The 72,089-nt window shown below is 39.0% G+C and overlaps 1 protein-coding gene across 1 annotated transcript; it reads right to left on the bottom strand.

Moving 5' to 3' along the window:
- Nucleotides 1-34,325: 34,325 nt before the first annotated feature.
- Nucleotides 34,326-39,366, bottom strand: PIM3 (Pim-3 proto-oncogene, serine/threonine kinase). The gene is made up of 6 exons (XM_058022424.1): nt 38,834-39,366; nt 38,397-38,506; nt 38,201-38,251; nt 37,545-37,908; nt 36,072-36,248; nt 34,326-35,919 (listed from the first exon to the last, which is right to left on the bottom strand). The coding sequence occupies exons 1-6, from the start codon at nt 38,913-38,915 to the stop codon at nt 35,735-35,737; spliced, it is 969 nt and encodes a 322-aa protein (XP_057878407.1). The 5' UTR covers nt 38,916-39,366; the 3' UTR covers nt 34,326-35,734.
- Nucleotides 39,367-72,089: the final 32,723 nt, after the last annotated feature.

The following is a 72,089-nucleotide window of genomic DNA, read 5'->3' as shown; positions in this document are numbered from 1 at the left end:
CAATGTCCTCCAGAAATGTGCAGTTTTAGCACATCCACCCTCGGATTTCTCTTAAAAGTTTACATTAGAAAAAGGACAAGTAAGGAAAAATGAAAATTACAGAATATAATATGATATTTACTGGTTGCAGTTCAGTTTTCTGGGTAGGAAAAGATATAGTAGATCACAAGATATATTCATGCTCAGCAAAAGTTCAGTGAAATTTCTGTTATCTTAAATAAACTAGTTGTTAAAAGGTACTGCTGATAGGATTGTCAGCAAGAGGAAATTATTTTAGCTCTGTTCCAGTATTGAATTGTTGCAAATGGAAAGTACTATAACCTTGAAAACTGATATGTTTCTTAAACTAGCAATAAAAAATATCAAAACATGGCTTTGGACAGCCTTTTTAACAGAGATTTACATCTGAAGTTAATATCTTAGTGTCTAAGGTGGAGACATTATGGAGATAGCAGCATCTTGGCTCTGGTCATTAAAAATCTAAGGAATTAATGCTGTTCAGAAATAGATTCTACTAAAGTGTCTAAACACTGGACAGTACAATCACATATATCCAGACACTTCTGTCACTTTTAAAAAATTGATATAAATACTTAAAACCTAACTTTTGACAAAAACTCATTATTATTTGTTTAAGACCAAAAAGATAATATTCAAAATTAAAAATGGTGCTAAACAAAATGCACAAACCTTATTTTATAGAATGCTCTTCCTAAATTTTACATCAATTACTGCTAAATTCAGAGGGACTTACAATCACACGCCTGAGAAAAAAGGTTTTCCTATCTGTCTCTTCATGGTTTTGACTGGTACAACCATTGTTATAAAAACTAAATTATAAAAAAACATATATATAAAATGTATTACATATATATAAATAATAAAAAGTGCATTGCATAAGGAATTTTTTTTCCTAATTTATCTAATATAGCAATATAGAATATAAATGTATGATCTTAAGATTATTTAATATGTCTATAGAGATACATGGTTTACATATATATATAATATTTATATATTTTTATATAATTTTAAAAATTGCTGAAAATTTTGGTCTGTGATTCCCTGTCACTGTGAGTGCACACTGCCCATATTTATCCCAGCCCATAGTATGATTTTTCCATTCTGTTCTTTTACAGAAACTTCTAACACAGTGAAACCTCTCTACATCTCTTGTTCAGCTTCCCCCTGGTTTGTTTTGGCTCTCAGCCCCACTTCAGATGTACTCTCCTCATGAGGAAAGAGTTGTGGAAAGGACATTCGGAGGTCATCTAGTCCAAGGTGGGACCTGGTAAACTGCGTCACTGCTGACATTCTTACAGATGAGGGTGATTGTGCATTCTCCCTCACAATCTGGGACTGGTGGCTGTCCCTGAGACTGAGCTTCTTCCCAGGGTCTCTATTAGATTTGTACTGCTGCAAACCCATTACCTAAAATTTTGTCAACACTGGACAAATAGAAAAAAATATTTATTTTTACTTTTCAACAACTTTTGATATCTGAGGATTATTATCACATCCTCCTGAGCCTTTTTGAGCAACTCTGTTTCCTCCAGTGTTCCCTGGCAGGTTATACCTTGTAGTGAACCCTGCTGCTCACCTCTGATCTTGCCACAAATCCACCTCAAGTACCCCAGACCAGCTATAGTAATCCAACTACTTCTAGCCAGGGCTAATCATGGTGGAAAGATTAATTCATGCTTTGCAGCCTCTACTCCTGCTTTTAAATCCCAGCATGAAACCTGAGTTTTTTGCAATAGCACACTCTTGTTAATTGTGTTCAGCTTCTGATCCACCCACCTGGGTCTTCCCTTAAGGAGCCAGCACCTGTTCCACGAGTATTATTTGGCAGTTAATAGTTCTACCTTGTATTAGTGCATAAAAAATTTGAGATATCAAACATTTCTGGATGAGGAAGACCCTTCCAAAGATCGCAGTTCAATTTTCCTCTTAGACTGCAGATTAATGTCAACTAACGTTGTGGTTTTCTTTTTTTTCTTTTTTTTTTTTTTTTTTTTGGCACCAGTCTATAGAATTTGCCTCCAGACCTGATTTGCCTAACTTGTTAATGAGAATGCTGCATGAGAATCAAAAGCTACATTAGAGTCAAGATATATTGCATCTTCTGCTTTCCTTCTCTCTACAAAATCTGTTCCTTTCTCATAGAAGAAAATTAGATAGATTTGACACAATTTGTACTTGACAAATCCCTGTTGGCTATTGTTCATCTCATTTGTTATCTTCAAGGTGCTTGCAGACAGTTTGATTATTTCTGTGTTATTATAAAAACACAGGAAAAATCCCTGTGTTTTTCCAGGAACTTGAGCTGGTTGGTCCATAATTCTCTGTTTCTGTCTTTCTCTTGTTCTATCTCCTCTTTCTCTGTCTCTCTTTTCCTCTACTCCCCCATTGCCTTCCTATTTATTAAACTAGGCACTATATTTACCCTTTCTAGTAATTTGAGTTCTCATACATTTCTCTGAGCTCTCAAAGAGAACAGAAAACAACTTGTTTATCTAAGGTGGTTTGTAGGACTATTTGCAGTCTCTCCAAAAGAATTAAATACTGACATGTAAGAACTCAGGGCTACTCCAGTATTTACCTTCGTACCCCAAGTACTTCAGTGAAGTAGATGTAGAGATTCATTTGCATTAAGATGTCAAACCATTTACTGGAGCAGATGAAGCTGCTTTTTCCTTCAGCTGCTGTTCCTGCTGAAGGAGAGTGACCTGGAACAGAGGAAGGGCCTGGCAGGCAGAGGGATGGTTTTACACTGTTCCTGCTCATCTGGGTACAGTGCCATGAGCCTCCAGTGTCATTAAACCACTGCTGCTCATTCCCAATTTACTGCAGCTCAACGAAATGGAACAACACAAATCCTTCTTGCCCTTCTGGTGACGTCTGTGACTACAGTTTCCTCCCACTGACTACTGAGTCAGCTCTCCACTAGATTTTCCGCATGCTAGCAACGTACTTACAGATGTTTTCTTTTTCCTCCTTGTGGTCTTTTCTGATTGTACCACATTTCACAGCTTGGTTTTCCTAATTTCGTCCATATATACTTACACTGTTCTTTTATCCTTGTGTCTGATATACTGACCTAGTTTCAATTTCTTCATGCTTCCTTTTTGTGTTTGAGGTTAATGAAGAGCAGGAGATTTAGTCAAGCTGATCTCTTTCATAAGAAGAGCTTGTGATTGTGATCTTAATAGTGTTTCTGTGAGGAACAGCCAAATTTCCTTTTTTCTTTAGCCTTGTTCCTCAGGAGAACTAACCTAATAATTCTCTGAGGGCAGAACTTTGCTCAGAAGCTTTTAACTCCATTTATTCTCCATTACTTTTATTTAAAACAATGTGTTCTGCCTCAGATGGGACAAATGGGATGAGCTGTCAAAATAAAAACAGTTAGATCAAATCTATGAATAAAATTCGGCTCCTTCCTGTGGAATAAGTCTTCAACATAGGTGTCTTCAGATAGGCCCTGATTTTGAAATGTTAAGAGTGTATTTCAAAAGTAAAATAAGAAATTGTAACTCCTGATGGCTGGACTTCTCAGTTTCCCAAGAAGGATGTACAAATACTAACTTTCCCTTTCAGCATGTGTGGAAAATCAGTATTACGAGAAAGAAAGTGCAAGGTTTCCCTGCTGCAGAAAACAGCTAATGTGACTCTGTTCTTTATGTTCTACATTAAGAAATCACTCTACATTTTATTCTCCCTGAAATGTGCGAATTTCTTTGAACTTTTGTGCCTTTACAACATCTCTAAGGCTCTAGAGGAGATCTCCTTCTAACATTAAGCACCATTATGCATCGTGTAAGCTTCTTTGATGTAGGATATAATTTCAAGTATCCATATGCAGACTCATAGCTCGCAGCAGTCAGCACTGCCACTTAGAAGTTATTATCATGGGGTTCACATTTTGAAAACTTCTTTTAATCTTTGAAGTCTCTCTAGGGAAGTCCCTCATGTTTCTCAATGAAAAGTTGAAATAGTAACAATCTTCTGAAAATATGATAAAGACAATTTCAATATTTTAATGCCATTGATTACTTAAATGTATTTCAAGTCCTAATATAAGAGTTTTGAGTTTACAGTTATGGGCTAATAGATTGCCCATAGCAATTAGTTGCTCAATGTGTAACTAATATTTTTTTATTGCTGATCTGAACCCATCCAAACTATAAGAACAAAAAATGAGAAAAAAAGTTACTGCTCATATAAAATCAAGACCCATAGTCACTCACAGGAGGCTGTATAGCCACTCCTGCACACAGGGGCAGGACCTTATTTATTCATCCATCAGCTTTAACAGTTGCTATAGTAAGTTGCAAATATCTAGACTATTAAAATCAAATTTTGGAAATTCATGATAAATTATCTAGGATTAATAATACTTGTTGGATGTTAATAAGAGAAAACATATCTGACATTATGACTGATCAGAAAGGAGATTAAACTAATTTTCTTTGTTGTAAATCAGAATATTGCTACTGTGAACATTCATGAATGTTCTTGCAAATTTTTTCTAGTGAGATCAAGCCTTAACCAATCAAGTTGTAAGTGGAGACCATCAAGTATTTGACAAAACTAACATGTGTAAACACTTGAATTAGTAAAAGAATTACTCTGTTACAAATATACTTTATTGTATAAGAGAGAACTTATCACTTTAATGAATATGGATTTCTATGAGTTGTGCACATGTAAATAATAATCAGAGATCTACTTTTTGTGAGATCTTTAAATTCTCTGTAAGACAAACTATTGACCAAGGAAAACCTGAGGTCAGTATTTTCTTCAAGGGGCAATAAATATCTGAGTTCACTGAAATACAGTTAACTAAATGTGAAACTACCACAGGGTAAATGTAATATGACCATCATTGGCTCTGGGAAATAAAACTATTTCATGGTGTGTGTTTTCCTTTCAACTGTACTGACTTTCACAGATAAGGAACAAATAATAATTGTAATGAAAAGAAAAAAATATGGAGAATTTTGTTTGTGGGGCACTAATGGACTTGCAAAATTACATCTTAAAAAAAATTACAGAATGTTAAACATCTTCTCTAACGGCAGAAAGCTCTGACTTTATTTGTGCAATCAAGGCCTGGCTTAGTTACCTCTGGTCTCTACCTGACACTCTGCTCAATCAGCTTCTGAGATCCCAAACAGGCAATGACTTACCTTTGGTATCTGCAACTGGAAACATGTCTTGTCTCAAAGTTGGAGGGAAATTGCCGTTACTTTTTTCTGCCTTTAGATGTGGATTTCGTTTTTCTGAAACTTTTTCACTCAAATGTGTGAGATTTTTATGAAAGCCTTGGGGTCTGATTTTGCTGATATTTAAAGAGTTTCTGGGTTGGTTCTGCAGTTCTGAACTCCCATCAGAGGTGAGTTTTCTAGTCTGACCTCTGACTGAAGTCACCTAAAGTCACTGTGATGTATATCCATGCAGACAACAATTGGCTTTGGTCCCATCAACTCCGTGACAAACACAGAAATATCTCAAATGTTCCCAGACTCTATATTTAGTCAGTCATTGTTTATGGATACATGTTGGTTGTAGAAGTTTGACATTTTTGAGGCAGCAAAGCAAAAAATATATTTCTGTTTCCATCAGGTGGAAGATCTAGTTTTACATGCTCACTTAGTGAGAGAGTTCAGTCTCTAAAGTAACTAAAGATTTCTTCAAAGGAGTAATTCAGTGATGTTAATGCACATTAAATCAGTCTGATTTTCTATCTCTGAAGGTACAGGAGTAGAACTCTGCCTGAGAATATCTCCCACAAAAGATGAAATATTTGGGAGGGAAACTGGAACTCAGTTATCATAAACCATACCAGGAATTACCATTTCATGAAATCAGTAGGAACATGGGTTTGAGAAAGCTAAAGCAATGGAACTGATGTTACAAAGATGTTTCCAGCTGCAGTTCTGGCTGTCTGGAACAGAACTTTTCAGATTCCAGAAGTTTGTGTTGGGGCAGCAAATTCAGAACCCTTAGAAATGTCCAGTGTTTACCCTTTCCTGTGAAAGTTGTGTGGCTAAATAAAGCAGATATATCATTGGCCTCCTCTAGGGAGTCCAGGGTAACTGTTTTTACTTATTATGATAAACACATACAAAATATTTGGAAATCTACAGCAACACATTTGGAGGGGCAGTAAATGAAGACCTGAAAGCATCATCACAAGGGACATTTAGAGATGTACTAGCTTGACCAGTAGGAGCCCCTGACCATGGCAGATTCTTTCAGTGAAGTTGAGAGTATTAATCATTGCATGCATTGTTGGGAGCAGGGCACAGGCTTCTCCTGCCTTGGTACCCAGGCCAGAAGCCTGCAAAGCTGACTCTGTGTGTTTGTCTCACAGAGTACTTCCCTATGCAGGTGTTGTATTTTCCTCTGAAAAATCTGAAAAGTCCAGCTCTGGTCTTGATATAGGTCCCACAACGTTAATTTATTGTTCAATTAAAGAGTTAAAAATACTAATTGACTTCCAAAAGGCTTCAGTGTCATCTACTAATTCTTAGCACAATTACCTATTTTCATTTTTCTAAGAAAAATACAGAAATACATAAATAATTGCTATGCTAGTTTCTGGCAGTATGCGTATGACTCACCAGGCACTGCTAAATTCCTTTCTCAAGCAGATGAACTCTTATCGTACATTTACTTTTTTTATATGTTCACAAGGGTATTTAAATCTGCATACTCAAATTAATCTTAAAAGATTTATAATACGATTATCTCTCTCAAATTCAGCTTTTCAAAACTACAGCATGTAGCAGGATTGTCTAGACTTCCTCCTAAGTAATAAAGACTGCTGTCTTTGGAGGATGCCCTTCTCATCTCATGCTACTATGAGTGCCAAAAATAGTTGAAATTATTTATCATCTGAGGACATTTCCATTTCCAGGGAAATCCTGAGCAATATCATAACAGCATTAAACTACATTTTGTCTTCAGTATGAAAGCTGACTTTAAAAGACCCTGCCCATCACAGTCTACTCCAGCCACACATTTATTTCCATGTAAAATTGCCAGAGCTATAGAGAACTGCTCTGGGTCAAGCATTGCTGTTCAATGGGTGAAAGAAGGCATTGCCAACCCTTTTGCAGAGATATTACAGCTCCAGTAGCAGCTGTTCTGTCAGCACAGAGGCAGAGCTAGAGAGGAGTAGAATCACCCCAAGTTAGAGCCACAATTCATTTTAACTAAGTCATTTGTACGAATGTATCTTTTAGCGGGATGAAATGAAATGACACTTGCATTGCTGAGGTACCTTTGCCATGGTTTTGGATCAGCGCTTCCCAATTCCGGGTCCCCACGGAGACTCTCCCAAAGCAGATGCTGCTCGCTCGCTCCTTCCCCAGCTGCCCTCCCCCTTCCTGCTCCGAGGATGGAGTCGAGAATCGGAGGCACAAAAGCTGAAAATCACGGGCTGAGATAAGAACAGTTTGCTGGAAACAGAAATAAGAAAACTAACTGTAACTGCAACAATATTAATAATAAAAGGTATAAGACAATGAAACGATTTACATGGAAAACTGAGACAGACACTGACCAGCTCTTCCCCACCATGCCACTATTTCTCCCACCAGAAGGGAAAGTCCTTCTTTCCCCACCCTGGCAATGATTAAAGTGATATTGAGTAGCATTATGAGATTGGCCATGCCCCACCCCACTGATTTAGGCTGAAACCAGGACAGTTGGGAATATAATTTAATAACTTTCTAAAAAACATCTTCTGTTTTTAAACTAAAGTTTGAAAAGTTAGCAGCATTTTTAAAATTGTTAAGAAATCCGGAAGGAAAGGGTTTTTCCTTCCTTGACACCTTAAATTTTTATGGCTTTTCACATATGTCGATGTATCAACCTTGATCAATTGACCAGAATTCTGTAAGATAAAAGCTAATATAATCAGCAGGACCAGAAGTAATGAAGTGCAGAAGCTTTTCAGTTACAGAGGAGGAGAGGAGAAGAGGACAGGGATCAAAGTGCAATAATTTTTATTGGATTAGCAAATAAATTATAATACAAAGGCTTTTTAGAGCTGACAATTGAAAGAGGAACTGCAGAAGTCTGTAAAGTTATAATTGGTTCATCAAATTAAATCAGATAGTAAAATATTGGGTGTCACAACCTCTTCTAAAGACTAGCTCTTAAATAGACACTTTTTATAGGATTCATTTTCTGATGAGATGAGATTCATTTCACCTAACTTTAAATTTCTACTTTGTAGCTTTCTACATCTGAGATAGTGTCCCTAACATCCCTTTATATCACTGATAAAAATGACAATTTAGAGTCCAATTAATTTGATTTATTTTGGTTGCCTACTTTGACATGAGATGAATAACATGCAAGAAGAATTTTTTTTTTCCACAGATTAAAAAAAGTCTGTGGGAGAACAAGGTCAGATATTTATATCTACATTGTGGAGCTCTGAGTTTGGATAAATTCATTTACATGGTTCACAGAATATCATCTTCATAAACCTTATTTATTTCAGTTATTGGAATCACTTAGGTGAAAAATGTCTTGTCTGGAGGTAAATGATGTAATATGTGGAGGTAAACGGCAATATCTGAAAGAAAAGGGTAAAAGGACATGAAAAGCTTTTGATTTAGTTTGTTGCTCACTTTTCAAGACAATTGGGATTAAAAATATTTCTGCTCTTATTCAAAATTAATTGCAAAAACTCTCTGTCACTAAAAGTCTGTGTATTTATTTACCAGACTTCATTTCCTGGATAAAGTGAACAAGTTCCATGTATGAGGGAGGTAATCCTGGCAGAGCGGTGTCAGAGTTCCAAAAGGCAATGAGAACAGCAAGAAGACAGTGGTGGGATGATATCTTCTTTTAAATAATCTAATGTAGTTGGAAAGAGCAGACAAGGCTCCAGCACATCATCTTGTCAAATGTCTGCCTTTTTTGATTGTGTTGTGTTGTCTCTGCTAGATGACAAGGTCTCAAGTAAGAGCTTGAGATATTGAGCATATGATTGCTTTTAACTGCTTACACAGAGAAAACAATTGTGATCACAGGGAAGCAGAACTTTTCTTGTACACAATATTTTGGGCACCCTTCATTTATACATGTGAGGGACTTGTGTATTTTTGAGAGGAGCATTTTTGTGTCTTTTGTTTCACACATGAAGCAGCTGTCTCTTTGAGCTTTGGAGTGGAACAGGTTAGTGCTTTAACAAACATAATTTGGATGCCAGGATCACACAGATTTCAGAACTTCCTAATACAATATGCTGTTTTAGACCTTGTGGCTCCCTCAGACAATTCAAGTATGTAACTTATTGATAGCAATATCTACATGTCATGACAAAATGCTCTAGGAGTTTTATATAATCACATTGAGAAACCACACCTACCCTCAGAAAATAAGAGTACCTACAATGAGCTATAAGAGGGAAGATTTTACTGAGAGTTTCTCAATTTTTTACTAAAGATTTTGTGTTTTATTTGTATTCTTTCCTATATGTTTAATTCAGTTTCTTCACAAAGGAAAAATCCAGAGGTGCTTTTCCATGGAAACCAATGGGACTTGGCTGCCTGTTTGCTGCACAAGTCACTACTGCACAGAATTTTGTAGTGCCAGGATCAATCCATAGGTTTTTGGGCCCTTGAGGATAGTCACAGAATGATGCATCTCATTGAACAGAACCTGTTCTGGTTCTGGTCTCCTGATTATCTCATTAAAAATCTGCCCATGGCTGCTTCACCTCTTCACTCACTGGGTGTGGGTTCCTGTGTGCAATCTTACCCTGACACTCCCAAATTACCCCCAGGATGGGGAGATCCTCCCTTCCCTAGGGACCTGATTCTTCTGTGCAGCCTTGAGAGGGAAACTCCAAGGAGAGCTCCTTGAGCCAGTGGTAATTCTTAATGCAGAATACTTTTGTGGTGGTTACTTCTCTCATGCTCTTAACTCTAAAATTCCAGTTGGATCAGGAATTTGAATGTGGTTCTGCTTTTTTACTAATCTTTGGAATTTTTAGGGCTGGTACATTGCTGTTGTAACTTTCCTCCATCTGTATATTATGTCTCAATTAAAGTGTACTTTTTCTTGAGCCTGGTCTAAAATGCCTTAAATTTTCTAGAACAAATCAAGATATTAACATTCTTTTACTCAGATGCAACAGAATATTCGTTTTCATTTCTGTATATACAGCATGAGTAAAGCTTTCGATTTATTGTTTCAAGATCGTTAATCCAATTCAAAAAGATACCTGGGAGGAATTTTTATTCTTTTTACATTTAATCCCTAAATCTATTAAAATAATTCATTTCTAGTAGAATGCATAGAACTCTGCATAGAAATGCATAGAAAAATCACTTCTTCAATATCAGTGACTTCTCTGATTAGCACCTAGTAACAATAAAGGGACTTGCCAATGCAAAACTAGCAGGAGCCCTCAGTCCCTAGAGTGATGATTCACAGAGGGTAAGAGTGACTGGGAACTGGCATGAAAGAGAGGGAATGACTGAAAACAGTTGAGATACACTAAGATATTCAGTGAAGATCAGGACAAAGCAAATATACATCATCTAATTTTCTGGAGAAAGGGTGAAAAAAATAGCGTGCTCTGAAATTTTTTTTTACTTTATATGTAAAGTTTAAATTCTGAAGGTACAACAAAAAAGACCATCTGTAAAAAAGGTTACTTAAAAAAATATTTTCATGTTAACATTTTATGTTAAGATATTACATCACTATTTGAGAAAAAAGGCTAGAAAATAAAGGGTTCTCATAATTTCTGGGCCTCAAAGTAACATTTCCACAGTAAAAAAAATAATTCAGAGGAAACTGAGGGGTGGGTTCTCATGAAGCTTAAGTTTAGTTAAATAGTAGGAGAAACATCATGCTATTTGGAGGACAAAAAAGACAATTTATTCTTTTTGTGTGGGACATAAAATCAAAATAACTATTTTCACATGAAAAAAGACCAAACAAAAACTTCAGCTGCTATTCTTATAAGAAAATTTCAGATCAGGAATATTTATTCTCCCTTAAAAAGAAAGCAAATCATGTGTTTCATGAAAATAAATAAAGTAACAGTAGTGAAAATATATGTTCTTTCTTCAGCTCAAATAATATTGAAAAGTAAAATTAATTAGATCTATTTATTACACAGAATAAAATACTTCAGATTAGTCAATCTAGTGATTATGACTGCAAAAGGAATCATGTAACCAAATACACTCAGCAGTTTGTTTGGAAATACAAATTCATCATTCAAAGAGTATTGTGCTCTCATTCACCAGTGGAAATTTTTCTCCATGTCTGTAGCTTGTAGGAGCCTTTATGTGGTGATATTACCACACCTACCATTTACTATGATTCCAATACTTAGAGAGGAAATTCTGCTAAATTTTTAAGAGTGATAAACACAGAGTGCACCTGCTGTTCCTTCTTACATCTGGCTTTCTAGACTTTTGATAGAAGCACAGAAAAGAGACTCCAATGGTAGCAGGAGCTATTCTTAGCCAGTCAGCACTATCTGCAGAAACAGACTGATTCACTTTGATTGCCACTCAGCAGGACTTAAGGTAGAAGTCATATGTAAATAGATGGGCTAGAAATGGATGCCTGTATTCATTAATCTTTCATTAGATTCAATCTCAAAATTACCCAAAGGTTTTACAAGGACTTTTTAAACTCCAATTTGGCCCCTGGCTTTAAACAAAATGAAAGCTATTGATTGATGTTCTGGCCAGGATGCAAATGAGCCCATCATTTCCTGAATCAGGCTTTATTGGTTTAGATGCACTTTCATATATCTGAACAGGAAAGCTCCTTGGAGATGAAAATTTTTATAAAGCTTCATAGTAAGGTTAATATTGTGTTAAATTATCTAATTAAGTCTTAGTAAAAGCAAAAACTTATTCCATTGTTTCCAGAAATTTACAAAAATTTACTTTGCTGTCCTTTGAAATGAGAAAAAGCACAACAGAAGTTTAACGACAGGAAACTACATATTCTCCAAATTAAATTTTAAAATACTACTTCTCTGTGTTACCCAAGCCTGCAAAGCGCAGGTATCTGGATATAGATCTCTACATTCATGTTCCTTATGGAATGATCCATACTCCTAAAGTGAATTTTGCTGTGCCCTCTACCATAAGAGAAGGAGCACAAGTTGTTGTACTGACCATCCCAAGGCCATAGGAGTGTCAGACATTGCCAACAGCAAATTTTGCAAAATAACACACAGCTTGGAACATTTAAATCTACAGGGAGGGAAGAAAAATTGAGAAGTAACAACAGACATATAATTTTTTTTATAGAAGGAAAAGTAAGCTCTAATTAAATTTTCATTGAAAAATACTGTCAATAACTTACTACACTATCTGTGTCAATGAGGTTTTGACTTTTATCTGATAGACTTCTTGGTTTGGGGGTAAGAAAATATAGAATATTTCCCGCAGAAATAAGAGTCTATTCTGACTAGTTTTAGGCAGTTTTCATTGGAAGTGATGATATGTTTCCCAAAGTAGAAAGTAGAAATGAAATACAAAGACATGAGAATAGCCTAGTTATCATTTGGAAGACAACTCCAAGTCATACCAGGGAATAAGGAGCAACATATTTTTTATCTAAAGCAGTAACTTTCTCCAATTTACTTTGGGTCAATGTTTTTGTATTTTTTGCCTGAAAAAGAGAATGTTTTACTTTTCAGAGGTCAGTTGTTAAAAGTAAAGTTAGCTGAAGCTAGTCAGTATTTTACAAGAACAACTTTTATTGAAACCAGTTTTCTGCTGAAAAAAGTCTGATTGAAAACTTCAAATAATTCTTTTAAATACCTGGTTGAGGCTTTGGGTCCTTAAAAAGTTCCAAGAATATGCTATGTATAGGCAAGAAAACTTCAGTGTGTTTTAACTTAGTTTTGTATTAATATATTTTAAATCTATGAACATTCAGTTCAGCAAAATCCAGTATTTTCAAAACTAACGCAGAAACAAGAAAGACGTTGTTGGTTCAGTGCTTCAAATGGGTTTTTGCTTGAAAATACTAAGAGAAAACTGCAGAACTGGAGTGATATAAATCAGAGCAATTATTCCTACTGCTATTGCAAAAGAATCACTTAGAATTACTGTAATTTAGTAAACAAAACATGCACTAGAGAATACAGGGGAGCTCAAAATACAATAATGGCTGATAACATACTGCTGGTGGTTTTACAATGCTTGTAATATTCTGTTTTCAATGCTGAAAATCAAGGAGTTCACAAGGAACAACAAAAAAGAGCCAAAGTTTGTGACGTATTAAGAATAACACTGGACTTAACTCTGTTTGTGTGTATTAAAATAACTAAGTGGAAAATATCTTAATGACACGATGCACCTTTTTGTTGCCATAGATGTGTTTGCTACCCAGGGATCACTTGTCCATTCTTTTGATCTCAGTAGAGTATTATTTAACAGACAACCTACCTGAAGTTAGATGGATTTGAAAATTTTTGTCACATGACTTAAATCTTCTTTGGATGAAAAAATGTTCTGCTGAGCAATTAAAAACATCGGAGTGGTGGTATGGATCTGACCTACTCTAAATGCTAATGAGATCCAAACTGCTGCCATGAACTTCAAAGAAGGAAAAAGCCTAAAGAGACATATGTATTGCTCATGAGACTGTTTCCTTTACTCTTTCACCCTCAGGTCTTACTACAATGCACAGTCACATCCAGGGACAGGTTTCTCACCACAGTCATCAGATTTCCCCAGAGAGGGTGGCAGAAGCTGGTGGAGTTGGTCCCTGTCCTGTACCTGTTCTGTGAATAGCTTTGTTAAGCTGGCGTCCTTCTACAGTACTCAAAATTCATTTTGGCTCCTGGGTGTGTTTTGCTGTTAATCAGCTGCCAATCCATTGTATAAATCTTTCCAGAGTATTTTTTAAAATTTTCCAGTCTAGCAAAGCAAGGCTGTATAGGCAATTTCCAGACTTGCTGTCTCAGTTGTCTTGGCAGGATCCCAAGCTGTGGACACGGAGTGGCAGAAAGCCTGCTCACAAAGGGGAGATGGGGGAACAGGAGGGGAAAACTGAAATGTGAGTGCAGAAGAAGGAGCTGAATTTGAATAAGTGGTCATAACCTTGAAAATGGGTGAGACCATGTGAAAACAGGATGGAGCAAAGGAGTTTGGGATAGTCAGTAGCCAAGGAAGGATTTTGCAAGCTGCTAGTTCACCCTTCCTTCTCAGTGGTATCCTAAAGAGAAAGAGGTAATGCCACTATCTCCTTTAGCTCAGGATGCTAATCCTTCCCTGGCAGGCAATTCCAGAGACACAAGCAAAAGGGAGCAAAGACACCATTGTTTCCAGTAACAGGAAACTTAGCAAACTGCTGCACAGATATCTGAAATTCTTGTGCAAAATCCACTGCTGAGACTGAAGTAATAAATTCTTGCTTAAATAACTCCATTAAAAAGTTGGTTATAGGTGTCCAAAAATGGCCATCCCCAAAATCATAGTGTGACACACAACTGCCCCTTACCCTTGAATCTTTTGGATTTTTTATTATTAATAGGTTAGTGTGGGCTTTTTTTTTAACCTGTTTTAAGGAAATGGATTCCTCTCCTTTCAAGAATCAGAGGCACATTCTCTCACACACAATTGCACATGCATCCTTAGGAGCAGAAACTACACTGACTGCACATACCACAGTATATAAAACTTGGATAAGTGAGGCAAAGTCATGCTCTGAATGTGCCTCACAGGTCTAAATGTTAATACAATAAGATTTGTTATTTTCATGTTCACATAATAAAGAAGATAATTTCAAACTTCCTGTAAAAAAGAATAACTTTAAAGCTAGGACAGAATTTGCAATATTTCAGGTTTTAAACAGGCCTGCAGTGTGTGTAGTGGCATGCCAGTCAAGGGGAGATGCAGAGATCACAGAAGGAAGAGCAAATCTGCTTTAGTGCATTTAGAGTTTGGACATGTGTCAAGAGATCTCTGTCCAGTGCAAACAAACCTGCATTTACATGCATATAAGGTCCCACATTTTTGGAGAGGTCTTTGCATATGACTCTATAGTTATTGGTTTGGGTTTTCCTTTTAAATAACTAAAACAAAAAAACTACTACATATTATGCTTAAAGCAAAAGTATTCAATATTGCAAAAGGAAAAGTTACACAGACTGGGACGCTTTTCTAAATGCAAGAAAAGGAAACCTCTTATTATTGCATTTCATTTGTAACATAGAGCTGTATTCTCAGTGATAATGAATACCACTCATAGAACATCAATTAGTTGCACAAATTAATGGGTTCAACAGAATTCGAGATCTTTTTCCAACAACACACATTGAATATTCCTGCTTCTTTCTGTAACAAATGTTTAAATATTTAATGTACAAATTATTTTGAAGTTTTTGTTGTCATTATTTGACACACATTTTGGTAGGGTTCTATCTAAAGAGACAGTGTGTGCCCTTCTATCTGCACTCTAGGTAGCAGTGCAGTGTCTGTTTCATTTGACTGATCCCAACACAGCTGATTTTCATCTGCCACACCTGAGTAAATCTCAGCAGCAGTTGTTGTGTTCAGTCAGAGACGTCAGCTGGAAAGGAATCTCTTGATTTGTGACTGAAGTGGAACAAAGCACATGTCCTGTGCCCTGTGAGGGGTGGCTGAGGGAGCTGAGGCTCTTCAGCCTGGGGAAGAGGAGCTCAGGGGAGACTTTATCACATTCTGCAAGTGCCTGAAAGGAGGGCATAGCCAGGTGAGGCCCAGCCTCCTCCCCCGGGTACCAAGTGACAGGACAAGGACAAAAAACGTCAAGCTGCCAGGGGAGGTCTAGGCTGGACATCAGGAAGAAATTCTTCACAGAAAGAAGATTAGATATTACAGCCCTTGAGGCTGTAAAATCACTGTCTCCAGTGGTGTTTAAGGAAGGACTGGAGGGGGCACTCAGTGCCATGGTTTGTTGTCACGGTGGTGTCAGGTCACAGGTAGGACTCGATGATCTCAGAGGTCTTTTCCAACCTAATTGATTTGGTGATTCTGTGAAAAAATAAAAGTTGGGAGTGATTTTTTTTCTTTTTTGGAATATTCATAAGAGATTTGAGAAACTTCAAGTTTTTTTCTTAATTACTTGAAAAATAGTCCAGAAGTAATTCATCAGACTTCTTTTGTGAATATCAATATTCAAAATTTCTTTATTTTTGATTATTTACACAACTCACATGATAATGTATTTTGTGACAGATTGATCTGTATAATCAAGCAACAAAAATTAAGGTATAGAAATGAATAGAAATAATAAATATGTTTCAGCAAACATTTTAACTTGTTTGTTTTTATTTTTTTTTAAATTTGCCATTTTAGAAAGCTTGATACCTTTATTTTAATCTTTTTAAAATGAGCATAAAAGGATGTAAACACAGTTGAAGTGACATTTTCCTGACTCAGTATTTGCAGGACGCAGAGAACACTCACAGAATTGATGATGCTGTGAATGACTCTGCCAGCAAAACACATTTCATTGTCTTCTCAAAAGCTATGTGTATGTTTTGACACCAGCAAAACAGCAAAGTTCCCTTTACAGTGGGCTAAAATCACAAGACAGAAACATGCCTTATGAATAGTTCTTATTTTGGCTGGGATAGAGTTAATTTTGTTCCTAGTGGCTGGTACACTGCTGTACTTTGGATTTGGTATGAGAATAATGAAAACACAGTGATATTGATGTTTTGGCTGTTGCTGAGTAGTGCTGACCCTAAGTCAAGGACTTTTCAGTGTCCCATGCTCTGCCAGCGAGGACCTGCACAAGGAGCTGGAGGGAGCACAGCTGGGACAGCTGAGCTAAACTGGCCAAAGTGTGTATTCAACAACATAAAATGTCATACCCAGTGTTTAAACTGGGGAGAGTTGGTCAGGAGGGGCCAATAGTTGCTCAAGCCAGGCTGGGTATCAGTCAGGTGGTGAGCAACTGCATTGGGCATCACTTGTTTCTCTAGGGTTTTATTCCTTTCTGGTTTTGCTGTGTCCCTTTCTTTTGATATTATTTGCATTTAGTATTAATAATAATTATAATAATTATTTCAATCATCAAACTATTTTAATAAATTAATTATTATCTTAACCCATGTCTTTTACCTTTTTTTTCCAGTTCTCCTCCCCATCCCACTGAGACAGGAGGGCGCAGGTATGAGTAAGCAGCTGCGTGGTACTTAGCTGCCAACATATCTCTATCACCATTAAAAATATTTTCTGTTCATTCTTATTTCTACTCTGAGTATGTGTTTACATGGGTTTTCTGTGCTTTTGATATATACGTGTCAAAGCTGCTTCATTTCCTCCTGAGCTGTAGAACCGAGAATTGACATGAAATATCTGTCATTTTGTAGTGGCACCAAGGATCTTGGCCTTGAAAACTCTGTTGTTCATTCCTTCTACAAGAAGATATGCATTTTTCTGTAAAAAATATACAGAGCTTTTCAAAAGTAAGCAGGACCAGAACCCAAATAAACTGTGTTTCTTTTGCTTCAGCATTGCAGCCTGCTGCCATGAATTTAAATTTCTACTGGACACCCAGGACTGCAAAGAATGCAGAGTTTCACATCACGTGTCCTTGGTTTTGGCTTCAAGTGCAACTTACTATTAATTAAAGATTCCTGTCATGATCCTTAACACAGGGCAAAAAAAATATTTTGTCGTATACTCAGAAGTGAACTGATAGAAACAGTAATAAATATAGGAAATACAGAACATACAGAAAAAATATTACTCTGCTCCCCCAGAAAGGAAACAAACATACTTCCTTCTGTACTTATAAGGGGGCAATAAAGAAAAAAAATTGGCATTTTATTTACAAATATTTGTACTGTCTGAGACCATGGGTGATTTGTAAAGTATACAGCTTTCGTGATGCCTAACACAGTCACACAAGTTTTTCAAAGTACTAATTTCTGTCATGGAAATAAGTCCCCATTATGTACAACTTATGCTGTTTTAAGGTAATCTCAACCAAGTAACAGACTACATTTAGAATTATTGATCACATTTTGGAGAAATAGATGCAACTAAATCTTTTGTTTCTATATATAATGAAAAGGCAGAAAAGGAGTATTATATAGCCATGGACAATGTTGGTTAAAGGGAACATCAGTGGTTTGGACAGAAGCTAAATGTGATTAATAGACTAAGTTCTGCTTTTAGAGACAATGACAATCCTCTCATCAGGAGAATTTTATTTTATTGTAAGTATAAGTTAAATATCCAAAACAAAGATTTTTAGAAATTTTGGTTTTCCAAGGTGTCCATGCAAATGGAAAAAAAAATCAAAAGTAGCATAATTCTGCAGTTCCCTAACGCCCAAATGCAAAATTGCTACTCTGACAATTTTTCTGCTCTATCTACTAGCTATATCAGGTCAGAAACCTCAGGTTCTCTTTTTGACAAAGGCTTTGCTTAAACTAGCATTTGCAAATACATTTTGATATACTTTTATCTCTATGTCTGACTGAAATATTATTACAGTTTTTAAGTCTGGGTATGAGATTCAAGTACAAGCAAGTTTATCTTATGTATGCTGTTTTGGATACAAGAGCAAAAATATATAAAGTCTGGGTAACCAATTTCTTTCTACATTTGAGTGACTAAAATATGTAGATATATCATATGTCATATAGTATATTGCATTTTTGTGCTTTTAAAAAAATGTTTAAATTTTGTTATATATTTTTTTTATTCTGAACCTGTTAAAATGGAAGTAAAAAAAATCCTCCTATGTAATGTTAGTACGTATTAAATAAGAAGCAAAGACAAACTCACTTTTACAATCTCCTGAACATCACCTTTAAGAGTATTTGGCTTCTGTATTTTAAATCATTTTAGTTACTTTTGTGATAGCCAGTGGTGTATGTACATCCAGAAAAATATGTGCTAATAGAAGCCATAAATTCTTGCCTTAATGTAGACAGGTGGAAGAGCAAACAAAATACTGTCTTTACTCCTGCCTGATAAATGCCACCATAATATTGATATTTATTCTCAAAGAAGAAATTTGCCTCCTGTATGAGTTTTCTTTTCCACTTGTGGGCCACTTGTAGGTTTCATGGACATCTTGCCAGTGCAAATCAACAATAAATTTCATAAGGAAAAATTAAATGAAGAACTGATATTTCTCACTTCAAAAAATTAAATAAGCTTTATAAGGCTCTTTTAAAATGTCCTGTGAAGGAATAGTTGATAATATAAATGTATGTTTCGTTTGTGGTTTATAGCCATATAACTTCTCTCACTGAGCTGAAGGGTAATTAAGCTGGGCTCAAGTAAAACCTTTACTAAATGTCAGACTGGCTGGGCTGGCACTGTTTAGGTCACAAAATTATGGGGCCAAGTGAGAAAACATGTAATGTAATGATGAAGAAATTTGTATCATGCATATGCCTTTTTAACATGTACCCATTAAAAAGGCATTGTTGTTTTGGGGCTGTTAGAAAGGTCATTTGTGTTCCTCTGAAACGCTTGTTTTACTAGAAAAAAGATGATCTAGTATCAGGTCTGCCAAGTCCTAATGTTGGAAGTGTAATGAACTGCTTCGTTTTTTGGAGGGGGCAATGCAGTTTTTCTTCAAACAAGTCTTGTCTGGATTCTGCTTTTGTTCCTCCTTTTAATTTCTTTTTGTTTTGTTTCTCTGTAGTAATTCTATTGTTACGTAAATTAAGTATTTGGATTTAATTATAACTTGTATTGCTGAAATGAGCAAGGTGTGTTTTAAATAAAGAGCCTTACACAAGAATAATGGCATGTGATTCAATTTACCTTTAAAAATATTATTTGTTGTTTCTGGTATAAATCTCAGTTTGCTCTAGGATAGTATTGTAAATTATTCAAAGAGCAACTTATCTTGGAGAAAAACCCAAATTCGCGCCAGAAAAATCAATTCTTTATAAAGACGCTAACAGCAGAATACATTATTAATTACTTTTTTATTGTGACAGTTCTCTTCAGAGAAAAAAAAAACCAAAACAACAAAACAAAACTCTCTCACACCTAAGATTCAGGGATTCATATATTTTTAATTTTCTTGTAGATCAAAAACATGATTAGGTGCAGCTGTTGAAGTCTCATTCAGTGCTGGGAGCTTGTGCACTGTCGCTGTCACTGTCTAGACACGGCTGGGGAGGAGCTGGGAGTCACCTCCCTGAGCAGAGCCCCTGTGGGGATGCTGGGATGCTGCTGCCACACCAAACCCCGGCCTCTTCCTCCCTAAATGCTCTGAGGTCTCTCAGCCTCATTGACTTGGATCAGTGAAACTGATGTGCTCCGTGTGACATGTGCGAGGAACTAATTGAATTTTTTGGATGAAATTTCTCTAAGTGCTGAACAGATATGCAGGGATTTGTTTTCTTCTCTTCTTTCTTTGTAACATTTAATAACTTGTAACCATGTGGTCATTTTTCTTGGGTTTGAGTATCTAATGATCAAATTCTACTGCTGCTATTTGGCTAACAGCTAAAAAGTCTAAAATAAAGGTGTGACCCTGACATTCAGATAACTACTGCAAATGCAGATGAAAGTGCTCAAGAATATATCTCCAAGCTTTTTTTTTTTTTGCTTTTTTTTTTCCCCAATAATACAGAGAAGGTTTCCACTGACTGAGAGTCAGAAAGAGATAACATCTTTCTTGTCCGGGTTTCTACAATAACTTTTACTAAGTAAAGGCAGCAGAAGTAAGAAGTGTAACAGTATTAAGAAGAGGACAAAGGAGATTGCTTCCTAAAATTGCATTGATTGTTAAAATCATTCACTCCATTGCTAGCAATATGCATTTTGACAAGCACCATAACTGCTTGTTAACTGACTAACCCAGTTAGAAATACAGCTCAAATAGTACTTAAACTAGTTTGGAAAATTAAAAAGGAATTTTATGTGGTTTTGTTTGTTCGGGCAGGCAGTAAAGGAAACAGACACTGAGACAGAAAGGGTATTTGGGTAAAGTTATCCCATAATTTCGCAAGCAGGAAGAGGAGTTCAGGAGGCAAAAACATGAGACAGGACAAGGTGAGGATGTCATGGAAAAAGGGAAATCTGGGACATGCTGTCAAAGCCAATGCATGCTAGGAATGAAGTGTGTGTGTGTGCGTGTGTGTGTGTGTGTGTGTGTGTGTGTGTGTGTGTGTGTGTGTGTAATATCTGTCTTCCTTCATGAAAACAAAGGCAATGAAGGTCCTTGCCTCTCTGGCTGTCTCATGGATTCTCTACATACTTTCCCAAGTAAACTGGGAGTCTTTGCACATCTTTCTTTTACAGGAAAAAAGATCTGATGGATCCTCTTGCCACTGCCAGCATCTCAAGTTCTCTTCCTTCTCCCTGTCTGATCTCAGTTTAGTGGTCCTTCAGAAAAAGATTTTCTTCAGAAAAGTTTTCTTCAGAAAAAGATGCATGTGGGGAAGGAAGAGAGGAGGAAAAGGGAGGGCTGAACATTTCCACTGAGCCTTGGGTGTTCTCAAGGAGCAGGGGGTGCAGGATCCAGGGTCTCTGGTATATTAAAATTACCTGAGCCCTTCTCTCTGTTACCGTTTTACTGACAGCTATGACATAACTACATGATGTAAACAACCCAAAAGCCTCGCTGTGTCAGCTACTAACACCTGACAGGATCACGGACTGTAAGCAAGTAATCCCAGGCAGGGAGGATGAGGACCCATCAAAGAGAATGAAGCCGTTTACACCCCGCAGCACTGCATTGTTTTCTTCCTGTACTCATCCCCAGAGGTGTTTTCATTTAAAAAAATCTCCTGCCGAGAGGATGGGAGCATTTAACACCTACTGAAGAAGTTCTCTTGAAGTGTTGATTTCTTCCAGACTGACTAGATGCCCTGCAGTAGTACAAAAGTTCTTTAGTTGCCTTAAAATCATGACTCCCCAAGGTGCTGGAGAGAAGACTGAGTTACTGGAACCTCCTCCCTCTCATTTTCACCTGTTGGAGCTTTGCTTATCTTAACTGTCTGGAAAGGCTCAAGATCCAGCGATGTAAATGAAATCTAAGTTAACAAAATCATTTACCCCTGAGCACTCAGGATGAAGAGATCTCTGGCCTTGACAGTTTAGCACTGAATCCTTTTGAGGAAACAGTTTGTTGATGTTGCTAAGGGCAAAGTACTTCCATATGTCTTCACATTTGCACCTGAGCAGGTGCTAACTGATCTAATGATATCCCAAGAGCCCTATTTCGTTAATATCACAAGTAAAAGAAAAAAAAATCGAAGGACTTTATCTAATCTCCCTGAAACCAGTCTAATCTAGGACAATCTGTCCTTGGTCTCCCAAGTCTAGACAGAACTTTAGATAGTGATATTATGAGCTATTAGAGCTTAAAATCTTTGCAGTACTGATCCTTAAACCCATGATGAATGGACTTTTCCAAGACATCATTCTTCTGCACTGTGTCCACGTCAATGTTCCTCACCCTGTGTCCACTATTGCCACCAGCAGCACGAGATCATTTGGTTCCCACTCACCTTCTGAGCTTTTCTGCCCTTGGTCACTCTTTCCTTTCTTTGGGGAGCAGAGGCAGATATAATCTTTCTTTTGAAATGTCACAGAGCAGAAATGTTCTAATCAGACTTTAGGTCTCCCCCAGCCCCAACAGCTCATGCAGTTAACAGAGTTAAAGCAGATATCTACCTTTTAGTTTGTTTTTGCATCTGCCCACTTGTCAGTTTTCTAATTGCCATTCCACAGGCCTTCCCAAGCCCTTCAGAGGTGATCCAAAGCACATCTGGGAAGACTCTTGCACTGATGTGCTCCTGTTATATACAACAAATAGTTATTCCTACATTCCCTGAACTTGCCTGATTTCAGTCTAAAAGGATGTAAATACTTGCCTCCAGCTCATTGATTTTTCTGAAAGTCAAGTTTGCTTTCATTATGTTCACACTTCACTTGATGGCAACATTAATTTCCAAAGTCAAGAAAATCAAGACCTGAGACTCTTTCTTTCTCTCCAGCTTAGCAAGATAACTGCTGGCAAAGCAAAGCAGGTTTCACTCTTACCAACTGGTAAGAGTGAGAATAGCAATGGGTAAGGAGATGGAGGGGAAATCTGACAATATGGTATGGCTTAATTTTCATTTTAACAAGACAGTTATAGGCAAAAACCCCACAGAATTCATATTTATCAGCAGTAATAGTTTTTACAAGATATTTGAATGACTCTTTAACCCTTTGCTCCAACAGGGGCATGTAGGCTTCATAGGCACCTATGTTCATGGTAGATGAGATTTTGCTACTTGTGATACTAGAGTACTCATGAAATGAAGCTGGAAAGATTAAGTTAGGCAGTGAAAGATCTCCTCCAGCAGCTCCATTCTGCCCGGGAAGTCCACTTGTGTAGCTTGAAAGCAAGACCTACATTACACACCTACTTTTATCAGTGTTTTCTGCTATTTTTGTGTCTTCTGTTGTAGCAGATCAACTGTGGCCTGTACAGTTTCCTGTTAGAAGTGATATGGTTCCTCTGACTAGATTTTTTTTTTGGTCGATGAAGATGAGATGAGATTAGCTATCAAGGGATGCTGTCAAGGGATAAAAATAGAGTAATGTGTACATGCCTAAAGAGGTAAAAATAAGCCCACGTGTGTGACAAAGGTGGGCTGGTCCCATTGGCTGCTCTTGTCCAAGGTTATAGTATAAGTTAATGCAGATGGTTGTTGAACAGACTGGGGCCATCCAGCAACACCTAGCAATATCTAGCAACATCTAGCATCTGTTCACCCAGCAATGTCAGATAAGAGGGCAGTTGCCTCTAAAAGCCACTTACATATTAATCCACTCAACAGTTTTCTGCTTGTACATCTGGGACTGAGGCAGGATCAGACTCTAGCCATGACCTCACATAATCCTCCTTCTGTAGTGAAACCCTTGCATAATACAGAAGAATATTTGCAGTGTCAGGGTCATGCCACAGCAGTGCAAAGAGTCAGAAGTTGCATGACTGTGTCAAGGAGTTTCAAACAAGGCATGGAGCCTTGCACATATCTGTCACATGGCCTTGTAAGGGATAGATTTGGGAGGCCCTAAGCAAGGCTGTTCCCAGATGTAAGATCCCTATCACACAACAATAGTGTCCCTGTGAGGTGCTCCAAGAGACAATCATCACATTTGACCATTAGATTATCAAAATGGATATTGTAACAACATAGTGTTGAGTTTGAAAGGAAATTATTTCCATACCTGAGCCAAGAAAAATTTTCCAGTAACAGCAGGAAGATCCAACTTGGATGCCTACAAATTCTGTGAGTTAATAATGGCCAGGCAGAGGGCCAGTAAAAATAGATGGTATTGTTTCAAAAAATATATATTCATCCCTTTCCCCTTACACTTTACATGCTGTTTGTCTTTCTGGACTGCAAGTGCTTCAGAGCAAAGCTGCATTTATTGCCTGAGATCAGTCATATTACTTACTTAATCAACGGCTGCTAATGATAAATAGGAGTAACATAAAACATTAATGGCTTTTTATCCATGTCTGCATCTGGCTCTCAGTGAGGTACTGCACTTGTTACTGCTGCATCTGACCATATGTTCCCAGGGAATGCTTCTAAAGTCTTCACAGCAGCAATACACCTGGGACATGAAAGCTGCTGGCAAATCCCTGAAGCTGGGGCTGGAGGCAAGAGACAGAGTAACCAAGAGATAGTCAAGAGATCTATGAAACAAAAGGGTGTGGTGTGAAAATGGTAAAGAGTAGTGAAGAGATAAGAAATCCAGGTAGCTAAAGATGATCCCTGGGGCAAGGAACAGGCAGGAACAGAGCAAACTTGTCAAGCTGGATAACAGTGAGATTCTATAAAACACAACAAGCAGCTGACACAGTGATAAGATTGGTTTTACAAGCCAACACTTAATACCAGTTTTGGCCAAATGACTGTCTGCAGTTCAGTCATCTTGATGAACAGAGCAGCGTCTACCACACTCTGGCAACAACTTGGGGCTGATATTAAATTCTTCCCAGAAAACAGTAATAAGATATTCACCTCTTACATGTTCCTACACAATGATGATGTAGCAGAATGCTGATGTATTAAAAAGACATTGAAAACAAGCAATGTTTTGCAAGTCTTTGCACCCCACTGTAATAATAAACAGTAATCACAGAATCACAGAATCAAAGAAATTCTAGGTTGGAAGAGACCTTTAAGATCATCGAGTCCAACCCATGTTCTAACACCTCAACTAGATCATGGCACCAAGTGCCACATCCAGTCTTTTTTTAAACTCTTCAAGGGATCGTGACTCTACCACCTCCCTGGGCAGATGATTCCAGTATTTGACCACTCTTTCTGTAAAATACTTCCTCCTTAATTCTAGCCTGTATCTCCCTTGGCACAGCTTAAGACTGTGTCCTCTTGTTCTGTCTGTTGTTGCCTGGAGAAAGAGACCAACCCCCAGCTCACCACAGCCACCCTTCAGGTCATCTCCATTTTCCCATATTTTTCCTTCTGAATCTTTAGAGGATTATTTTACACCAGAGCATTCAGGTCTCCTTAGCTTTCAACAAGCTGCTGTAGTCACTTCCACAGAAATGGCAAATTTTCAAAAAATCACTTCTTTTTTTTTATTTATATAATAAAGATTCAAACAGGAATGATTGTACAAAATTCTAGTGCCCATGTAATTCACAAGACCGGACTGCCACAATGAATCCCAAAATCTGCAAGGCAATTTTTTTTCCCTCATTATTCTTCACTTTCTAGTTTTAATCCCATTCAGTTTCATTAGTATTCCTTCACTACATTGTCAGTCTGCATTACTGGGGTGGTTCGGAAGACCTTCAACAAAAGAATTCTTGCGTGTGCTACAACCCTCACCCTTTGTACCTTCATTCAGTGCCCAGTAAAATGAATTTCAAAATGCCTGCATATTGCAGGAAACCAACCCTTAATGAATCTTAGGGTGCAAGTCTAAACAGATGACAGTACTTTCCAATCTGCTATGGAAACAATATGTTTTAATTAAGTATAAGGTTTAATACAATTTTCACTCCTTATACAAAAATGCACCGTGATTAGCAGACTGCTGACAAGACAACTCTAATAATTTCTGATTAAAAGCTTTTGTTTAGCATTTTCAGTCACTCTCTACAGGGAATTAATTACTGGAAATGAAAAAAATGAAGGTTCATGCCAGTTAATATCCTTGAGAAAGTGGAAGGTAATCAACTGTATAAATTACAGTGGCATATGCAGGCCAGCCTGTGGTCAAAATTTGTACAACATACACCAGTCAGTTTTTGAGATGGTTAGACTGAAATGCATGTGCAGGGTAAATCTGTTGCAAGTAGCTGCTCCATAGTTTTAGGTAATCAGTGAGCAGCTGTATTCAGACAAAGATGCCATTGCAACTTTTCTTCACTGTGTGATTTTTGAAATGACATTTACCTATTTAAAATGGCCACTACTGCAGTTGCAAAGCATATATTTACATACCCCTTTCATACCCCATATTGCTCTTTAAATAAGCAAGTCACCTTCTAAGGCAAATCTACATGGAAATATGCATAAGAACCAGACATCAGGGTGTAACTACTGATCTACCTATCCAGACCAGGGTTTCAGTTGAAAACTGAAACTGTTCCAGCTAAATTGGGGTAACAGGCACTCCAACAAATGTTCCCAAACAGGCTTTATATAAAACTAGTGACAAAAGAGAAAATGAACGACTTTTTATTATCTATAGTTTTCAATGAGGTGTTAGTTCAAAAACTTACCTGGGAAAATGTACTTGCTAAAGTTTGATTAGACAATTTCTTAATTGACATCTGTGATTCTGGAGTGTTTTGCTCCTCTGAGTTGATTGCATTAACTTGAGTCAGTTAACAGCATTGTAAATGTTCATCTAGATATGTCAAGATACTTTCATTTCAACACAAATGTTTGTATTTTTTCCCAGGTCTAGAATCAATTGGCAATCAATTATATTCAATTTTAGCAGCTGGAGTGCAGAAGTACAGTACTGGAGAACAAACATATGCCCTCTGGGCAGGGTAATCTTTCCCTGCAGAAAACCAGCACCAGGTCATTTGATGCCTTATCACTATGCTTCTTGAAGAATCTTCCATTCCAGTTTGTCACCAGTGCCACACAAGGCTTGCACTGGCCACCTGCAAGATCTGGGAGAACTTAAATGTGCACTTCTGATACTCTTGTGTTGTCCAGGGATTCTTTATGACTTTTTAATATTGCCTTGATGACCACCATTTCTGGTGCTCAGTTGTCAGTGAGCTTCAACTGAACTAATTAATCTGCTCATTATGGAAAACCTACTGTAAGAGTTTGAAATATATATATAGATAGCCATATAAATGAGCTTGTGTAATTTGAAATTTCCATCAAAGAAATTCAGCATAAGAAAACAAAAATTGGTCAAAAAGACTAAATAATTTCATGTCAGTTAATAAGCTGGCTAAACATTCAGTGTTGTCAACTATATTACTTTGTTCTGGAATTAAGAAAGTTATAAGATGGCACTGAGATGTAAACAAAAGTTGCCATCATATATATATATAATCAGTGAATGAAGTCTCTAAAGGATTCTGAAAACTATCGGGGTGAAAAGAACCACTGGCACCAGTGCAGTTTTTGCCATGATGACAGTTTTAAAATAATACTAAATAATAAGGAGGTAACTTAGTAAAGAATATGAAAGTATGTATTATTTTTTCTGAAACTGTGACTCACCCATGTTGCTCTCATCACCTGTATCAGAAGGAGTTTGTCACAGGCCATAAAAGGAGTTGGATTGTGACACTAGTTGGTGACATAGAAAGTCTGTTCAGCAGAGGAAAAGAGAGGTACAAATTATGATCAACATTGTTATGAACCCTTTTTCACACCAACAGGCAGTTACATGGGGAAAAAGAACTGGTGTTTGTTAGCATGATCTAACCAACTGAGCTAATTTCAAGTGTGAGTAACTAACTGCCTTCTTTGTGGTATTAACAAAAATGCCATCAAGGACTCAGGTTTTGAGATAATTTTTATGCTCTGCTTTTCTTTCAAGTTACCTTGCCCCTGCTTTCCAAATAACATTTGCTGTCTTACAGAGAGGTGCAGCTATGACTTCTGAAAGACAGAAGGGCTTTCTCCTTTTTCTACTGCTTTTCAGCATTGCAGGAAGGTTTCCTTTACAACTTCAAGTTTTCTTATTTATTTTCTCTCTAGGGCAGACACTCTTTTTTCACAAGTTAAGGGATATCGCTGTAGTCATCAAACAGACATAACCTCTCTTGAAATGATTGGAATTTTTGGACAAGAACTGCAGAATTGGGTCTTATACCACCAAAAGTATTTTGGCTAGTTGTCAGGGAAATAGTGATCCTCAGCTATTAGAGCTACTTGAGTGCATCACCACAACAAGCACTAAACTAGGAACAGTACATCTTTAAAATGCACTCAAAAATCATGGTTTAGATAGGGACTAACCAAGATTTTCAAGATCAGCTGCAGAAGTTAAGTACATTGGAATCCTACATATTAAACTGTGAATATTGATAAAAATATTCTAGAGAGTTCATGCCTGCTGAGGAGACTCAAAATGGCAGAGAAATAGGAAAATCACAGAGCTTGAGATAAAAAAATAAATGAAATTATGATAACTCATTTGCATTACTTTTTCTTACTGCCACATATATTTTCTTCATTAATAGCTATAAAGCATCATCATTGATTAACAATTCTGAAATGTTTAATGTATTTTCTCATTTGCAAATGTACCTGTGAAGCTGGTTAAAAAGTAGGGCACACTGTTGAGATATATAAATATGGTCATGAATTGAGTTTTGACCTGTGTAGGATTCTGAGTGACCTTAGTTCTTTCACTTCATCAGTACTTGATGCCTCACAAACAAATGCTCAACATCTGATTTGAAGAAAAGCCACTTAAAATAATTTGCATGTGAGGTTAAAAATAGCAAGATTTGTCATGTTCTTTACTAATTCCTTGTTGCAGAAGTTATCAAATAGAAATTAGGGGGTATGCTCGATGAAGACTGACTAGAGAAAATTTTATTATTACACATTTTCTTTCTTCAGCAGTACCAGCTCTCTTCCATCACATCCCAGACCCAAGAGGTTGTGCATATTCCCTCACTTGTGCTGGGTTGCTATCAGAGAGATCAGTTTATTGATCTCAATACCAATGCACCAGTAAAAAGGAAAGGATATTGGGAGGAACAATTTAGCTGACGCTGGCTATGAGAAAAGGTCAGTGACCCCATAGCCTCACCATCACGAGAAAATCTGTCACCACTGCTATTGATTTGGTCAAATCTGCATTTAAAAGTTTTGGTTTTGCCAGCAGCAAAGCCAGCACTGTCAATAAATTTTGTACTGGTTCGAGAAGCAGATGAATGTTGTGACTGAAATTTGTCTTTGTAATTCACGATCATTAGGCTGAAGAAATTCAAGGTAATTTTAAAATAGCTGTATCTTCTAGATGATTTCTGAAAAATGTGCGTTTCTAAAAATATTGATTTGCTATACTACACAGTCTGCTTACTCTGGTGTTCAGCTAACCTTACAGATATAAAACTCTTCCTTACCACAACTTAATCTGCCTTCCTGTTGATTAAGTTTTTTATCCATTTATATCTGCCCAGACAATAGACAAATTTCCCTCTACAAAGCAGTGATCTCTTACATTTTTCTGTGCGGGTAAATCTTAATATTTTAAGGATTTTCATATTACTTAGACATTATAAACAAACAAACAAACAAACAAACAAACAAACTAACTAACTAGCTAACTAACTAACTACCCTCCTCTTCCCTTCCCCTCTGTTCACCCCAAAATCTTTGCATGGAGTCTTGAACACAGGAATATTTCCCCACAGGTAATGGACATCTTTCCATAGGATGATCTTGAAAGAGACTTTTCCCTTTCATGACTATATTAGGCTTGGAAAATTCTGGAAAAGAAATACATTATGGAGAATCATCACTCCAATATTTTATAACAATTTATATATTTTAATTCAAATAGACTGATATTTGATGCTTATACTTTCCTGTCCTAAAAGAAAGGAAGCAGAAAAGGGGAGAGAGAAACTTCAACCCTGAAACCAGTCCATTCATAATTACCAGAGTAAATTTCTCAAGCAAAACTTTTTTTTATTTCTACAAAAGAGCTTTTTTTTCAGTAGCACTAACCTACAGACAAAAAAAAAAATCCACCTAGCTATTACACAGACAATTATTCATAAAATAATATAAAACACTTTCTTCAAGACTCTGTACATAATTGAGCAAAATACCAAAATACTTCAATTTTCAGTATAATTTTCTGTAATCTTTCTGTACTCCTAATTGGAGACTTACAGTGACTGCTGAGTCAATAATAGTAAACAAAGAATCATATTGATCCACAAGTCACTTTTCTGACTATGACTTAATTCTAATTTGGATGTTTAACACAGACTTACCTGAGAAACAGTGCAAGTCAAAGTATGCATCTCACTAATTCTCTTAGTGGACTAGTATAAGCAGCTTTTTACATAATGGTTTGTGTAGTCAATTAGCAGAGTATTAGCCATAATAGATAACGTTCTTACTAAGACCATATTAATTAGAGCTTAAACACAGCTAATCTGAGACCTATATTGAATTTATATTATTATGTAAGCAGAATGTTTCCACAGGCAAGTAATTTCCTTCACAGCATTTTAAGGAAAAGGAAATCCCAGCATCTGAGATATAAAAATGCCGATTTTATCAGAGAAACTTAATGTTTCTTAAAACTTGAGTGTGCCAGGCTGTATTACAAATAATAATTACGAGCAGTAAAGGACAGAAAGATTGAATACCTTTTAAATTTATTGGAAGAAAAGGGGTGGAATTGCAAGCTAACAAAATATCTGCAAGAATTTAATGGATGCATTTTGCCTTGAGTTACACCTCAGCTCTGGAGTTCTCTAGTCACTTCTCTTCATCAAAAAAAAGAGCTAGTATGTCTATGTGGACCCATTTTTTAATGATAACATGAATTCACCAGTTATGAGACAAACTTTCTCTGAAAATAATTAGGAATCTTCTCTTATTCAGATGAAAATTAATTTTTAGTTGCATGGATTTTTGGCCTCCTTATCACTTTGTTCAGCAGTTCTGCAATATAATCAAAGCTTAATACGTCTCTGGCAAATCAGCTACCTGAAGAAATGCTGTAGGCAAAAACAAATTAAATTTTTAAATCACATGAAACTCAGTAATTGCAAATTTACAAGCAGAGAAAATTTTGGGGCAGAATCAAAAACTGTATTGCAATGAAACTAAAACGCTGCCATCTTGACCTCTGCTACGAATTGTGGCATCACTGCTGTCAGTAGAAAAAATTCCACTAATATGAGGCTGATAGGGCCACAACATTCTGTTGTTACACCGCTGAGAATTATTGCCCATCTGCATGCCAGAAGACAAGTGACTCCCATGGTTGCTGAAATGAAGTGGAAGAATGAGGGCTAATATGGCTGCAAATGTTCATGCCAAGAGTCATGTAGGTGACTGGGGCACACCAGGCAGGTTAGCACTGTAACATCAGATACAGATTTGACAACCTTTTGAATACATAATCCCCTCTCCCCATTTTTATTGAGATTTTTGCATTTGTAATAGTTTAAAATTTTTCACTTTTAGTGAAATATCCCTTCAAGCATTATGGGATAATTAAGTATCAGCCATACTCACTCATATCTAAAAATATCAACCAGCAGTGCTTTAAAATCTCCCCAATTTATGCATAATCATTTTTGGAACATGTACTTTAATTTCACCAACAGAGGTCACTAAACCACTGAGAACCATAAGTGTTTGGTGGGAACACACCCTCGTCAATCTTCCTAACATCTTTTGATAGTTATTTTCAAAGGGCTCTTATTCAGCTGCTTCAGTAAATATAAGCTCAGTTAACAAAAAGAGAGAAAAAAAAAAGAAGACAGTGTATGCTTATGCACTGAGGGAAATGAGCTTTACTCAGGATATGAATTACACAAAATATTACATTGTTAAAGATATTTCAGTACTAGAATTTATTTTAAATATCTGTTATGAAGCCAGTAGCATGCATACATGCATAGGTATGAGTATTGTTAAATCAATTTTTCAAGGTTAAAACAGGCCCTGATTTAAACTATAGTGTTTTGAATGACCTGCTGAATTTTATTTTTCAAGCTTTGTGCTGTGGAAAACCAAGGTGGTGGGGAGAGAGTATGAAGAGGAGGATCCCAAAGAAATAACATTTAATGGTATTAATATCAGATACAAGCACAGGAGAAACCAAGAGCTGTCACTGACTTGCTCATTTTGGCAGAAACACTCAGCTAATGGAACTGTATTAACACATCATTTTCCAACTTTCAACTGTAATGAAAAGCTATTTTTACAAATCATTAGTTTCAGAATATGGTGTTTCAGCCACATGGCTTCTATTAGTGTGCAGGGGAGTTTCACAAGCAAAGCTGCCTGTGCAGCACTGAAAGTGCACCTTTTATGTTGAGCTAATCCCAGAGGGGAGTCAGCACTCGTGCCCGTGTCCTTTTGACCTTTATCCTTTTAATGCATTTTGCCTCAGTAGCAAAAGGTGAAAACCTAGTTTTTATGTTTCAAAACAGAGCGTTTCAACCCTGATTCTCAGTGAAGCTAAGGAAAGTAATCAGCTCTTGTGGAAATGTTGAAAGTCCCCGGCTCAGCAATCAACAATAGCTTTACAAATGTGTTTTTAGAATTGCTTTTCTGGTAGCCCTTTGAAGCTCACCCACACAGCCCTGCTGCCATCCCTCTGAACAGCTGTGAACATGTGAAGTCACTGGAGTGGAAGATGTTAATTACTGTCAGCTACTGGAATTTCTCCAGGGACCTCTTGCGGTTAGAAACATGTTTCCCTAAAGAAGTGCACTAGGTGTTGGGATCATCTCTCCTGTAGCATACCTGAATCTTCCCTTCTTAAGCAAAAGGAATTTCTCATTCCAAAGCAAAACTCTAAACATTCACTTTAAGTGTTCTTCTCATATGACACTGTGATTTTTTTCTAAGCAATCTTTTATTTCAGTGAAGAGTTCCAACAATAGGGAACTGAGTTTTTCAGGGACTAGGTTTAGCATTTATACAGATTTTCATTAAAAACTGGCTGAACAAGTCTAAAATAAGAAAGGAACAAAATCAGAAAACATAGAAAATAAATTGATAGACAGAAGGGTGGTTAGGACTTTTTTCCCCAACTAGATTAATGTGACCTTCCTTTTTATGGCCAAAAAAAGGCTACACACCTTCCCTCTGTGTCATCAGAAAAAGGCACAGACTAAAAATGGTCTTTTTTCCTTCAGATTTACCTCCTGCTATTTATTGGCATTTTGAGTCTAAACTAGTTAGCATCAGGAGCTTGATGTGATGCCAGTGAGCTATTACCCACAGGGAACCAAAATAATAGCAGATGAGCTGGCAGAAAGATCCCCAGAAAGGGAAATAACATGAAACTAAGATTCTAAGCCTAGCCCTTTACTGTGACAACTACAAAGCTCCTTTAATGACTGAACACATCCTTAAATATACCTCGTAGATCCCTCAGCAGTAGTTAAACCTTGTAATCACTACCGCCCCCGCAACAAGACCAAGTCAGGTAAGTCTCCGGCTACAGAGAAACGAGGATGAAATCGTTAATCTGCAGGACTTGACTCCCAAGATGTGAAGATAAACGCTGAGGACATTTCTCTTGTCCTCTGCTGTAGGTGAGAATGGCACATGCTCCACTGTATCATACTCCATCAAGTGACAGACACACCCGTTTGATAATCTAGGAGTTGAAGGAAAACAATCACCCTGATCCCCAAGAATGCAGTCCCTTTACCAGAAGTCCTCACCCAGCCCGAGAAGGAAGGTGTAAGTGGGAAGAAGGAAACTGAACGTAATGGAAAGTAAACATATCAACTGTGAAAACAGTAACCACCAGCAGCTACAGAACCCCTTCCTTGTTATACTTAAGGACAAGTACACTGATATTCAGTGTTTACAGAGGTAAAAGTCCCACAATTACAGGGCCAATTCCCTTTTATGTAGGCCATTAGTGCTGTTGTATTGTACTCCTTCCTCAGTCCAGCATCAAACGCAGTGATTGAGGAGCAGATAGAGCTCAGGGGAGGGATTGCTTAATTCTTTCACAATGGTCACTGCTTAATGGCATAGACCTTCTCCTAACTCTGGCTCAGCTGCTGCAGGCCTTTAACAAGGGTTGAGATGGTAACAGAGTGTGTTTCCCAGCTCATCACAAGTAACAATGAAGGTAAAAGTAAGTACACAAACACAGAACTGTTACATACAAAAAAGTTTAATTGAAATACCTGTATAAAAAATATGATCTCCATACATTTCACACCGTTAAACAGAAGAAAAAAATCCAAATCCAAGCTGCATAAATGCAACCAGATCACAGAAACACAGCTATTAAAATAAATTAAGGTTTATGACTCTGCCACTCTACCTTCCAGAGCCAATGCACGGAGACTGTACAATGTCAATAATTTAAAACCCTTCCAAACAGCATTACTTTACACTTCTGGTACAATAATACCAGACAAAAGGCATACTGACTAACTTTAAAAAGTCATTCTATTTCCCTTAAATTAGACTTTGTACAACAATTTCCCATCTTCCAACAAAAAACTGGTAAGGTCAGAAATTTTTTTTACTTTTATTTTTTTGTAACCAAAAGTTGACAGGAATGCAGAAAAAAAAGTGCCATGGGCAAACCACTAGAATTCCCATGGGGAGAAGGAGGGGAAAGCACAGTGTTGAATAACTCTAACCAAATAAATTAACCAAATAAATAGCCACAGTTGAAAACTGTGGGAGGTCTTCTAAAATCCAAACAATAAATAACTGTATAGTACACGGGAAAAACCAAGTTTACATAAACACATTATACAGGTATGGAAAAAAAAAGTAGAAGTCCTTGAATATTGCATTGATTGTGCATTCAACATGCCCATACATACTTTTAAGACTCGCAGGGTGACAAAAGGCTGGGGGGAGTTGAGAAAGGGGCTTCTCATGCCCAATGGTAGAGATGATAAAAGGAAACATGAATAAATGTTTCTGATAAAGAAGCCGATATACCTGTTCATATTTCTGTGCAGGCTATAGGAAATATTTTGAGCAGCAGAGGTGGGTTGGATTTGTAAAGGGCAGGGGGCAGGAGTGAAATGTCTGTGTTCAAGTATTCCATCACCAGTGGATGGGACTACTTCATTCAATCACCGAACAGGTTCTCCAATGCATCATAGGAGCTGCTTCCCCCAGCACTGAGTCTAAAGGGAGCAAATTCCTATAATGAACTGGATCTTCTTTGGACATAGACAGCTCAAAAAAGAAAGTCCCACTGAAGCAGCTTTCAAAAAGGCACTCAAAAGCAAATAAAATCTAGTCCAGGCTCTATGAGAGCAAAAAAGTTTACCATGTATTCAAGAGGTCACTGCTTTCTTAATAAGGTCAGTCTTTGACTAAGTACTGGCCTGCAACTCCCAAACATCAGCGTTTCCAAAGGAAATCTCTCATTCCAAAGCAGAAACCAGCAAAGGGGGAAAACAAAATCAAGTCCCTCAGACAAAGATTCAACTACAGAATAATGAATGCATTTTTCTAGCCCCTCCTATGTATTGGCAGCAGCACTGTGGTCTTTCTGCTTGAAGCTCCCCCTCCCAGTGCGAGGTCCTTAGTAATTCACAGACTCTCATTACTTGAACTTGTGCTAGATACATCAGTATCAAGGGTCCGTAGCCTTATGTCACAGTCCTCAGACTTCACTACTTCAGATTTGTGCATCCATTGATGGTCAAAAATCTGCTCAAGTGTTGGTCTGTCTGAAGGCCTCAGTGAAAGGCACCATTTGATCAGCTGTTGACATTCTGTAACAAAAAAAGAAAGCCGTATTAGACTAAAAAAGTAAAAAAAATGACAATCCTCAGTAACAAAAATCCACCCACACAAGCTCATGAGTACAAGACATTAAAAAAACACCCCAAAACAAAAAAACCAAATGGACTTCTGCAGAACTTACCAGGTGAAATTCTTCTCCTGAAGTATAATCGCCCCCTCAAGATTTCTTCATCTTGCTCAAAAGGGATGTCTCCACAAACCATGTCATATAACAGCACTCCCAGGGACCATACTGTTGCGGACCGCCCATGGTATCTGTGGTATCTGATCCACTCTGGAGGGCTGTATACTCTCGTTCCTGAAAGAAAAAAAAAAACCACAACACAATTAGAGTTATAGGTTTAAAGTGTTTCCCCATTATTCAGCTCCTTCTGGCAGAGCTAAGTTAAATTGAAAAACTTGACATTTAGGAATTTCAAAAAATCAAAAAAAAGAAAAAAACCCACAAAAAAAATCAACACCAAACCCAGAAAACTAAACAGCTTTAAATTTTTCACAAGCCAAAGCCATTAGCAGTGTAATTTCAGGTCATCTGCAGGGTTACACCATCAACAGACTTGGCCCATCCGGTTGTTCTATTTTGTTGCAAGGAATAACACAGCCCCATCAGCTGACTGTTTACTGAGGCAAGCTCCCTTTCACTGACCACGTGGCGTCTGCAGCATCACACCAAAAATAGACACAAAAGGACAAAGGGGGCTGGCAGGGAGGAGGAGAGGGCGACAAGAAGGTGAAACTCAGGTCTGCCCGCATTACACGGGGCTAATCTGCTTTATCCAATTCCACAGGGCAGTAAACAAAATAGGGCCGCTTACGATTTCTATGTTTTTAAGGCCTCCCCCCGGGGCTTCTATGCGGCAGCTTTTCCCAACTCGCCCCCCTTCTCCTCCTCCCTCCCTCCCTCCAGTGTCCGAGGGCTCCTTGGATACCAAACAAAACGGGGAATTCGTGATGCGAGGGTCACGTGCGGCAGGGCTTCGGGTTTCACAACAAACAGATGTGAGCGCGGCAGCTGGGGCGGGGGGAGCGGGACCCCGGCGTTACATCAGGGCTACTCCAAGCACTGGGGGAAACGCTCCCCCTGGTCACACGCTGGCTTGTGTTCAGCTTTCCCACCTCTAAAGCATCGACCCCAGCCACTGTGGCAAGTCATTTCGAGGGAGTGCATTTGTCCCCATCGCTTTAAAATCTGCAATGCGGGATTTCCAGGACACTGGCAGAACGGGAGCGGGGGAGGCACCACTCCGAGTTAAAAAAAACCACCGCATATAAAAACTGCATATCCACACATGGAAACATCCGACACTGGCAAAACCTCCATGTAAACAGATCGCCCTCTAGGAAAAAAACCCCGCTTTTTCCAAGACAGGGAAACATAAACTGCTGCGTCACTGCCTGGAATCGCTTCTTTCCTACGCAACTGAACACCCCTAAGCGGCTTCGGGTCCACGGGTTTCCATTACCGATAGACCTGATATGAACCCCCGCACCAGGGGCTCTGCTTGCTGTGACTGGTCACTGGAAGGGGGCTAAGCGGCAGCTCTGGGGAGGGCATCACCTCGGGAGGGGCACGGGAAGGGTGGGAGGCACGTACCGTCGAAATCGGTATAGACTGTATCCTTGAGGAGGGCCCCTGAGCCAAAATCAATGAGCTTCAGCTCGCCCGTGCGGAGGTCAACCAGCAGGTTCTCGTCCTTGATGTCCCGGTGCACCACGCCGCAGCCGTAGCAGTGGCGCACCGCCTCCAGCACCTGCCGGAAGAACCCGCGGGCCGTCTCCTCGTCCAGGGCACCCTTCTCCGTGATGAAGTCGAACAGGTCCTTCACCAGCTCGGGCCGCTCCATGATGATCAGGTACCCGTCGGGCCGCTCGTACCAGTCTAGCAGCTTGATGACCCCTCTGAAGCCGGAGCCCACCTTCTTGAGAAGGACGATCTCCAGGGGCACCATGATGCCGCTCTGGGCAGAAAAAGGGGCGCGGGTTAGCAGGGGGGTGGCGCGGCCCGGGGCACCCCCGTGCTGAGGGGAGGGAGGCGGGGAGGGCGCGCAGGGCGGGGAGGAGGGCGCGGCCGGCGGGCCCCCTCTGCCGCTGCCGCAGTCCGAGGGGCGGGCGCGGCGCTGCGGCGGCGAACCCCCGCCAAATTCCCTCCCGACGCAGAGGCCGCGCCAGCGGGGCGGGCCCCACCGCCCACACAATGGCCTCGCCGCGGCGGAGCCCCGCGGCACCCCCGGAGCCCCCCCGGGTACTTACAATGGTGCCCCACTCGGTCACCCGCTCCTTCACCACATGCTTCACGGCGACCTGCGGAGTGCGGAGAACGGAGGCGCCGTGAGCGGCGGGGCGGGCTCACCCTGCGCCCCGCCGCCGAGGGCCGGGCCGGCCGCGCCCGCCGCTTCCCGCGCCACGCTCCCGCCCGCCGCCCCCGCCCGGGAGCCCCGCGCCTCACCGGCAGCCCGTCGGCGATCCTGTTCCCTGCGTACACGGTACCGAAGCCCCCGCTGCCCAGCACGGAGCCCACCTGGTAGACTTTATCAAAGGGCTCCTTCTCCACTTTCACTGCGTAAACAAGAGGGAAAATGCCGCGTTAATGTCCGCAACCGCGCTGCACCCGAAAAATAATAATAACAGTAATAATGATAAAAATAATGAATAATGTAAAAAAAAAAAAGCCCACAAACGCTCTGCCTGGCAGAACCATACTGTGTGCGCTGCCCTGATTCCGACCAAGGCTTTATAAAAAAATATTTTTCTGTTAAAAAAAATTTAAAAAATATATAAACGCAGCTCCGTGAGTTGCGAGACGCCGAGCCCAACGCCCCGGTAACGCAGGGCCGGTCCGCGCCCCTCCGGCGCGGCGCTGGCAGGGACACCCCAGCCTCGTACCTGGCTGGAGGATCTTCACCGGCAAGTGGTCCATGCTGGGGCTGCAGATGTGCGCCAGCGAGCCGAACTTGGAAAGCAACATCTTCCGAGGAGGGGAGAAAAACGTCGAGTTAGTTCCCCGCGGCAGCTCCGCCGGCGTCCTCTCGGCTCGGCGCGGCTCTCCTCTCTCCGGAGCCGGCGGAGGGCGGCGGGCCGCCGAAAGCTTCTGCGCGGCTCCTTCTTCGGCCGGGAGCGGGAACCCACGAAGTCCTTGGGGGTCCGTCCCCGCCGGCAGTAGTCCAAGTGTCGGTCGCACAAAGTCCTCCGGAGAAACGCTATCAGCGAACGCGCCGCTCCCGCGTTTCTTCTTCCACCCGGCGAAAGCCGCTCGGGGCGCAGGCAGGCACAAGCAGAACTATAGCTCTCCGCGGAGGCAGACAAGTCCGGGGGCTTCGGCTCCGCGCGTGGAGCCCGCCCCTGCGGGGGCCGCGGTGGCAGGAGCGGGCTGGGCGCCGCAGTGGAGCCGTGGCGGGCGGAGGACAGACCGCGCCGCCGCCGAGCTGCCCGCGCGCTTCTGAGCCGGCGGCGCCGCCGAGCCGCCTCTTAACTCCCAATATTTTGGTGCGGGCAGAGTGCGGCGAGAGCGCCGAGAATATCCCTCCGCGGGGGAGGGGGGAAACACCTCTCCCCGCGGTCCCCGCCGCCCCCTCCCCTCTGCGCCGGAGCCCCCGCGGGGCGGCGGCCGTGACTGCAGCGCCCTATCCCGCCCCACCGCACGGGCGGACACGGGGAGGGCGGGGGGCTGGGAACTACTTAATCTGTAGTAACTGGCGCGCAGAGTTACACATCGTCTGAGAGGAACGCATCACACATTAGCGGCAAAAAAAAAAAAAAAAAAAGGCGGGGGGGGGAGATTCTCCCGTGTGCGTTAACGCTGCCGCGTGGCCAATCGCCGGGCGCCCTTTCAAAGGGCTCCCGGTGCGGCCCAATGAGGAGAGCCCTCATTTGCATGCGGCGCGCGGCCAGGCGGCGGCAGGGCGGGAATGCCGCGGCGCGCCGGGCGCGCCCCGCCCCGGGCTGCGGGAAGGTCGCTCCGAGCCGCCGCGTCCGGGGCTGCGCGGGGGCGGGGCGCCAACATTGCCGGGGCACGGTGGGCCGCGGCTCTGCGGAGCGCGCCTGGGGTTCCAGGAGCCCCGGCATGGTGGTCGGACTCCGCTCATTTTGCCAGCCGGTGCTCCCCAGTGAGCACGCGGCGCGCTCCCTCGCCCTCAGCGGCGATTTCTCCTCCTCCTCCCCAGCGCTGCCCCCTCGCCTCGGCGCAGTTCGGCCCCGTGCCAGCGCGGGGGGACGCCGGCGCCTGCCCTCCGCGCCTGCCTCTGTCAGTCACCTCCCCTGTGCGGAAGCCCCGCGGGGCCGGTGCGGCGCGACGGCGGGCGCCGGAGTCCTGGCGGCGCAGCTCGGAGGAGCTGAGCGCTTCCCGCCCCGCCGAGGCGCCGCGCCTGGAGAGGGCACGGAGCTGCTCCACTGCCCGGCGCCGCCGCCGCCGCCCGCCCCGCAGGGGGCGCTGCATCAACAGGAATGGGGGCGCGTCCCGTGCCACCGGGGCCGCGGGGGTCCCTGTGCCCTGAGGCCGCGCCGGGCACCGCGCTCCGGGCTCCGCCGTCGCTCCCGCCTTTTCTGAAGGGATACCCAGACAGTTCGGGGCGCCCAGGCGGAGGGAGAAGCCCGAGAGCATCGAGGGCATCTTGCCGAGTGTCTGTCCAGCAAAGCTGTGGGCGATTGCTTTAGAAATTGACTGCGATGCTGGGTGGGCAACAACATCTTAATGAACGCTCCAGCAGCTACTGCGAGCCCAGCCCAGATGCGCTCCAGGCGCTGGCGCTCAGGCCGGCAGCGCCCCGCCGTTTGCAGACAGCTCGGCGGCCGCCCCTCCGCACCCTGTCACCGCCAGGCCGGTGACACCGCCGCGCTGTCACCCACCACGGCCCTGCCAGTCACCCACCACGGCCCTGTCTGTCAGCCGCCGCGGGCCAGGTGGGACGGCGGCGGAGCTGCAGGGAGCGGAGCTCCGCGGGGATCCCCGGTGTGGGGGCGTTTTGGGCAGCCCCTCCCAGCCGGGCTCTCGGGGAGAGCCTAGCAGTTGGCATTGTCTGATAATAGCACTGCTGTAATCCCGGGCGGTCGTGCCCATAAACAAAGCAAGGACTTCTAGGGAGAAGTAATATCTTTTATTAGATTAGACCAGCTGATGTAAAGGTCAAGTTTGCAGGCGCAGTTTCAACCCTTCATGTCCCAGGATGTATTTTTTGAAGATAGATCTGTTGGCCTATTAAAGTTACTGCTTGTCATACAGACCAATTTGCAGGGGCTCCAAAACAAACCATTGAGGTATTGAGTAGCTGAGGAATTCAGGAGGTTTCATGTCTATGGATTTTTTTTTTTCCTTAAAGCTAATGATACGGGTTTATGAGATAAAGCAATAAAAAAAGATTTTTTTTTTCCTTTTTTTTTTTTTAATTTTTTGTTAAACCCTACCTTTTGGCTCTCTCAAATCACATCAATAAAAGTTAATACGTGTAATATGTGTAAGTGCTAATTATTTATGGTATTAACACTGCAAGTTGTTACTAATTCGTGCTTTTTTTAATATGACCAGGCATGAAAAATCATGCATGGATCACTAGTCTGTAAACCTAAAAACATCAGGTCTTGTAATTCCAACTATATTTGGAATTGCTTAAATTCATCTCTGTGTGTGGCCAATCTATAGTAAATCGGTGATACATTTGCCTTGAACCTGTTTAGGAAATAATACAGTTCCCTCAAAATCCTGTTGCATTTAAGCTACGTCTTCAGCTGTGTCAGCTATAAAAAAAAAAATAACATACCTTTCCACATATATATTTGTAGCAAAATGGTAATCTAAAAATTCTGGGATCAATCCTGGCATTGATGTAACCCCCAATCTGATTTGTATTTTCACACCAGTGTGAAAGGGGGGTTATTTTACATTTAACATTAAAGAAAACAAGATAGTTACTGAAAAAAAAAGGGTGATAAGGGGGTATTTGTTCTTCATTCACTTAATTTTGGCAGACAGACATTTAATTTGTAAACAGCTACAAGCACTCTTGGTTTGACAGAATTACAGATGGATCCCAGACATGGAATTTACCCTTTACACAGGGTTTGTGGTGCTCCTTTTGATCTGGCTTGGAACATGCAGTTCAGTGGTCCTAAACAATTATAGCTGCAGAAATATTTTATAAACTAGTTTTGGCCACTTTAACAGTGGCTTTGTGACTATAAATGGAAAATCATTCATGAGTAGGATGCCAGTTTGATTTAGGATTCATTTTTCTGTGCAACAGTCCCTGAGCAGGAGTAAGTTTGTCAGGCACAGGAATATGGAAGATCCATGGAATTTTCTGCTTGCAGAACAGTACTCCCTTCAGGCTACCTTTTAATGTCTGTATGGAACCCAGCTCAAAATTTGCTGTGGCACATCATCAGGTACTGCACCAGTGACATTAATGGCCTCTAATATGTGCTTATATAGCCATTGTAGTGTTGGATGGGACTAAAAAAATGCATCTGTTCTCATAATGTGACCATAAGGAATACTGCTAAGAAAGCTCTGGCAGTAAATATCCATTAAATTTACAAGAATATTGGTATTTCTAGGTCACTCGACCTCCTTATATGTCAGAGCTCCCTTAATGACTCTTAGCTTGATTCTCTTCAGTCTCTCTTTCATTTGGCAAGAGAACAAACTGAACACTGTGCCCTAGATGTGGCTTCATCTGTGCTGAAGAGAGGGCAGTAATCATGTCCCTTGACCTGCAGGCTGTGGCACTCCAAGATGTGGTCAGTGTTCATTTCTGCAGGCACACACTGCTGGCTTTGTTGGTTTGTGGTCCTCTGGGTCTTCTCCTGTGGAACCGTTAGTTCCCGCCTGCGCTCTCCCTGCCTGTGTCCTGTCCCACATGTGGGATCCCGGCATTCTCGTTTTGGAAGTCCAGTACAGATGTGTGTGTTATACGCTTATTCAACTAGTTTGAATAGCAGCTGTACGCTCCAGTATATCAACAGCTCCCCTTGATTTGTTGTCACCTTGTATTTCCAAGGGTCACGGATGAAAAAGTTAAATAATATCAGCCATTTTATTGATCCTAAGAAATATCTCTTGGAGTAACCTGCTAATTGGAGTTGAAACAGTTATTAGCTACATTTTGAGGCCCATGACCTGGCCAGTTTTTATTGCACCTTGTAGTATACCTATATCTTCCCAATCTGGCTGCAGAACTATCAAAGTTCACAGGCAAGGGGAGCAACACCTACTCTAATCTCACCCAGGGAAGCCTGTAATGCAGTTGTAGAAGACAATCAGAGTGACTAAACACAGTTTGTCCTTGGGAAATTCGAGATGGCTGTTTTCAATAACATTTTTGATGTTGTGGTAATGATTTCTATGAGTACTTGCTCTGTAATTGCCCCAGCAACTGAGAGAAGGTTGATCATCTTTTCACCACCCAGATCCTCCTTTTGCAATTTTTTGCAATTTCCTAAGACAGATGTAACATTTCCCAGTTGTTAGAAACCTCTTCTGATCACTGTGACCTTTCACAAGGGACTGAGTGCCCTTCCAATGACTTTTGCTGTCACTCTTAGTACTCTCAGATGTGTCCTGTCCAATCCCATGGATGTGTATGACATTTTTTATCTTGTTTAATTAGACCCTGACTTGATCCTTGCTACTTTACATGGAACTCTGGCATCCCTGAGAGCAGACCATGCCAGTAGAAACAGATAAAACGAATGCCCGTGTGCTGTGTCACAAAGTCACCTGCTGTATTCGGCAGTTGGCCTAGATTTTACTCAGTCTCTTATTTTGTTGCAAAAGTGTCCTTACCCTGATGATCCTTCCTCAATTTTAATTGCATATAAGCATTGCCCCTCTAATTGCATCCCTGCATGCTCAGGAAATGCTCCTGTGCTCCTCCTACTCATTGTGTCCCCACTTTCACCTTCCACATGCTCGGATTTTGTTGTTTGAGCTCAGTCATATATACCCTGTGCTGCTAAGCAAGGCTTCTGCTATATTTCCCTGTTTACTTGAAAATTAGGACATATAAGAAATATTAATGACTCTGCCAAGTCTTACAGATCAATTGTTAGGCCACTTGTTTCAGCCACTCCAGTGCTTTTCTTTTGGCCAGCGTCTTGTGAAGCCACAACCTCTCTTTATTTCTTTGCATTTAAGAACATGTTGTTGAAATTATGAATGGTTAGAGAATCATAGAATGTAGAATATGCTGAGTTGTAAAGATCATAATCTGGCCCTGAGCAGAGCACCCAAAGACTCACACCATATGCCCAAGGGCGTTCTTCAAATGCTTCTTGAATTCTTTCAGGCTGGTGCTTTGACCACTTCCCTGGGGAGCCTGTTCAGTGCTCAACCACCATGTGGGTAAAAAGTCTTTTCCTCATATCCAACCCAAACCTTCCCTGACTCATCTTCACCTTGTTTTCTCGAGTCCTGTAGTGGGTCATAAGAGTGACGAGATCAGTGGCTGCTCCTTCGCTCCCCCTCAGGAGGATGTTGTAGGCTGCAGTGAGGTCTTCCTTCAGTCTCCTCCAGGCTGAAAAGAGCAAGTGACCTCAGCTGCTTCCTCTCCAAACCCTTCACCATCCTCATGGCCCTCCTTTGGACAATCTCTAATAGATTAATGTCTTTTTTATGTTGTGGCACCCAAAACTGTCCCCAGGACTTGAGGTGAGGCTGTCCAAGTGCAGAGCAGAGCAGGACAATCCCCTCCCTCACCCAGTCAATGATGCTGTGCCTGATGCAACCCAGAGCATGACTGGCCCAGAACAGGACACTGCTGGCTCATGATGAACAGAAAGAAATTGACAACTTCTTCAGTAATACACTGTACATTTTCATATATGGCACATTCTTTTCCTTTATAAATCAATATCCTGAATGTGTTCAGTCAAAGTTGACTCCTACCATAAGCATTAGTGAGACCGATAATGAGGGACTATTAAAAGGAGGCTGAAAACTGAAAGGGCTTCCAAAGAGAATGCAATGGTTAGGACTGGTGTCTTAAAACAAGAAGCTCTACTAGCTCAATCTACTTTGTTTACTTGACCTCTTTCCACAACAGTCTAGAAGTATCTGCGCTTTATTTATTTTTTCCCCACCTGGTGTTTGTTAGCTCTTTAAGTGTCACACTGGAAGCATTTCCCAGGCTGAGAACTGAGAAAACTGTAACAAACTCTAGAAGTAAAGGACAGGTGGGTTAAAGAGCCTCACTGTGGATGTAGTTCTCCCATAACTGAAGACCTGGTATTGAAGCTGAGTTTAAAATAATGGAAGAAGATATGTTTGTGTATATAAAGAACTTACAGATTCAATTCACAACTTGCATTAGATACCATGACATTGTGTCAAGTGAAGTCAGACTGGAAAGTCTCCAGGGTATTAATATTTATGATTCAAAAAGCATGGCCCTGTACAGAACTGGGCTCTCAGGACCTTATCATTCACTGTTTTGCAGGTGGCACTTTGTATTCAGTGGAGAGATTGCACAACTTCAGCAGCTGTTTTCCCTATTTCAAAAAGTGTATTGAAGAACTAAAGTGGGATCAAGGAAAGGTAATGAGAATGACTGAGGATATGAAAAAAAAAACTCTTTTGAAAGATTAGGTCTTTTTTTCACTTTAGAGGGAAGATCAAGAAAGGGGATACAGTACAATAATGGTCTAAGTACCATAGATCAGATGACTGTGTTCTCTCTCATTTAACATGAGCTGAGAAACATCAAGGAGAATTAAAAGGTAACTTTCAAAACTGAAAAAATACCCAAACCCAACCTGTAATTACCTCTATATATAAAACTTGTAATTAGACCATGGAACTCACTGCCAAGTCACAAAGGCCAAGAATGTAACAAGATTAAAAAGAGTATTGTATTTTTAGTGATAACAAGTATATTCAAAGTTATAATTGGAGGATAAAAATAGTAGAAGGGCTATTAAGTATCAAATTTCAATGTGTGGAAAACAACTTTATGTCTTGTAGAATGAGTTGATACTGTCATCAACAAATTAATGAATAAAGAATGTAGGCAAGGAGTAAGGAATATGATCCACCTCTGCCTGCTCTGGAATCTTTATGTAGAGTAAACCAAAGTGGTAGAGTAGTTTGTGTACCAAGGCAATTCCTAATAAATTTCTGTGTTTGCTCCTGTAATTCTTTTGTTTGGGCCAGTAGTGTTATATTTGAACTGCTGCAATGATGTGAAAAATTGATCTGTGTTCAATGATTGTTTAATGGGATAGTCAAAATGAGTGGTTTTCAACCTATAATCTATGTATTAATGGAAATAGTAAGACATCACAAACTGTTCAATGAGTTTTGTGTTTGCCCACATGTACCAAATAAAATCAAGGAGGGAAAAAATACATAATAGCAAAAAGCCCCAAGATTTACTTCTATTTGTTATTTTGTAAAATTACCAAGTTGCAAAAGTAGGTGTATACATAATCCTTTCATCAAAATTAAAGAAACACTGGAACATATGATCTAAAGATTTTGTGTAAAAATTTAGAGAGACATTTATTGTGTCATTGTTGCATCATTGATGTATGGGATGAAGCAAAAAAACCCCATTGGTTTTATGACTGCATTTGAGTTTTAGAGAAATATTGGAGTACAGATGAAACTGGATTGTGTTCTACCTTCCCCTTGAAGTTTGAAGATATGAAAGCATTATCTGAGTTGTGACCACCACAGTTATAAGATTTAGATCATTCCATTGTATCCGTGAATTGATCCAAAAGGCTCTACTCCCAGTAAAATTTGTTAATAATAAATTCATTATAACAGTGTCAATATAAATATGCCCTTCTATGTTTGAGAATGGATAGGAAAGTTTAATTGGTTTCCAATAATTGGAATTATTAACAATTCTAATAATAAGTAATAAAATTGCTGAAGTCTTGCAAAAAGAGACAATATACTGAGCTGTCAACTCTCCACTTGATCTTTCTTGAATCTCGACACTAAATTTAAGCTCAAACATAATACCAATATTGTACCCAAATATTATATTTATGTGGACCTATGCTACTGATTTTACTCAATATATAGATACATTTCTAATGTTAAAAACAAGAAGGGTAATTTAAAGGAGACATAAAGGACACTTGGTGGGCAAGTTAAATGAAGAACTGTTATAATAATATGGTAGCTGTAATATGAACATAGTAGAATAAGTTCACATTTCAAATGCAATAGGTCAATGCACTTTGGCATAACAGTTTAAGTTGTCAACCAGTTTTATGACTACACAAGTTCCTAAATAATGGTTGATGAGCCAAAATTCAGCAGTAGGAGATATTCAGATCTTTCCTACTATCTTAGCATCACCACCTATGTGCTTCCACTTCCACTTTCACCCCTTCAGCTTCTCGACGACTCTGTAATGAGAAGAATATTATGGAGTTACTGTAATTACAGAAATAAGATCTGTCCTTTGAACCATATACAGGAGGGAACCACCAGATTACTTTGTATGGGTGTTCCCCTGCTCTGTGATTGACAGCCTACTGGTGTTCCTGGTCTTTGCTAATCTAAAGGGATGTAATTATTAACCAGCAGAAACTCCCCTCCTGCACGCGCATCCCACGTGTAGTGCTCTGCAGAACTGCCACCAGTCACTGCTACTGCTGTTAGTACTAGACACAGGACAGCATGTCCTGCAAGCTGAGGATCCTCAATACTGTGCTAGTGTGTGTAATTGAAAACAGAAGTTCACGTGGAGGAGAAGGTTATTACTCTTGCCAGAATAGGCTGCCTTTTTTATTTTTTGAAGTTAGATTACGTCTATGTGAAGGATGGTTCCATTTAACATATACAAAAAAGTTGGTACCTGATTTGTTAATGTACTATTGAAATAATAATAACAAAAGAAGGGAAGGAATGAGTATTCTTAAATGATCTTTGATCAAGGTTCAGCTGAATGTACTCCAGTAATTGTATTATAATCAAAAATGTAGTAACTGTCCTTGCTCAGTGTTTTATTCATAGATAACTAAAATATGTACCATAAACCACATAACTGTATGATCAAAGGACACCTTACTGTGTGTGTCTTATCTGCAGTAGTGTAGTAACTTTATGATAATAATATTTCATTTTCTGTCATGTTTCCATGGACTTATAAAGAATATAATAGTCTATGTTAATCAGTGTCTTATAATTTTTAAATTGTTTTCTAAATGTGAAAATCTAGCAAAAAATATGCTACCATGCTGTTGCACTTTCTGATAGGAAGACTTCACTCATATTTCAAGCTGGTAAGTCTCTTAGGCTGATCTAAAATGTGTCCTCAGAAAAAACAAGAAAGGATAACACAATTTGGCAGCCAAAGATGAGACATACAAGACAATAAGTCCACCCTGGTTGAAGAGGATCGTGTATTACTTGAATTTTTTGACAGTCACTTTTGACCAACTCTCAGTACTGCTGCGGACAGTCATCAAGAAGTGTATGTCTTAAAAAGGTACCTAATAGAGTTTGGCAGTGGGCAACAACAAACATCTGCTTTTGAATGAAACTTTGTTTTGTGATGAAAGTACTAAAATACCCCAGTGCTTAAGGCCTTATAAAAGAAGGAAGGATCTATTTTCTGGAATCTTGGCACTAAGACATGGTGCAGCTGTAGCTTCTGAGGAAGGTCTGAGTACCAGGTTAATGAAGGGTGTGTAGTTTTGAGCACAAGATTCCATGGACACCATTGTGGAGTCCACTAATAACTTTTATTTATTTGGGGCATGTTCAACAGTAAAGTGGCGGTAGGCAGTGTTCATTATTCTAGAGCCTTGAGTATTTAAATTTTAAATGAAATCACAATTGAAGCATTGTGACTGTGCCCTTCCTGATTGGGGTAGTCTTGTGTGATGGAGGAATACTGGACTCTAAATCCTGGTACAGGTTATCTCTGTATTTGTTGTATAAAAGAGCACTTATAGTAAGATGTGAAACGCATATGTCATATGAGGTGAAAAGGAACAAAATTATTTGCATTTAAGAAAGATAGAGGAAAAAGGGCATTGAAGGAGCTGGTAGTGTTGAACATGCCACTAAGAATGTTCTTTAGTTGGTACTAAAGTAGAAGCTATGGATAGATGCTAAGTTGATGGAGCTGGAAACTGTAAAAGATTGAATGGCTTGGCTGCAAGAAAGTGAGTAGAAAAGCCAAAGGTATATCCAGCACTTCTTAAGGTAGGGAATGGTGAGTAGGCCTTTAGGGAATGGTGAGTAGGCCTTTAGGGAATGGTGAATAGGCCTTTTTTTCTGGATGACGCTCAAGAAGGAAACTGATAACACGCACCACTCTCCGTCTTCCACAAATAGCAGGAGCAGCTATTTGCTTCTGAAGACTTGGTTGCGGTAGTAAGTCAGATAACATTAAGTAGTCCAGGATTTGTATTTAGAATACATGAGAAAGCCATTGCAGACAGTTCTATTTAGGGTCAGAGACAAAGGTATCTAGCACTTTCTGTTAAGAACTGTGGCTTCTGTTACTATGAAGAGTTTGGGTTACCTCCTCACGTGGAGAACCTCTGTGTCTTTTGCTTGTTATTCTTCCTTCACTCAGAAGTCCTGATGCATTTGGTTAGGTGGGCTAGCAATGAACTGTGAGTCAATTTTTCAGGAATAATGCAGTCATCTTGCTGTAACACTTCAGTGAGATATCAATCCTGCTTCCAGAGAGGCAGCCAACAGGAATTCACACGTTTATGTACTGCCTTTGCATAAATTTAGACCATATAAATACAAACTGAAGGAAGCTGTCCACAGAAGTGGTTGAGTCACCATCGCTGGAGGTTTTTAAAAGGTATGTAGATGTGGCACTTAGGGACAAGGTTTAATGGTGGGCTTGGCAGTGTTTGGCAGTTTATGACTGGACTCAATGATCTTAAGGGTCTTTTCCAACCTAAATGATTCTATGATACTAGAAGCAGAAGTGGTATTTGGTGAGATTAAATAATATACATTAACAATTCCCCATTTAACTTATGTCCTGTTGCAGCTGTACCATTAGTTTCCCTTGCACCATAACAATTCTAATTTGAAGCATTGGCAAAAAACATTCTGAAAGGCAAAACAAAAGGCCATCAGATGTCTTCAAAATGTGTTGAAATTCTCAAGGATCCTGATGAATTATGATTTTTGGGGGAAAGTAATTCAGGCCTGTTTATCTTTTTTGTGCTAATTTTTACTTGATTCTCTTCAATATCATCCTTAGCTAATATTGGAAAAGGAAATATATATCACTGTTATTTTATGGTACAAGAGCACACTTAGCTGTGTTCCAGATACAAAACAGAAACATACTGAACACCTCTGCCTTTTCCCTCATCATTTACAATTTTGTTGTCATTTACAATTGTTTGTACAATTCCTTTTCTGATGTAATTTATATTCATGCTGCTCTGTAACAAATTCACAGGAGCCTCGATTTCTTTTACTCCTAAATTTTATTAAAAATTAATTCTTGTACTTACTGAATGCAGAAATTTTCTGCCTATAGTTTTAATTTCCCCTGTTACCTGGTTTTCTTAACATAATATTTTACATTTTGTGATTCCACATTTAATTACTGTTCTTTGCCATCTGTCTGCAGGGAAATTGGGTTTTCTGTATTACGGATCCTTAAGAAAAAGAGAAGTGTGAGAAACTTAATAATAATTTCCTACATGTTGAAAATGTGTGAAATACATGGTTTGAAAGTAGTGTCTCTGAAGTTTAAATCTAAACCTTCATAATTACAAATCTGTCCTGAAGTCAAAAAGAGGAGAATGAATCAATGCTGTGTTGCTTGCTACACAATTACTTTTCATATTGTTTCCTAGAAGATGAACTTTGCAGTGAAACAGAAGATTTAAATTCATGATATGAGTGTTGAAGGCCATATTTAGGTGTGTAAAAACTACATGTCTGAGAATACTTACAAATTTGAGGCACCAAATTAAGATCTAATATTTAGTACTCCCTGCAGTTTTGTGCCTTGCCCCTAAGACGGCCACTGCCACTCTTGGGACAAAGCTGGCTGATGCACTTGTTGATCTGATGATTAACATAAAGCATCTTAAGGCTGAATCCTTTTAGCTGAGAACTTCCCCAAGAATAATAAGTCTTATGTTATAAAAAATATAATCTAGTTATGGTTTATTTAAATTCTGTGCAAGTAAAGAGCAGCAAATTTTAGAGGTACCAGTTCTGCCTGACCGCTTCTAATTCCTAAGAGAAGCTGTTGTGTCTGCTGACATTTATTGCTGTATTATTATTGACACTTTTGTGTTTGTTCTCACCTCACAAGGATTTCAAGCTCAGTTCTAATTTCTCAAATAATGGTTTTTCTCCACTGAATTAAAAAGGATTTTCATTGCTGTCAGAGAAATTTAAATAAGAGAATTGCAGACACATCTGTACAGTTGTGGTTTTGCTGTCCCATTGTTTTTTTATCATTCCTATTTCATAGTTAAGTTTGCTGGAACAAAGGGGCCTGTTTTTTTACCTCTTTTTCACCTCAGGTCAAAGAGATAAAAGAATAACAATTTATCAGTCTTGAGGGTCATATATCTGAAAAATAGATTTAAATGAGAACAGTCACACATCTTATACTTAGTTTCATTTTTTTGTGTTGTGTCAAATTATATTTTTTCGGTTTTTGCTCACTTTTGGTTTTGGGGTTGGTTGTTTTTTTCTTTTTTCTTGTTTTTGTTGGTTTTTTGTTTGTTTGTTTGGTGTTTTTTGTTTTGTTTTGTTTGTTTTGTTTTGTTTTGTTTTGGTCCATGGTTATCCATATTGCTGAACTTTGCCCTTTGACAGGAAATACCAATCAATGTAAAGATTAAAGGACAAATGCAATTCATTGCTTGATCTGGTTTCAGAGTTACATTGCAGATAACATTGCCATAATGCACATTGCATCTGCTGTATAACATAAAACTGGCATGATGTGCTTTAAGAGCATGATAAGGAATCAAAGAATGCATTGAATTGAATGGAAAAGCTTTCCTCTTAGACTAGTTGTCACTGGAATGAGTCTTTTCTTAATGCCATAATCATGTTAGTAACAGTGAATGTCATACCAAGGAGCAAATCAGCTTTCATAATTTATGAAGGAACAGAAATATCTGATACACTTGTGTATCAAACTGTACCCCTAAATGTTCAGAAAAAGACAAAATATTGCCCACTGCTTCCTTCATACAGAAGCAAGACAGCAAAAATCTGGTATTCAAAATTCACTATGGATGCCTTCATTATGTCTTCATACTGTCAACAAGATGAGAATTATATTGTGATGGATCAAGTTTCTACTACAGAATATACATACTACTTCAGTAAATTGCCAATGTAAACTTATTAAATTGCCTTTAATTCCAAAGGTTCCTGGTGTGCCTGCTCTTATACCAGTGGGGAAGAGCTGCGTCCACAGCTTCATCAGCAAATAGGGTTCCTCTCCTCTGACCTCTCTGTCTCAAGATATCTGAGTGTGGAACTGTTCTATATTGCCTCCTCCTTGTTTTCATGATGACATCTATTCTTCCCAAAGATGTGATTATGCATTGTCAAGAACATAAAAGGCTCTCCTAAAATATTTTGTATGCAAGGTATCGATGCCATCAATCGAAGGTTTTTGGCCTTGCTGTAAGAATAATTTGCTCTGGCAAAGTGGTTGTCTTACTTATTTTTCTTCTGTATGAAAGAGAAAAACAAGAGAGAAATCGTGCATTAAAGCCTTCCAGGATAGTCCTGCTGCAGATGCCTGGAAGTGTGACTTGACCCAATAAAAAAAAGGGTTTTCTGTCTTTCAGATATTGTGGAGATTTTTAAGAAATAAGGAATGGATAAAGACCAAAGAGCATTGATATGGTGTGAAGGCACAGTAGTGCACAAACTTCTGGATGTTGGCTGGAGTAAGCTCTTCAAGGGCATCCTAAGATGTCTAAGCTGTTGTGGATTTGCTTTGAAGTTCTTGTGCTCTGAAAAATCAAGAGGAGACTTTTGAATGTAGATGCTGAGGCACTCAGAAAAGTTAGGGTTTGATAGCATCACTCTATAGTTACTATAGTATCCTTTTCATCTATCTTTATCTTAGTATTTCATCTATCTTCACAAGTAACACCTTTGCTAGAACTGTAGATCTCTCCTTGAACAGAGGCCATCAGTTTTCCTGTAAGAATATCTATTTTTCTAATGGGCCTTAGTATGTCTGACTGGACTGTGATTAGGTGTTATTGTGGAAGGTGGTGCTCTTTTTCCTTCCCTACATGCTTCTACCCACACCATTCCCAGTGCTTTCTTTCATTGATGTTAGCATGCAGTAAAACCATGGCTGATTTAGCCTTTTGTCATTATAGAACGAGACTAGTAAAGAAATAGCCAGACTCAGTGCATTTAAACATTCCTTGTCTAAGTCAGTCATCAAAGATGATCAGGAGCAGCAAGACAAAGATGGCACTGCAAGAGCCAGCAATTAGATTCACTTAGGCTGCAGTGGAGCTATGTTTTTGAGTGTTGTTTAGTGACAGCAAGAGATTATTTAAGCCAAAGGTATCATGGTTCAGCCTCCATTGTTGGCTATATATATCTTTAGTTTCACCTTTATGCTGATGCTCATGCTTGTCTAAAAGGTGCCCCACATGACATTGTCTCAAAGCTTCAAATACTTATTACACCACAAAGTATTCCTTTTGGATTGTCAAATCTGGAGGAAGTTGAAGGAATATGGATGAATTTCATGTGGAATCAGAAAGGTGGTGTACCCCATCCTTCACTATGGAACCACTTTAGTTCTCTTCTTCTGTGGGAGAACAATTCTAAACATCCTGTTCAGATCCCATAAATTAGTAGGATGAAATCTGTTTGTCCAAATGTCAAATTCCAAAACACTGCAACATTCAGTTTCCAGATTTTTTAATTGTGAAGAAGCCCAAGTTCTCTGCTATGCAGATAGAATCCAATAAGCAAAAAACGTCAGAAAGAACCATTGAACATAAAATCCAATCTCCTGTCACCTCACTGGAGGAACTGGGGCAAACTATATCTGGTAAACCACAATCAGTATTGTGCTAGTTATGACTAGCAGCCTGGGAGCAGAAATGTTTGACTTAATATGAGCTTGGAGAGGGAAGGAAATCTCTTTCTCTAAGTGTCATTTAATAATGCTTTTTTTTTTTTTTTGCCTTTTTTTTTGCCTTTTTTTTTTTTTTCTCTCCATCAATACCTGCATCAGTGATCAAAACTTGTACTAACTGACAATGCCTCAAGTAAAGGCATGGTGAGTTGTCCTGGTTTGTCTATGATTGCATGTATGCTCTACAAATAGCTATTGCAACTGAGGCAAGATAACCTACTATGGCTTTCCAGGTGCGTACTGTTTCCTTCTGTTATACTTTATCTTATCCTGGACTTCAGCTGGAAATTTCCATGTGCTCTTTCTACTTTCTTCTGACACAATCAGATAAGTTATTTCAAATAATTTATTTAACAATGTGAAGGCTGATATTGCTTGAAGAAAGCTAGGAAGGACTTTGCCCAATTTAGAGAGGAAGAATTGGTAAAGGAGTGCTGTCATGGGAAAGCCTTGATGCTGTTCTGCTAATGGCACCCACCTTCCATAAAGAATTTTCTCTTTACCAGCAGGAGACTGACTGTCCATTGCTACAGCATGCCATTTTGCAAAACTGTAGGTGTAGCAATCTCCAGTGGCAGTGTGATGATGGGAGACTGGGAACCATTGGCTGCCACGGGCTATATCTGTTATATCTGTTCTCCTTCCTGGCTCTCTAGTGTTGTGGATTGATAGCACCAGTCATGCCTGCCTATGCCAGTTGAAGAACTTACTGCTTCTCTTCTGAATGCAACTAGACTGTAGATCTGTGAGTATTCCCTAACACACTTCAGGCAAAAGTGTTACCAAGACCTGATATTTAAATCCATTAAGGCAACTTACTTATTTTGACCAAAGTGGGTTAAGGACTCCTTTTAAGTGTGTATCTGAATGTGTCAGCCTTAACTTTGCACAGCTACATTACAGAGTTCAGTCTGCTGCATCTTCTGTGGCTAGACTGCATCCTGTACCTGAAGTAGACTTATTTGGAGCAACTTTTAATATTTTAATTAATTTATAGATACAGTTTCTTTCCTTATTTCAAGTTAGTTGTGCTTCACTTAACAGCATGTTCTCTCAGTCATGTTTCATTCTTCATCTCCCTAGGCTTCTTCAGCCTCTTTGGAGGTAGAAGACATGATCATATCTCTGAATCACAGATTTCTGGAGGCTGTGAGAATGTACAGAACTTATATATTCTATGTTTGCCCTGTTTGTGTGCTCTCCCCTAGGCACTTGCTAATCGTCACTGTTGGGAATTGAACACAAGGCTAAGGAGCTCTTTGGTTTTACCTGTTATGGCTGTTCTTATAATTTATTTTTATATGGCTTCAGGGAGAGAGCAGCTACTCTGTGACTTGGCAGCTTGTCATTCAGTAGGGAGATACTTCTCACTTTTCTGGCCGTGTGCAGTCAAGAAGAGAGAGAAGTTGAAGAAGTAAAAGTGTGAAGAAAAGTATTTGGCCTTTCCACATAAGCATGCAAGACAGAAAGGAAAGACAATGAAAGCAGGGAATACAATGAAGAGGTAGAGTAGATGGTCTTCATTGCTAGAGAAAGAGCAAAGGAGCAAGGTATTTATTAGTAAGGCAAGGCACAGACTGAGGAAGACACTATATCAAAGGGAAGCAGTCAGCACTGTAGCAAACTATAGTAAAAGCAATACAAAATGTTTACATAGAATTTTAAGAACAAATAGAGATGGCAAAATCTGAAATTTATTTTTGAAATTTTAAAATATTTAGAAAATAAAAGCATTAAAGAATGCTTTTTGTGAATACTGTAAGTTCTCATTAATAGGGCAGTGTTTTGAATGATGTATTAATTCACCTGTTCGAAATGCTTCGGTCATCAAATCATGGAACTTAGAATTGCAGTGTTTGTATGTATGTGTGTGTGCATGTGTGCCTTTGTGGTTTGAGTGAAACTGGTATTTTTCATTTGAATCAGACAAAGGTGGGGCCAGGGTGTTTTCTTTCAGGCATTTATTTATCATAGTTTACTTTGTTGTTTAAGCATTATGTGACTCCACCCTTTCCCATTATTACTGAGCAAGGATACAAGGCTGCTTCAGAGAGTTTCTATGTTCACACTGTTGAATTCTGGTGTCAAGTTGATTTCTAATACCTTTAGGAGCAAGACTTTGGAGGGTAAATTGTAAGTGCTGTATCTTGACTGCAAAAATCTGACCCTTAGGAAGCAAATGATGTTGAGAGAAAATTCTTATGGTATTCCTTTTTTAATTGGAAATAAATTGTCCCTTTCACTTCATTCCAGACTGTGTTGTTGCCTTTGTGCATCCAGGATGGTATCTGCTGTGTTTAGGAATGTGCAGGTTTGATCTCCTGGAAGTATTTCAAAGGAATATGCTGTCAGTCCATGTGAGCACACCTTCATCTCCCCCACAGACAGGCTACCAGAAGTGGTTGCTCCTGCTGGAAGGAAATAGTGCTTTATGCTAGGGGTGTCACAAATCACACCTCATGTTTCCAATGCAAATGTGGAGCTCCAGGAAGCAAACTGGTTCCTTCTATCCCAGTACTCCCTGAGGCGTGATGCAACTCTCTTGTCTCTAGTGTAGAATAGCAGCTGCAGACAAAGGTAAATTCATTAAAATTATGGCTGAAAAGGAAAATCAACCCTGTTAACTACTTCTGTGTGTGAAACTGGGTCATGAGCCCATACAAATTTGTTGTGCTTGGACCTCTTACAGCATGTCTAGATCTCCTCAAGTCCCAAAATAGCAGGGAAAAGAGTGGAGTGGATAAAAATAAAGTGAATTGTCAGTCTCCTTGGGAAAGCTGTCAGTATGTTTGCTGCTACTGAAATATTTCTCACCTTTGTGGAGAGCAAAGTTCCATGCTTCAGTGGTGCTGCTGAAAACTAATTTATTGCAGGATTTTGCTATGTTCCAATATACCACACAGAGAATCTCATCTGTCTCCTCAGTCATAAACTTTTCCATGTCTGCTCAGTAAAGTCACCTGTTCTTTTTTTGCTAGATGTAGATTCACTCTCAGAACAAAGATTCCTTAAAGTCAGTAAGGAAGACTCCTTAAAGTCTAACACAGAGCACCATATCCAGAAGCAGAGGAGCAACTATGCAGATTCATCAGAGGTCAGGCAGGAACATTTCTTGTAGATGACTAATGGTAAGGGATGGGCAAAGCTTGTGTTGTTTTGAGGTTTTGTGAACCTTGTGAACTGTACTTTTGGTTTCACAGGATTTGTGAACTGCCCCCTCTCCTACCCTGTCCTTCTCCCTTTGGTATTTTTCAGAATGGGGGTTTTGTTGATTTTTATTTTTTTTTTACTGTAAACAAGGGGTCCCTTTCTGTATGTGTTAATGCTTGAAGAATTTTTCCACCTCAGCACATTCTCAGCAAACTACTAGGTGTAGGAAGTTTCTGTCCTTATAATCTCCTCTTTTTCTCATTTTAATGATATTTTTCTTCTCAGAGCACAATATGGAAAAGGGACCTTCTGGGTCGGTATCAATAGAAACTAGAGCTTATTGTATTTCTGGGTCTATCTAGATCAAGTTTTAAACAAGTTATGTTTCTTTCTTTTAGTCTTCATTTAATCTGATTTATCTGACATTGTATAGTTATATAGTGGATTTTTTAAAATTATGTTTGTGTTTGTCTCTGCTCCCCTTTTTAGTCGCTCAAAGAATCTTTAAAGGCACAAATCAGAATTAGAACCCTTCTGGTTTCATTAAGGTCTTGAATCAAGTGAAGTCCTTCAACTCCACAAAATTTAAGAGGATTTTAGAATATAAAATAATATTTTTAAATAAATGTAATCTGGAGGAATGAAAGTGCTCAAAACAGAGGCTTAAAGAGGTAGTTTTATAATACTACCTTCTCATTTAAATGTCTGCCATACCATGCCTGTGTGCTGCATGTTTAAAGCAGGTTGATTTCTTGTGTAAACTGTACAACCACTTTGCATTTGTTGAATTGCAAGGAGTGACATTTTCTCAGACTTGACATTGGGATGGCCTGCAAGATGACCTGAAAGAAATAGTTGGCAATTAGGAAAGTTTGTCTAGTGAATTGTGTTTTGAATATCTTTGTCTTATAAATTGAATAGATTGTTTTTTCCTATTTTTGGCCTAGTATTATGCTAGATTCAGTAGATTATTGCTGTGTTGTAAATTTTGCCATTAGTGAATGCCAATTATGTTAATGAATTCTAGCTGGCCAATCAAAGAGTCAAAGCTATTTTCTGTTTGTAAAATATACTAATTGAGATCACTACACACTGTTTAATTGTGTTGGTAAATACTCTAATGTTTCATTTCTAAACAGTTCATCTTTTAATGGAGAAAGAAGAGTGGGGATTTAGTAATTTGCCAAAAATTAAGACATATTTTCTAATTACACAGATTATTCATTAACACCAATGCTTACAAAAATCCCTCAAGGCACAAATATATATATATATATAATTTTTAAAACAGGAAGTAATGCTTTATCTAAAATAGAACTTAAAACAGAAATCAAAGCCAACTTTGATGAAAGCTTTGCACATTTTAAGCTGACTCTAGGGTGCACAACAAATAGATGTGGAGTGTTGCAAAACTCAAATGTTAAAGCAACAGAGCACAGTCTGAATAGAGCCAAGATGTAGGAGAAGAATTGTCCAAAAGACCTTGGGGCAATTATAATGAACTAAATATGCAAACTATGCTGTGTGTGCAGCATTTCTGTACTGTTTACTATGCTGCCATAAAAGGATTTCTGCATGAAGAAAATTACTTTTACAAGAATTAAGCATTTACAATGGAAACAGGCATCTGTCACTATGTAACTGGAGAAAAATTGAAGGCCTTTAGTTTAATTCAGTTCCTCATGCAGGAATATCCTCTTAATTTGCATTACTGTACCAGAATTAATATTAGGGCCACCGAGAGAGATGTGATTTACTACGAGTAAAGGGATAGATTGGCAGATTTATATTCCCTAAGCACTTTCCCACAACAACTCTTCTGATGACAAGCCAACCTGGCAAGTTTTGGCTTGCAGTTTCGGTGGTTTGCAAACTGTTTCATTTTGAAAGTATGGGAGTTACTCAACACCGGGGGCCAAATGATGATCTGCATTGTGCTGGAGTTACATTCATGCTTCTGCTATTTTGGAACAACTGCTAATGAACACTGTTGTTCAGATCGTGATCCAGTCCAGCTTCCTATACCTTGTAGACGGTGGTGGAAGAAAGAAAATGAGATTCACCTCATGTGGGATCTCAGCACATCAGTCCTGATGTGCAGAGTCACCGAGATAACCCTTGGGAGGTCCTGGAATGTTGCCAGAAGTGTCTGGTGACTGGACTTTGATCTGACATGCTGTGTGGACCTCTGTTGGGCCGAGAGAAAATCTTGTAGATAAAAACTAATAAACACTGAAGACCGAGAAAAAACCTGAAGACTCTTCTCGTCTTTGGAGCGCGGGCTGCCCAAGGCCATCCTGAGCCTTTCCAGGCCATCAGAAACAGCCGAGAACGGGACAACCTCATCTGTAGTAGATCTTTGAATGTGTCTGTCTTTTTTGCATTGAGTCTAGAGAAAGCCTAGGGCACATATTTTATACACCTACTGAACTGCCCTGCTGAGATGTGTATCTCTGCTCTGACTGTAGGAGCAGCCTGGTTACCCAACCACCTTAGACCAACACCTCCACCTTTATACAGCTAGAATAAGGCAAAGGGAAACAGACTGGAAAGGGAAATTGTGTATTCTTCATCAATGCTTTTGAAAGGAGATGTTCCTTTACATTAACAAGGTTTGCTTGTAAAGGGTGTTAATACTTTTTTTTTTTAATAGGGCAGATAAACATAAAAAGTTTGTAAATCACTTCAGAAATCACTGTAATGTCATCCTGAAATAGGAAATTTTAAGGAATGTGGGTTTTTTTGAAAAGAATGTGGAAGAACATGAAATCTAGTGGAAATACTGCCTTCTCCTTTTTGCTGATTCTTCCCAATAGCAGAAATTATGTTGCCTCATGGAAACTGCTTAGCTACTTTTAGGGGTACCAGAAAATGACAACTTGTTTGTATTGTTTTGTTTGGGGTATTTTTTTTGTTTCTTGTGGTTTTTTGTTTTTTTTTTTTTTTTTTTTTTATGATTGCGCTTGATTGACTTTGTTTTCCTGGAAATATGAGCATTCATTGAAAATATTTATATAGCATTTCTGCTCCTCTCAGTGTCTCTCATGGAATGACTTCACGCTGCAGTCATTCCTTCAGCAAGGCTCAAACAAAGCCAATTGGGTAAGTGAAGAAATAAAGAGCTACTGTAAGAAAAACTCCACCATGTTACATGTAGGCTAGCCAAAGAAGATCTAAGGGAGACTGGAATGTTTCTTGTATCAAAGAGCTAATTACTAGTGGGTGGAAAAGGGATAAGGATGATCATGGCCCAAGGTAAAAGTCATAAATCAGTTTAGACTTTGAATTAGAAAGACTTTTTCAAAAAAGAATGATGCTCTGGGACAGTCTTCTGGGTGGCAAAAAAAGAACTACTGTTAAGATGAACTTGGTCACTTTAATAAGTTTATATAATATTATATAACAAAAAACTGCACTGGTGATTCAAATATTGTCTTTTGATAATAAATTTTGAAGGCTGTAGAACACAAAGCACTCTTGTACTCTCTGCTTCTAGTCAAAGCTATTACTAAATATCAATATATAACTTTGGATATTTTCCTTTGTGATGAAAAAAGCACCTGAAAATACTGAAGAACGATCATAATCTCTTTGGAATTCTGTGAGTGAGAAAATGTTCTTCAGTTTGATGGAGAAAATAGAAAATTTATATTTAAGTCTAATCTAGAGTAGGAAAATTTCTTACCTGTTTTTGGCAGTTGTTCAACTGCAGAAGTAATATTTGTTACACAGATAAATGCACATAAAACTGGAAAACCCCCCACTATATACCCTCTAACTCAGATAATATTCCTATTTATGTCTTGGGTTTTAAAACTGATTTTTTAACATTCGGGTTACATCATTACTATGGCATTGTTTTGCATGAACAATGGAATCTGACTAGAATCTGATCTTTAGTTTAAAATAATGACAGAATTTGGACTAGTATAAGACAGTTTAGCTTCTAACTGTACAGGAAGATTTGTGTTTGTGTCTTAAAAATCCCACGTGTACATGCACACACACTCTGATATATGCTCTTCACCTATCAAAATATTATCAATTAAGATTAAGAGTCGAACTTCAATCTGCAGGTGCAAGGGCAACTTCAGACTGTAGCCTGTCCTTAAATCACCCTATTGTTAATAAATGACTTTTTGTAAAACATACACATACCTTCAGATAAGTCAAAACAGTGAACAGAGGTCTTGACAAAAGTCCTGTATATTTGAAATTGTTTGCAGATATGTGTGAGTCTGTAGCACAGCACCAATGCACGTACTTGGAAAGCAGATGCCCTGCAATAACCACCCTGAACAGGATTACTGGAGTCATTTTGCCAGAGACTGGGCTAGCAACCTCTGAGTTACTCAACTGTATACCAAAGTCAGTTTTGATTTCTTTTCCTCATGCTACATGCTGTTGTAATCCAAATGTAATGATTAAAGGCTAGTGAAGTGTTGCTTTACTCTTCCTGAGCATAGTGAAGTTTTCTCTTTAAATGGAATAACTACAGTGGTTGTTTTGCTCAAAACAGCATCTCAGTTGTGCACACCTTGTTCTCCTCATGTTTGTACCTTTCTTGGATCAACCAGATGCTGTTGAATCCTGTTGTAATGGTTTTGTAATGTAATTGTTTTCCCCAGATTGTCTGTCTCACCTCTCTGCCAAAGATTGCCCTGATCAAAAAAAATCAGTAGAAAAGTGTTTGCCTGCTCCAAGACATTATCCCACAGTTTTGGTCAAACCTATGGTTGTAGACATTTAACAAGCTTGACTTTTTTTTTCGTTTTGTTTTTGTTTTTTGGATTTATTCAGTGACTTTTATTTATTTATTCTTGCAAGTTTTTTCCAAAGACAGTAGTCTCCCAGAAGCTGATAGGATAGTCAGTTTGGAGAGTCATGCTTAAAATAATTAAAATGAGATTTAACATGATTTTTTCTGTTCAAGACCTCAATAAAAATATTTTATGTCTACTCTTTAATTCTTTCATTAATCTTTTGTGTATGTATAGCAAACACATACCAAAGAATGAGGCTTGATAGTTTATAGTCTGTGCCTGTGTTTTCCAGCAGAATTTTAATATGACTTTTGTTGTTAGAAAAATTAAGAGTATTGTTAGACAAAATTTAAAGGAGAAATGGGAAGGAGGTTTTAAAGGGCTGTATTTACAAGCCTAGCCACTTCACATTAGAGTTTTCACTACTATGTTCTGTAATCAGTCTCCAAGATTAAATATTGACTGACAACAGAAAAAATGATCTGGAGGTCAGAATTATGAACAAGCTCAGCGAGTGATCTGGAGCTGGGAATTCTGAGCAGAATTCTGAACAAGTAGAGTAGGATTATCCTCTTAACCCTGAAGTTAAATGTTTCCCATTTAATCACCATTTTTCTTGTAGTGTAAGAAGATGACTGAAAACAAAGAAAATCACCTCTGGAATATTGAGAGCTTGAGCATTTTCTTAATTAGAGTGCTGTATTTCAGCAACAGCCCTGGAACCTTGCAAGGGTCCCCTGCTGGGATGTGCATGAGGTGCATGTGATTTACAATAATCTCTTAGCAACAATATTTCTATGAATTGATAAATAACTGCATATTTTTTCCTGCTTAAAAATTATGTCCTTTGATAGTGCTCTGTAGGAAATGTCACAGAAAGAAGCAGAACAGTCTTGAAAAATTTAATATGGTTGCAAAATGAAACAGATATTTTTTTCAGTCTCAGTTTAAAGGGATAAGCTGTAGTAGGTATTAAACCCTTTGTGAACAGCACTCATTAACCATTGCAACACTCAGTTAAGATTACTGCTGTGTCAGTGTAACACACTCACAGTAGAGTCTGCAGAACACAGTCTGTAGGGCCGACCTGGTGTAAAATTCCTGTAGCCAGAGCACCATTAAATAAAGTGATGCAAATAATACAGCCTCTGATCTACATCTTTCATGGCGTCAAGAAAAGTAACTGGAACAAGAGTTGCTCTTATCTAAGTCTGGGAAGAGTTAGATTACTGTTCCTATGGCCAACTCTAATTGTTCAACAGGCCAAAAACCTCAAAAACTCTAGAAAAATCTAATTTGAGGGTGAGTGATTTCAGAGACAACTGAGCATCATTTACAAGCTGACAGTCCCCTTGCCCAAATCCATCCCTGATACATAGATGTCAGCAAGATGAGCTGCTTCTTTTGCCAAAGGTACTATTTGTTTGTCACTGAAACCTTCTGAAAGGTGCAAAGAGCAGCTTTGAACTTTTGGGAAACCCACAGCTATTATTTTAAAGTTGTTGGCAAATACTTATCAAAATCATCCCAGCTCTTAATGCCACTAAACATAGGAATTTTATGTTTTGGTTTTAACAGTGGTAAAAAAAAGGAAATTAATCCTTGGAGACTGCGGCATATAGAAAATGACACACCAAGTGAAGGCAGCTGTCTTGGTGCCCCATGGGGCTGCCTTATGGGGCTTCATTTCTAATATCAGAATGAGTCAATACATAGTGTGGAGAAAGGGCCCTTCCAGTTTTCAGCTGTCACCTTTGCCAAATGAGATGAAATTCCCTCCCTAATCTGAAAACAAGAAATAGAGACAAAAGGTAAGGAGTGAGTGGATGCCTTGAGATCAACAGCTTGAATCCAATGACAAGAGTCTAAACAGGAACCCAAATCTCTTGACCTCCAGACAGTTATTCTGCGCGTGATGCTGCCTGAGCTCACCCTTTGTTCTGTTGGTTTTCAAACATCACTCTTTCAACCCTGCCATGCAACAGGTTGTAAGGGATACTTGCTTTATATCAGTGATAAGGAAAATATAGAGGAGTAGTACTGAGTCAGCTGGTCTATTTATAAAATGTGAGAGCACAACACCTGGAGAGGTAGTATGCATTGCAGGTGCACTATTTAAAAAAGATTAAACAATGACCTAGCAGATAATTATCTGAGACCTCCAGGGTAGTAATCTACCAATTGTGAAAATTCTTTTGCTTCCTAAATCCATTTTAAATAGACAAAACTATCCACATGTTCCTGAGCTTGTTGATGGTACTCTTGGATACAATGACAATGATTGCTGAAGTCAGAAATGATCAACATACCCAGTATGCTGCTCAGAGCAGCAGCAGTTGTTCCTCACTTTCAAATTGTTTCCTGAACAGGAAACATGGGTTGTGGGTTGTTTTTTTTTTATTTTTCCTCTTTTTTTCCCCCATTCTGTAGCAGAAATTAAGGGACTTTCTTTTCAGATATTTATCACTTCATATTTCAGTCAGTTTGACTACTTTAGAGCAACACTTGACCAGACACAATCACAGCACTACTAGTTACCCACACACGGACCTTGGTTGATCCAGAGGCACTGGAAAGATATGGTAAGCTGTCATCTTCAGTGTATGATACAATCTCAAGCCTTGTGATTCCCAGAGACTGGCTTATTCTCATAATGAGTCTCTTTTGGGCACAATCCTTTCTGCTAATGGCATACAAGCTGAGACAATAAGATAGAATTCCTCACAGAATTATCCCAAATCTCCGGTACAATCTAAACAAGGTACTTTCCAATATACAGTGAACACACAGTATGCAGAAGTGGAAAGCATGATTCATTCCACTGTTTATCCTTAGTGTGAAGGATTCCTAGAATGACCACAGTACCATAGTTCTTCTGTGATGCATGTACTTGTTGTATTTCCCATGCGCTGTCCTGCCTGTGTTAGGTAGAAACTTGATACCTGAAATATTCTTCTTGATATTAAAATCATGATATCCTTCTATGGAAGCATGAGTATAGCAGGACCCTGGAGATACTTTACATACCCTCACTTAGGGCTTGTGGGACTGAGAAGGGCTTTTAACTTGGCTTCGCAAGTCTCAGGACATGATGGCACTAGGAAGCTGGCATATGGTTAAAAAATCATTTCCATAGCTTTTGCAGAAACACTTATAAATCTCTGTTGAACTTCAGTCTAATACTGTCTATTTTAAAATGCATTGTTACTGAAAACTTGTAACAAATTAATGTTCGCTTCCAAATTCCAACTGAGCATAAGAAATGCCCAGATACTGTTCAGTTGATGGCACTTTTGCTGAATGCAGAATCCATGTTTGATTATCCTCTGCTAAGGATGAAGAGTAACTCCACCAATAGGCATGTAAGCAAAAAGAGAAATGAGTCATAATAAATAAAGACAATTAAAATTTTAAAATTTATAATCTTTCTCTTTCTTTCTTTCTTTCTTTCTTTCTTTCTTTCTTTCTTTCTTTCTTTCTTTCTTTCTTTCTTTCTTTCTTTCTTTCTCTCTCTCTCTCTCTCTCTCTCTCTCTCTCTCTCTCTCTCTCTGTCTCTCTCTCCTTCTTCTTGTTCTTCTGGCCAGAGTAGTATGAAAATACTACTTTTATAAGGAATATAAGTGAAGCGAGTTTGCCCCAGGATTTCTTATTTGCATTAAGGTATACTAATGCTACACAAATCATTATTTCAGTTTTCCTATTCGTATAAATCCCAAGAGATTAGAGTAAAATCTTAGAGCTGTCCATTAAACAGCAGGAAACATATGGTTACGGAAATGTAGTTACATCTTGATAATTTTATTTTTTAAACACACTGAAATTAAAATTATTCTATTGGATGTATTCCCATTTTTTACATGTTTACTTTTACCTTGCTTAAAGTGCTTATACAGTAGAATCTTTCTACCATAATGTCCTGAATTTTGTGAACAAAGTTGACAGTCAAGAAAATTACTAGATAATGACTAAGTAGCTTCTGTCCTTCCTGATTTATTTCTGAAACACGGTAAAACCATCACAGATGTATATTACATTGTACAGAGAGCATACATATGCATGAAAGACACTTACATTATACATTTTAGTGATGTAATTGTGAAATATGTTCTTTTTACATTCCTAATTATGGAGCAGAACAGATGGCAAAGACTTAGTTCAAAGTAATATATATCCATTAAAATAAACGATGTTGCCAACCATTCATCAGTGATAGAAGAGTTTACTACTTCCTGGGAATATAATTAGGCACTAGTCTGGGCTGCGAAAAATGTAATTATTTCAAAGTTTATTTTCTGTAGTCATTTACAGTCAAAATTAGTTAGAAAACTGTTTGAAAGCTTGCATTATCAGGTGCAATGCATTGAACATGGGTTTGTCATTTGGCAGCATGAGGCATTTTGCAGGGAATGTAACACTGAGCAAGGACTATGAGTGACATTAATTTTGACTCTGTGTGTGACTCATGTTTACACTATTGTAAGTAATTGAAAACTAAACTCTTCCTTATAGTACCAGGTTGCAGGAAGGATGGGTACTGTCAGCAACTCTCAGAAGCATGAACAAACGAGTCCCACAGCAGCCCTGGGAAGGATCTCTGCTGTACCTTTTGGGAGGGCAGATTTTTTACTGGAGACTAGCACATTTTGATAAGTGCTGTGGAGTGATATGCTGGGCTTCGAGTCTTCCAAATCAATTTATATAATATTGCTGACTCTGATCAACATTTGCCATCCCTAGGCAGAGTGCCTTGCAGTTGTGGTGCTGCTGTTTCAGACAGGAGCACGCAGTTTGGGTGACATGCTGAGCAGGAACACCAACCTCCTTCTCCCTGCAGACATAATGGAGGGTTTTAGGTGCCTCTGAAAAGTGATCCAGAAGCACTGAGAAAAGTACCAGTCACTTTAAATTAACTCCATAAGCGCTATGTTTTGGCACTTCGGTAAAGACAGAAAGATATGTCATTACTTAGTTTCTTAACAATAGATGAGATGCTGCAGCAGATGTTTACATTTAATTGGAGTGCCATATGTCTCAATGTTTGCCTAAAGTGCACAATATCAAGCAACTTACCTGGCTTTTCCACAGAGGCAAAAGGCTAGAGGAAGCCCCTAGGTCTGAGGCTACAGCCACCCTGTAAATGAAACAGTCTCAGGAAATTTTCCCAGGCTCTAGAACTCAAATTTTCTACATCATTAATTTGCTAGTACAGTCCCCAGCATGGTTTTTGGCTTGAGATGAACAGTATTTCCCTAAGCAATTCCTGGGCACAGGACAGAAATGTTCATGGGCCAGTCAGACTGTTGGCAGCAGGCAGTTTTCATGTGGGGGCTGGGAGAGCTTTTTGACCTCTTGGCCAGGATCTGCCAGCTGCTTCCAGTGCCAGAGAAAGGTTTCTGTATATTTACTTTCCTTCTACAGACAGCTAGGTTAGGTTAGGTAGCCTTAGTTAGTAAGTTGCAGAGAGCAATAAACAAAAAGCCAAGCAAGCAACCAACCAACAAACCACCCACCCCAAAACAACAACAACCACAACCACTCCCCCCCCCCCCAAAAAAAAAAAAAGAGAATTTGAACTTTAGACAAATCAAAAGAGAATTTGTTGACTTTTATAGTAGGTGATGATCTATGAGAGCTTCTGTCAGTAGCTCCATCCAGGAGCATCCCAGCAATGTACCTCATTTCGCTGTTTCCAAGTTCACACAATCATCAGTTTATACATGTTCATGGTGAAACTGCCAGTGGGCCAAGTGCCTTAAGCACAGGTTGTAGTTTGCATTCAGACCCTGTATATTTGGTATAAACAGTCTTCACTTAAACACACGTCTGAAATAATCTGTAGATGACAATTATTTTTCCCAAGCTGGCTACCCATATGCACGGCTGGAACTAATGAACAGACTTGAATTCAAGACTGTCTACGATGTGATTATAAACAGATCCTTCTGTATTTAAAACACAACCTGAGTATAAATATAATTTTCTGTACTCTGGCCATGAATTAGACACTGTATGATATTAACTCCCTGAACTTTGCATAATTATTACTTTGTAGAATGATTGCTAGGATATTTTTTGGGTTATGGGATTCTTTTCAGTCTGTGGTGATATTTACTCTTCCTTAACAATATGAGCACTTTGTCTTTGCAAAAAGATGATTGCAGGAGTTATAAATCTTCTGTCTAAGCAAGAACGAACTACTGAAATCAACCGAAGCCCTTTCTGCTACTGCAGTGCTAGTGTAAGTCCTCCACTGATTGTAATTGGGGAATTTTGCTATTATTTTCAGTGCTTGAAGAACCAGAACTTAAGCAAAAAACCAAAAATAATATCTTTGGGTTTCATTTGTCATTTTAAAATTAATTATAGACAAGGGGTGGGTAATAGATGTGGGCAAAGCCATTGGATTTAATGTGGTAGTCATTATTGACACATCTGTTCTTACTGCACAGAGGCCCTTGGAATGTTCTGCAAGAGTTCCCATAACTTTTAGGGTGGATTAATAAGCAAAACAATCTTATTAATAAGAAAAAAAAAAACAAAAAAAACAAACCAAAAACCAACCAACCAATCAAACAACAACAACAACGACAACAAAAAACCCAATACAACAGAAGGTTTAATTGTTAAAAACAGAGAGAGAAAAACCTTAGCATTCAAAGTTAACTGTGGTTCCCAGAAATACAGCTTGTACTGAGATTTTTACCAAGCCAGACAGAATAATCAGCTGAAGATGGAAGAAGTGAAATATGCAGAGGGATCATTAAATATCCACCACAGCTAAGAGCATCACCAAGAAATGTGCTGCCCAACTGAAATTAATTCCAGCTCATATTGATTTTAATGGCAGAAGAACATATTTATTAATGAAAAGGAGAACACTGTCCTGCAATGCATTGCTCAGATCTTACTGTGAAGTACAAGGTAAGAAAATTTTGGATTCATGTTGGTGTTTGTTTACATTCAGACTGAGAAATTCAAACCGTGACCTGCAAGGCAGATATAGTTCACTATGTCAGTAAAAGACCTTAATGACTTTTACTTCTAGGCTGTAAGAGAAATAATCAAGGTAATGCCACTGCAGAGGTTTTCAACTCTAATATGAATTGGTAGGGTTTTTTTTCAGAGAAAGAAGTCCTGTGTGACCAGAATCTTATCATAACTACACTTGACAAGTAAGACATGTTTCAGATGTGTCTCAGAAAAAATGAATATTTCCTGACTGTCATGTTTTTTAGCCTCAAATCTTGTCCCTGGCAGAAGTAGGATTTATACCATGATTTCTTCCATGCTCCCAGGAGAAGCTCTGCTTTTCAGAATCTGAGTCAAACAAGTTCTGAGAATAAATGATCCTTCTTGCTTAGGGAGCTCACATGGCTGTTTCCAATGTACCCTTAGGTGGAAAGAAGGTTTCCTTGAACTTGATTTCCTTGCACTGTCACAGGTGCATCTTCTTGAGCTTTATATTAACTTAAAGATGATGACAGGAAATATTATGAGATTGTTTATATATTCTGACATTGATAGAGCAAATAATTAGTAAAATCATCTGAAGTCTGAAACCTGCAACTGTACATTTTGTAGCATATGGGAAGGCCTAATTTCTGTTACTTGTAATGTGAGAGAGTTTTGGTATTACCAAGCAAAATTTTGTGCTAACATTATGTCCCAAAATGTTTGAGGTTGACAAGTCACCTGGTCCAAGCCCCCTGCTGAAGAAGGGTCACTTCAAGTTGCCCAGGTCTACCTCCAGAATCTGCAGGGATTCAGGGATTCTGAAAGAATCCCATAACCCAATACAATACAATCTCACTGGGCAGCTTGTGACATATAGTGACAGTAGTGAGTAACATATACAAAATATTAAACTAATTACTACCTCCTTATTTATGAGCAAATGAGGCAAGAAGGACATAACAGGATGCTGTCAGAGAAGCCAAAGGACCAATAAGCCAGATAAAAAAAAATCCTAACAAACCAAGTGGCCATGTCTTTTTTATACATTGATATTATATATATATTTAACCCCTGTGACACTTTTTGATGACTTCTTCCTAATTTAGTAGTTTTTTATTGTCCATAGTGTTCTTCTCTTTCTTCTGCTTTCTCTCAGGTATGGATTCTGAAGGATGTGTCTTAATGTTCTGAAAGATTCTACCTCTTTGTGGTTATCATTCACTCATGTTTAATTTATTCATCCCATGTTGGAGCGGTCTGATATTCTCAGCATGTTGTGACTTGAGAGAGGCGGTTTGCTCATGTCCAATAAGAGAATGGAGCTGTTGAGCCAATGTTTGCTACCAACCATAAAATAAACTGGATTGTGTGTTTTGTCCTCTTTGGGTTTGCAGTAAATGATACAATTGATGTTTTATTTAAGATGGCATAAAAAACATATGGTTTTTCATCAGTATTGGTCACCAGAAACTCTTATTAAAGTATTGGGGTTTTTAAAATGACTATATAATCAAACAGGCTCATATTGCTTAAAGGAAAGGTTTTATTTTATTTATTCTAAATTTGTTTTAGTATAATACCCAATTTTAGAAGTAGTTACATCTATATTTTCAACATTCTCTGTGATCGTTTAGAGCAAATCAGACATTGTACAAATGAAATACTTATTGAAATGGATAAAAAATTTTAGGATAATATAAAAAGTATCTTATAAATTAAACTAAAATTTTAATTTTTTTTTCTCCATATTTCTAAGAACTGAGCATATATACTGAGGAATCTCAGTACCCTTTATTTGGAATTAAACTTATTTGTTGCATAACCAAGTTGAGTCATGCAGAATGAACTATGCCAATGCATTGAAAACAGAGGTATTAAATTTCTCAAAAATTATTATTCTAGAAATGAGCAAGCTAAGGTCAAAAAAAAAAAAAAAAAGGCAACAACCCCAACCAAAAATTGTTCCCAAATGAAAATAAATTAAATCCATTGAAATTGGGAAAGAAAATCTACATGTTTGGTATAAAAACCCCCTCAAACAACAAAACAAAAACATAGTGTTTCTCTCCTGCACTGTTCCACACATACGTACAGATGCCTTTGAGTGCTGAATCTGTTAGACTTTGTGCTGAATCAGTGTCTGCAGCAGGAAGACTGGCAGGCAGCACCATATCAGCAGTCTGAAATTACTTACAGGCACATAAAACATTAATGCCCATTCTTAGGTGCAACTTTATTATGGGAAGGGTGTAATTTGAAGGATATGTGACCTTGTGGGTAAATTTGTTACTATTTTGTAGACTTTCACTCTGTGGACTTGCACTGTAATTTAAAGGAAGATTGGAAGTAAGTTTGACAGCGCACTCTGATAAGGACACACTTTGCATGAAACACCTGGCCCAGCTCAAAGGACACCAGTATTTAGAATAATATGGCATTAATAGGATCAAGCTATCTCTTAGTGTGTTAGATTATTTAACTAGGAATCAACAAAGCTAAAGACTAACAGGTTCTTAAGAGCTTCTCAATCTATTTAAAAAACACAAAAGACACACTAAAGTGCCATGAGTAATCTTCAATATCCAATGCCTTATCCGGAGCCTACTGATTTTAATGGAAAGGTGTTTGCTCTCAGTGAGTTTGTAAATAGTTCCTTGAAATCATTACACCAAATCTGACTGGTTTATTCCCTCTGCTGTATGATCAGGATGGATTTTGTATTTTTCTATGTCTAACAATGTTAGAATGTCATTAGAGAATCTGCTCATGCAGGTCCTGATGGGGAAAAAAAGGTGAATTCCATCCTGATGTAAAGAGACCGGAGAGATGAGGGAAGGCAGAGATGAGAACAGCTGTGTGAAGCTGAAGTTCAGGTCGTATCAGATGTTGCTGTGTATGGTGATGGCCAAAGAATTTCCATGTCCCTTAGTGAATATATATTAAATGAGAAACATTGACTTTAAATACGCTTCATGAGGGGGATGAAGGGTCAGGGCTCTCAGGACTAATATACTTTGGATGGACATAATTGATGGTACTTTGACTGCAGCTTGGGCTCAAAGGCTAAGTTTGCCCTGTACTTGAAGTAGTCCCATGGGATGAGTAGTCCCACAGGTTTCCTAACGTGTGATATGTCTCAAGATCTGGCTGTGCAGACTTTGGCTGTCGTGTCTGCACAGCTTGATGGCA

Source organism: Melospiza georgiana, chromosome 4 (genome assembly GCF_028018845.1).
Source record: "Melospiza georgiana isolate bMelGeo1 chromosome 4, bMelGeo1.pri, whole genome shotgun sequence".
NCBI lineage: Eukaryota > Metazoa > Chordata > Aves > Passeriformes > Passerellidae > Melospiza > Melospiza georgiana.
The sequence above is the reverse complement of the archived record's forward strand: the minus strand, read 5'-3'. Positions and strand labels throughout refer to the sequence as shown.

Coding starts and splice junctions, on each gene's coding strand:
- PIM3 (XM_058022424.1), bottom strand. CDS start 38,915: ATGTTGCTTTCCAAGTTCGGCTCGCTGGCGCACATCTGCAGCCCCAGC. Junction 37,909..38,200: donor TGACCGAGTGGGGCACCATT/GTAAGTACCCGG, acceptor TTTTCTGCCCAG/AGCGGCATCATGGTGCCCCT. Junction 36,249..37,544: donor AGTCTATACCGATTTCGACG/GTACGTGCCTCC, acceptor TTTTTCTTTCAG/GAACGAGAGTATACAGCCCT.